The sequence below is a fragment of the Lemur catta genome, chromosome 13, assembly GCF_020740605.2.
Source record: "Lemur catta isolate mLemCat1 chromosome 13, mLemCat1.pri, whole genome shotgun sequence".
NCBI classification, from domain to species: Eukaryota; Metazoa; Chordata; class Mammalia; order Primates; family Lemuridae; genus Lemur; species Lemur catta.
Window position 1 is genome coordinate 5660351 of NC_059140.1, and position 72089 is coordinate 5732439.

Consider the following 72089-nt stretch of genomic DNA (forward strand, 5'->3'; position numbering starts at 1 on the left):
TCCAAGAGCAGGGAGCACAGCCGTGGCTCACGCCTGTCCTGCAGAGCCCAGTGTGTCGGAACAGAGCGTCGGGAGAAGCAGGTGCTCACACAGTCCCGGCATTTCTCCACTGTCACAAGGGCTGGATTATTTCATCATCTCACTCAGGACTCAGTCAAGATTTTCTGAGGACTCGTGTTCTGTTCTCTGATTTTAGAACACCTATTAAATAAATCCTGAACGCATTTCATGGCTCTTGACTTTCCTTTCATACTTTTTAATCTTTGTCTCTCTGTGTTATACCCTGGGAAATTTCTATAAGTCTGTCTTTTTATTTATTTATTTTTTTATTTCAGCTCATCATGGGGGTACATAAGTTCAGGTCATATACATTGTCCATGTCCCGCCCATCCCCCCGAGTCAGAGTCCCAAGCGCGTCCATTCTCATTCTCCAGAAAGTGCGCATGGCACTCATCGTGTAGTCATACCTCCATCCCCTGCCCCCCCCACCTCCCCGGGTCTGCACCTTCAAGCATAACCATTCCCCAGAGGGTGTGCAACGCACTCGTCATGTAGGCATACACCCATCCCCTCCCCCCACCCCCCATCCCAGTCAGATATCCAATTGTTATCCTTCCCCAATGTACATTTAGGTGATGATCAGGGAAACCAGTTTTCTGGTGACTACATGTGATGCTTGTTTTTCCATTCTTTGGATACTTCACTTAATATAATGGGTTCCAGCTCTCTCCAGCAGAACCAAAGAGATGTCGTATCATCGTTATTTCTTATAGCTGAGTAGTACTCCATGGTATACATATACCACAGTTTACTAATCCATTCGTGGATTGATGAGCACTTGGGTTGTTTCCACATCTTTGCAATTGTGAATTGTGCTGCTATAAACATTCGGGTACAGGTGTCTTTGTTAAAGAATGACTTTTGTTCTTCTGGGTATATGCCCAATAATGGGATTGCTGGATCAAATGGTAGGTCTACTTGAATCTGTTTAAGGTGTCTCCATATTGCTTTCATAGGGGTTGCACTAGTTTGCATTCCCACCAGCACTGTATGAGTGTTCCTGTCTCTCCGCATCCACGCCAACATGTGTTGTTTTGGGATTTTTGATAAAGGCCATTCTCACCGGAGTTAAGTGGTATCTCATTGTGGTTTTGATTTGCATTTCCCTGATGATTAGGGATGTTGAGCATTTTTTCATATGTTTTTTAGCCATTCTTATGTCTTCTTTTGAAAAATTTCTATTCATGTCATTTGCCCATTTTTTGATAGGATTGTTTGATTTTTTCTTGCTGATTTTCCTGAGTTCTAAATAGATTCTTGTTATCGGTCTTTTATCTGATGTGTAGTATGTGAAAATTTCTTCCCATTCTATAGGCTGTCTGTTTATTTTCGTGACTGTTTCTTTGGCTGTGCAGAAGCTTTTTAATTTTATCAAGTCCCATTCGTTTGTTTTTGTTGTTGCTGCGATTGCCTTAGGGGTTTTCTTCATAAATTCTTTGCCTATACCAATGTCTGTAAGAGTCTTTCCTACATTTTCTTCTAGAATTCTAATCGTTTCCCGTTTAAGGTTTAAATCTGTTATCCACCATGATTTGATTTTTGTGAGAGGTGAAATCTGTGGGTCCTGTTTCAGTCTTCTACATGTGGCTATCCAGTTTTCCCAGCACCATTTATTGAATAGGGACTCTTGTCCCCAGAGGATGTTTTTGTCTATTTTGTCAAAGATTAGATGGTTATGTGAGGATGGTTTTATATTTGGGTTTTGTTCTGTTCCACTGGTCTGTGTCCCTGCCCTTGTGCCAATACCAAGCAGTTTTAAGAACCACAGCTTTGTAGTATAGTTTGAAGTCTGGCAAATCAATACCTCCCATTTTGTTTTTATTGCTTAAGATTGCTTTTGCTATACGGGGTCTTCTCTGATTCCATACAAAGTGTATAATTATTTTTTCTAAATCTGTGAAAAATGATGTTGGTAATTTCCTAGGAATTGCATTGAATCTATAGATTACTTTGGGTAGTATAGACATTTTAACAATGTTAATTCTTCCATTCCATGAGCATGGTATGGATTTCCACTTATTTACGTGTTCTGCAATTTCCTTCCTTAGCGTTTCATAGTTCTCTTTATAGAGGTCCTTTACCTCTTTAGTTAAATATATTCCTAGATATTTTATTTTCTTTGTTGCTATTTTGAAAGGTATTGAGTCCTTAATTTGGTTCTCCGATTGTATGGTATTGGCATATATGAATGCCTCTGATTTGTGTGTATTGACTTTGTAACCTGAGACTTTACTGAATTCGTTAACTAATTCCAGAAGTGATTACAGGCCGGGCGCGGTGGCTCACGCCTGTAATTCTAGCACTCTGGGAGGCCGAGACCGGTGGATCATTTGAGCTCAGGAATTGCAGACCAGCCTGAGCAAGAGCAAGACCCTGTCTTCATTAAAAATGGAAAGAAATTAGCTGGACAACTAAAAAAAATAGAAAAAAATTAGCCAGGCATGGTGGCGCATGCCTGTAGCCCCAGCTACTCGGGAGGCTGAGGCAGGAGGATTGCTTAAGTCAAGGAGTTTGAGGTTGTTGTGAACTAGGCTGATGCCACAGCACTGTAGCCTGGGCAACAGAGCGAGACTCTGTCTCCAAAAGAAAAAAAAAAAGTGATTACAATAGTAGTAAGAAAGTTTATTTTGCATGTAACTCCCACCTGACAGCCATAATCATAGTGAAAATTGGGCAAAAAAATGAAATGGAGCACACAGAGCTTTTTCTTTTCAGGCTCCCTTTTTAAAAGCCCAGGGCAACAGCTTGCACTTGGGTGCCTTCCTGTGAATTACACAATGGCATCCCCTTCAGGCTGCTGAGTTGCAAAACTCCGTTCTCACTCCTCATTTCTGGACACTGGTAAGGTCTTCTTTTTTCGTGTTTTTCTGAAATTGCAAGAATATATGCATTAATGTGGGTCTCTTTCCTTTCATTACACAGGAAATTTGGCAGATTATTTCATACTAAAGACTAGAATCCTTGGGTTTGGGAGAACTATTTTCTATTACTTTGTTGCTAATTTCCTCTTCTCTCTTTTGGAAATCCTGTTAGAAAGATATTATAGATTATAGATTGATATTCCAAATTGCTAAGAGTATTGTTACTGAAAGTTCAGCATTTGTCCCTTAGGCTGCATCAGAAGGAAAAATGCTTTCTGAAGAATGAAAGAGAAGTTTATGAATTTGCCAGCAAATGAGGAGGTTGGCAAACTCCTGTCTTAAAATATCAACATCCTATCTCTGAGCAGAAATACAAAGCTTTTAAATGGGATGTTCGGCTATCAGATATTGCTGTTCAACTACAGTTGATGGTTCTGATTGATCCTATCATCTGCTAAGACAGTCTCCTGATCTCTGCCAGGAGAATTCCCTTGAGCCATCTCCTGTACAAAGAACAAAGGACACCCTCCTCCCCCTCCTGACCACTGTGCTGAGGCAGGTATGCAGGTTTTAATTCTTACAAAGGGCCATTTGCCTTCCCCTCCTGACCACTGGCCTGAGGCAGGGATGTAGGTATGCAGGTTTTAATTCCCAAAAATAGTGGGTGAGCTTTTAGGGAGACAGGAAACTTTCACTTTTTTTCATTCCATTACCCCTGTTTGTCGCGCCCGCCTCGCCAGCAAGGAAGACGCGGCAACAGGAGTTCTTCTACAGTGCTTTATTGGGGATCCCTCTAAGCTTCAAGATGCGGAAGACCCTGAGCACAAGCTTTCACACAGTAATATACCCTCAGGGAAACAGGAAGTAACAGAGATAGGTCAAAGTCAATCACAAGCGGTCACCAATAGGCCGAGTCAGAAAACCTCATATGCATACTTATGTAACAGACCTACAGATGTACTACGCATGTGCCACACTTGTTTACCTCAGCCAAGCCACCGGAAATCGGCGCCATCTTGTAATGGCGTCCGCGCTCCCCACATCTCCCCCTACTTTATTATTTAAGAAGGCCTGCCAGACTGGAAACCGCCTCGTCTGGTGCAATGAGCGAACTCGGAGACGTGCAGAGGCCGGTTATAAAGGCGGCCGTGGGTAAGGCCTCTGTCTTAGGCTACGCGGGCTGCCTCCCGGCCTGGCACCAACTGGTGTGCCTCCAGGCGCGGGACCCACGCATTCCCGTCATGGAGGTACCTTACAGCCGAGAGAGGGGGGAGAGCAGGCAAGTCGCGGAACGCCTATAACCTGGCCATCCACACGTGGGGGTCCTGGCCGAGTTGCAGTGCGGCAAAGGCTTGTTGCAGCAACATTTGGTTGCGCCGATTGCGACGCGCCATACGGGTAAGGGCCACAAATCCTATCAGGGCCACAGTCGCGAGCAAGGCTAACAAACAGCCCATTCCCGCCCACTCTTTCACATGGTTAGCCACTTGCCACACCCAATCCGACAGTCCTTGGGCAAAGTCCACGTCGACTCGCGTAGAGTTGACGTGAGCTATACTAGCCTGCAGCTGTTCCATCAGAGTCTCAAACTCATTGGACCATGCACCCAACAACTGCTGTGACAGGGTTCGTGATAGGTTAGCTGCCCGGGAAGCGTTCTGAAAAGGGATAGAGGTGACACACATGCCAGGCAGGCGCCACTTGCATCCGAGCTGCATGACCTGCATCAACAAGTCCACTTGTTCTTGAACCAAGTCCACTCTTTGGTTGAGAATCATGATGCCTCCTTTCAGCTGAGTGTTGACGTTTGATTGGGTCGCCAGGGCGGTCGCCACCCCCGACGATAAGTTGTTCAAGGCGGTGGCCGTCTGCACCGAAGTGGTGAGTGCAACTGCAGCCGTCGCCGCGGCAGCCACCGCGGCCGCTACGGCGGCAACTATGGCTGCGGTGATGCCAAAGTCGCGTCGCTGCCGATACAGCATCGTGGCCGAGGGCGCCTCCACAGGGATATCAAACGGGAGGAAAGGTAGTTCTAGAGACTCGTTGGTGGTAAAAAAGCGGGGAAAAACTGTGGCGTCATGCCGGACGGGCATCGGCAGAGGGAAGACATCCATCAGGGCCCAGCGCGCTTCCGGTACCGCCGTCGCCGTCGTTAGGACTCCCGCCAGCATCAGCATCTGCAGTGACGCCATCCTGGCCCGCCGGACGCTCGTCCTCCTCAGCCGTGGTGTGCACCGAGCGGGTCAAGCGCGTCGGAACCCAAATAGGGTCCTCGTGATCCTGCGGGAAAACACAAACAGCTCCCCTGGACCTGGCTATAACCGGATCCGGGCCTCTCCACTGGCTCGTTAAGACGTCCTTCCATTTTACCGCCTCGCGGTGAGCCACCGGGGGGGACGTGTGTCTCTCTGCCGCAGAGCGGCCGGACACATCCAAAGTCAAAAAATTTAAGGTAAAAAGGGCAAGGGAAATGGTACCTTTAGGGGACCTCTGTATGGCCTCCAGGGCATCTCCCCCTTTCTGTTTTTGTAGATAAGCCTTGAGCGTGCCATGGGCACGCTCCACAATGCCTTGTGCCTGAGGATTGTAGGGGAGGCCAGTGAGGTGTTTGACTCCGAGGCGAGCACAAAATTGTTGGAAAACTCTGGAGGTATAAGCGGGGCCATTGTCTGTTTTAATAGTACTTGGCTTGCCCCAGGCCGCCCAAGCCTCCAAGCAATGGATGATGACATGACTGGCTTTTTCCCCCGTTAGTGGCGTGGCGTGGAGGACACCAGAACAGGTATCTATGGAGACATGAACAAACTGAGTTTTTCCCAGAGAGGGAATATGAGTGACGTCCATTTGCCACAATTGTAATGGTCGCAGACCCCTGGGATTTACTCCCGTATGCGCGACATTGCGAAAAGGAGCACAAGCGTGGCACTGCAAGACAATCTCACGCGCCTCGGCACGCGAGATGTGAAATCGGAGACGCAAGGTCTCAGCTGGCACATGGTAAAGTGTATGAAAATCTTTGGCGGCAGCAAGGTTATCAGCCACCCAAAGAGTGCGGGTGGCCTGGTCTGCCATTGCATTTCCCGCCGCCATGGGTCCAGGCAGGAGGGAGTGTGCTCTGATATGCTGAATAGAGAATGGGTTGGTCCTACTCAGGATGATGCTTCTGAGGTCCGTGAATAAGGAGAAAACTGTACTTTTAGGAAGGATATAAGGGGAAGTTTCCAAAACCTTCACTGCGTTAACCACGTAGCAAGAGTCTGAGATGATATTAATGGGATCGGTGATGGTGCTGAGAACCAGGCCAACTATTACACACTCCACCAGCTGAGGGGAGGCGTAAGGGAATTGCTTAGTAAACACCTGGTCCCGGACAACATAACTCCCAATGCCTGTTTTAGAGCCATCAGTATAGACATCCAGGGCATTAGGCAGTGGGTGTGCCGAAGTCACCTTCGGGAAAATGAGGTCATTTCTCATAGCAAATTGTAATAGGGGATGTTTGGGGTAATGATTGTCAATGCCTCCTGGGAAAGCGTACCGCAGCACTGCCCATGCATCAAGAGTGGCACATAAGGTGTCTATCTGGTTAGAAGTGTATGGACAGATGAGGCTCTCTGGGTAGCGCCCGAAGTGGGAGAGAGCCATGTGAAGGCCCTTTAATGCGAGGTCAGCTACACAGGTCGGGTAGTGACCAATCACCTTTCCCGGAGAGGCTTGAGGATGTACCCAGAGAAGGGGACCATCCTGCCAAAGCACTGCTGTAGGAAGTGTAGGAGAGGGGAGCAGGCAGAGAAGAAAAGGGTCCTGGTGACGAATGCGTACCAGATGCGCACTCTTAATGGCTTCCTCAACCCTATGCAAGACCTTTAGGGCTTCCGGAGTCAAGGTTCTAGGGGATGTGATATGAGGGTCTCCCTCAAGAATCTGAAATAAAGGCTTTAGTTCAGCGGTGGTAAGACCCAGAAAAGGCCGAAGCCAATTGATGTCTCCTAATAATCGCTGGAAATCATTTAAAGTTCTCAAAGCATCTCTTCGAATGGACAGCCTTTGAGGTACAATTTTATCGGGAAGGATGCTACTGCCAAGAAATGAGCCCACCGCCCCTTCCTGCACTTTATCGGGAGCTATGGACAGCCCCCTTTCCTTTAACTGAGCGTGAAGGAAGGCAAAGACCTGAAGCAACAACTGGGCATCCCGATGGCATAGTAGAATGTCATCCATGTAATGGATGATTCTTACCTTAGGGTACCTCTGTCGAACAGGCTGGAGAGCTGCGCTCACGTAAATCTGGCATAGAGTGGGACTGTTAGCCATGCCCTGAGGCAGGACCCGCCAGTGGTACCTTTCATCAGGCTGCTCATGGTTCATGGAAGGGAGTGTAAATGCAAATCTAATTTTGTCAGATGAGTGAAGGGGAATAGAGAAAAAACAGTCTTTAATATCCAAAATGATCAGATTCCAATGCTTGGGCAAGGCAGAAAGAAGGGGCAACCCTCGCTGGACAGGCCCCATTAGGCGCATCTGGGCGTTGACTGCCCTTAGGTCCTGCAGTAAGCGCCACTTTCCTGACCTTTTCTTAATCACAAAAATAGGGGTGTTCCAAGGCGAGTGAGAGGGTTCAAGGTGCCCAAGAGTGAGCTGTTCCTGTACCAACTCACGGGCTGCAAGCAGTTTGTCGGAGGGTAATGGCCACTGAGACACCCACACCGGGTCCTCCGAAACCCAGGGAATGGGCAAGGCAGTGTCAGCGGCCCCTAGGAAAAACCCAGCCCCTGTCTACCGGGATTGGGAGTAGGCATAAGTGGTGTTGACCTGCCTTGCAAATTCTTTCCTAAGCCCTTACCCGGGACCCATCCCATGGTACTCATCATGTCTTGGCTCTGAGCAGAATACTCATTTGTTAACTTAAGGTTTAACTGTCTCAGGACGTCTCTGCCCCAGAGATTCACTGGTAAGGGGAGAACAAAAGGCTTAAAACTACCCCTACCGCCTTCAAGATCACTCCAAGACAGAGTTCGGGCACTCACGGCTGGGGCCGAAGCGTAACCCAGGCCCTGTAAAGTTGCCTCTGAGCGGGTGAGCGGCCAGCCTTTAGGCCACCACCGCTCAGATATGATACTAGTGTCTGCTCCCGTATCCAGCAAACCCTCAAATTTTATTCCCTGAACAGTCAATACAAGGGTCGGACGGGTGTTTAAATCCAAAGACAGAAAGGTACAAGTGCCTCCGGACGACCCGAACGCCTTACTACCATGTGGCTCCTGCTTGCTGGGGAACCAAGCGTGAAGGCTAGGGAGGAGCAGAAGCTGAGCAAATCGGTCTCCGGGGTGGATGGAGATAATTCCCCGAGGTGATGAGCACATGACCTTTATTGGCCCCTGGAAGTCTGAGTCTATAACCCCCGGGTGGACAATCAGCCCTTTTAAGGTAGCCGATGACCTCCCAAGCACTAATCCGACAGTATGATTGGGCAGAGGTCCTTTAAAGTCTGAAGGGATAGGTTGACATCCTAACCCAGGTGTCAAAACTGTGAGGGTGGTGGCACGGAGGTCCAATCCTGCGGAACCGGGGGTGGCCCTCCTAGGTTCCCCCCCGGTAGCGCCGGATTCAAGGAGGGACGAGTCCCCGGGGTCAGCAGAGACGGGCCCGGGGGCCCCTGGGGGCTGTCCTGCGCCAGCATCGCCCCATATGTTTGCGGGCCCTGGGGTCGTGGGCCCCGCCTCCCGTTTTTTGGCAGTGCAACCATGCTGCCGCTAGGCCCTCGGGAGATGGGCCGGCCTTCCTTGTCTTTAACGGATCGGCACTCTGCGGCCCAGTGCCGACCTTTCTGGCACACGGGGCAAACCCCCGGCTGTGAAGATGATTGCTTCACCTTACTTGGCGCTCGGCACTGTCTTCTCAAGTGACCGGGCTTGCCGCAGTTGTAGCAACAGCGTTGTTGCTGGGCTTGTGCCGCTATGACCGCGGCCTCCAGGCCTTGATTAGTCAGAGGACCCCCAATCTCCCTGCAAGCCTTCAGCCATGCATTTAATCCTTTACTTTTCCATGGCGTAATAGCATTCCGACATTCCGAAGTGGCCTGCTCAAAAACCAGTTGCTCAACCAACGGCAAGGCCGTGTCTACGTCCTCAAAAATCTTTCCCGCGGCATCCATCATGCGAGCCACAAAATCCGAAAACGGCTCTGCCGGAGCCTGGACAATTTTTGTCAGATTGCCACGCACCTCCCCCCGTTTGGGCAAACACTTCCAAGCCTTAATGGCTATCTGATTTACCTGGACATACACCTCCTCCGGGTAGGCCGTTTGATTATTGGCCCACTGTCCCTGTCCGGTGAGCATGTCAAAAGTCCACGCTGCTCTGCCGCCTCCCTGGGCTGCATTCGCACGGGCCTGCGCGGCACACCCGTCATGATACATGGACTTCCAGTCTAGATATTGGCCCGTGGTTAGCGCCGCGCGCACCACCTGCTGCCAATCCGTGGGCGTTAGGGCACTAGCGGCAAGCCTCTCCAGCAGTACTAAAGTGTAGGCTGCGCTATGCCCCCAGTTGCGGACCGCCTCTGCAAATTCCTTTAATTGCTTATGGTCCACAGGTTGCCAATATCTCTGATTATTGTTGTCCACATACACAGGGAAAGCAAATCCTAGCTCTCTCCGCACTTCTGGGGGGAGGAGAGACGCTCCACCCCCCGGTGCGGGCCCAACGAGGGGCGCTGTAGGTGGGGGCAGGGAATACGGGGGAGGCCAGGTCTCTATATCGAGCCTGGGCGGGGCCTGCCTTCTCGGCTGGACCACATCCTGTTTTTTAAGTCCCCGTATTTCCTTTCTCAACTGCTGAAAAGAGGGGGTAGCTTCTTCCCCCTCCGAGGCGGACGATTCACCTTCCGCCTCGGACAAATGCAAATCTGCAAATTCTGGCAACAGCGGGTCGTCACCCGTTCGCCGGTTCTCTACCTGACATGACTGATCGTCCTTAACCGTTGCAACTCCTTCCCCTCTCCCTCCTTCTGAGAGCTGAGACTGCACTTCCGCAAGCTGTTCTGCCGCGCTCCGCGAACCCTGCGGATCGCACTTTAGGCAATCCATAACTAACCTATGAAGTATCAAGACGCCAGGCCTTAAATCTAACGCCTCGCGTAGATCATGGCCCACCTTCCTCCAAGATGGTATGGTGAGCGAGCCGGAGGCTAGGAACCAAGGGGATACCCGGTCCACCTCCCTCAACAATCTCTTTAGGTCATGATCGTCAACATGGATTTTATTTTCAGCAAGCAGAGTTTTCAGAGGCCACAGAAACCGGCGTAGTGGTATGTTGCCCATGTCTCTCTTGGGGGCGGGGAAATTGGCCGTCCCACACTGTAGTTCTGAACTCACCTCACAAGAGGTCGTCTCCGCTGGTGCCCTGGTGGTACAGTTCCCGGGTTTCGGCACCACTTGTCGCACCCGCCTCGCCAGCAAGGAAGACGCGGCAACAGGAGTTCTTCTACAGTGCTTTATTGGGGATCCCTCTAAGCTTCAAGATGCGGAAGACCCTGAGCACAAGCTTTCACACAGTAATATACCCTCAGGGAAACAGGAAGTAACAGAGATAGGTCAAAGTCAATCACAAGCGGTCACCAATAGGCCGAGTCAGAAAACCTCATATGCATACTTATATAACAGACCTACAGATGTACTACGCATGCGCCACACTTGTTTACCTCAGCCAAGCCACCGGAAATCGGCGCCATCTTGTAATGGCGTCCGCGCTCCCCACACCTGTTATAGTATTTCTGTTTTCTAGCTCTATGTTTTGAGTTTTTCCTACCCTTAAAAAGATTTCCTTGAATTTTTCTTCTCACCATTCTGGTGTGGGAAGGTATAGAAGTATAGAAGTGACTACCTTTGTAATTTCCAAGGCCTTCCTTGTCCTCTAAATTTTTTATTTATAACATACATTTTTTATGATTATATGCAATATTGCTCTTATCCCCAAAATAAATTAGTTTTCTTTGGCCTATGTTTCCTAGGCATTCTTTTTTTGTTTTTTCTTTTGGCCTCTCATTTATTGGTGGAGCCTTCCCCTAGATTGCTGTGGCTCCCTTGCTGTCCTTTCCTATTTAAGGTTGAGTTGATACATCGACAGAACTGCTCACCTCGTAGTGTTTAAATGTCAATTTTGCATTTTCTGTGAAAGACTTCCAACTATTAGTATCTGAAATCATTTTCCAAGACTAACTGATTTGTCCAGATAGGTTTCTGAACTTAGGTGGAAGTGAGGTGTACAGTTGAAGTGGGTGATACTATCTACAAAACATGCCTAAAAACTTTCTGTTTTGTCCTAACATTCCCTTTTCCTAAATAACCAGTCATTTTAGGAAATAAAATTCTATGCAAGATAATTTCTTTATTCTTTTTGTTTAACCTTTCTTACCAAAAATGTATTTCTATGCTCATTGTCTTTTTACATTTTTCTCTTACTCACAAGTGGAATTTTGTTTTTATTTTCCTTCTAAATTTATTTTAATTCAATCTTTAAATAACCTCCCAATTAGACAAAGTTACATATATTTTGATAAGAACACATTCTGTATTTTTTATAATTTTTCTTATTAAAACCATATCTTATTCTTCAATATACCTTATACATAGAATTACATGCATTGAGTAGAATTCTTATTTTTAGTAACTTTAAATTTTAGTGAAAGCTTAAACAGCAGGAAGTCATGAATTGTTCACCATGAGACACTTGTTGCCATGAAACAAGATTTCAGGTTACTATAAAATTTTAGCCAGACTGATAATTGAAATATTTTTTAAAAATGCAAAAATCCTATTCTTTGAGAGAGGAGACTCAGTTTCTCAAACAAGTATAAGACCTAATAGACATACTGAAGTACAAGTTAATGAGGAGGTTGAATCTGTGTCTTTCTGACCTTCCCTTCCTTTTTGCAGTTTATTAAAAAGTGAATAAAAAAATTTTTTCATTATTCCTATTAATATCATATAACAATCTAGTTCAAAAGAGAAAATCAAGTTTAAATGTATTAGTGTATTAATTATAAAGTTAATTTTAATAAAACTTATAAACAAAAAAGTGGGCCATCTCAAAGGGGGGAGTAGAATGGGGTCTTATGGGTTATAGGTGAGTTTAAAGATTCTTTGACTTCTAATCAGTTAAAGCTATGAAGCTTTGTCTAAAGACTTGGAAGATTTTAAATAAGGAGCTTAAGTTTATCAGAGATGAGCCACCAGACATAGGTTTGTTGTGTAAATTGAGGACCTGCAGGTTTGTCTTACATACCCTTAGACCTATTGATGGGATACAAAGGATGTCCCCAAGAAGGGGGGGCAGGCATAATGAGCCATTTCTGACCTCCCTCTCTTGCCTGGCAAGTTAGTTTTAGGGAATCCCTTTGGCCAGGAGGGATCCATTTAGTCAGCCAGTGTGGAGGAACCTTAACATTGCAATTCCCAGCCTCTACACCATTTCTCTGAGCAGTATGCATTGTTGTAGTTGTGCCAGTTTGAGGATGAATGAAGAGAAGAAAGTTCAAAGGGCTTTATGCCAGTGTGTTTATAGTGAGGCAAGATTAACCACTGTCTTTTGTGTCTGTGCATTTGTTTTACTCTGCTATGTGCATAGTGCACACAATGAACAAATAAGTCCTAGTTTACATCTGGTCTTTCTAGAGGTTAAAGAGGTTGTGAGTGTAGGACAAAATTAGAGTTAGGAAACTAACATATTGTGTACACTTTTGTTAAACTTTATAGAAAAGACTGTTCTGAAACTTACTTATGGAAATAAAATTGTTAAATTTCTAAGTGTTGCAGATGCTCACACATCTCCTGGGCTTATAGAGGTAAGAAGGGGAGGGGCTCTAGACTAGAAAGTTCCTATCTAGGAGACACTTGCAAATGACAGCCTTTGTTGCCTTTGTGCAGTGTGTTCAGTGCTACTGTGTGTATAGTACAGAATATCTACTTAAAACATCTCCCAGCCTGAGCAAGAACGAGACCTCATCTCTACTAAAAATAGAAAGAAATGATCTGGACAGCTAAAAATATATATAGAAAAAAAAATTAGCCAAGCATGGTGGCACATGCCTGTAGTCCCAGCGACCCGAGAGGCTGAGGCAGAAGGATCGCTTGAGCCCAGGAGTTTGAAGTTGCTGTGAGCTTGACACCAGGGCACTCTAGCCCGGGCAACAGAGTGACACTCTGTCTCAAAAAAAAAATGAAAACTAAAACATTAGTCCTTCTAGATGTTTGAAAGTATACATAATACGTTAAAAGTAGATGGAAGAGTGAATGACCCAAAGGACACATTTCACACACAGGGTATGTGGGAGCAACAGGGCTGGTTTATTCACCCGGGTACGGGTGAGATGACTGACAAGAGAGTCAGCACAGAAGGGGGTTTTGTGAGGGTTTTTATAAATGGCGATAGCCGACCCCCTCCCAGCTTCCCTGTTCAGGTCTTTGTTTCTGGGCCAAACTCTGGATCTGTATCTTTGCTGCGGTCAGGCAGGTGAAGAATTGCTTCCTGCTACGTGCAGTTCATGTACGGCAGAGGACGGTGGGCAGAACAGCTGCTTGTAATGAATTCTTCTTCAAACCGCCAACCCCTACGACCCCTTTGCCCCAGTCGCATCCATCCATCTGCTCTGGTGTCATTCTTATCAGGAGACCTAAGGAGGGATGAACTTCTCTCTGTCAGGGAGGGAGGGTGAGGAATGCTGGCTGCGGCGATCTGTTAGATCTACAAAGTCCTGGGACTCCCCAGATCCTGTGGCTATTGTTTTACAAGCCTACATTTTGCATTAACCGCATTCTGTCCTATACATACTTTTTGGGTTCCCACTTGGAACAAACCTAAGAGTAGATAGCTAAAGTAATACATTTTAATTATTTTTTTTTTTCTGTTATCACATAGGACCTCAGGAGTACAAGCCAAGGTCCTGCTAGCTGGCTGCTGGTGTAAGTTGGGCTGATGCACAACCAACTACAGTGACTCTGGTTTCTTTATACTTTTTACTTGGTTGGCAGGTGGTCAGGTGTGTAGCTAGGGCTGCAGCACTGAGCTCTTTGGGGATGTAGACTGTTTCAAGCACCAGGTTCCAGCCAGGCTATGCTGTCACAGTTGAAAACGCTCTGGTGCAGTGTGAAGATGGGAATAAATACCCCTGAATGCTGAAAACGGCTGTAAGTTTATTCTTGGGGCGTCCAAGATGGCAATGCAGAGCTCCTCTCTCAGTTGCTCCTCTCTCATTGGCAGATTCAGTGGATTTCCTGGTCTTATGATCTGGGGCCCCTGTTTGTGGGAGGAGCTGAGAACAGTGTGGGGAAGGGAGGTGAGGGCCAGGAACCTGGACATCAGTATCAGGCCCTATTTCTAGAGGCTTTGCAAGTTTTTCATTTGAACTTGTTTCTTGTCAGTGGTTCGTGTGTCCTGAGCACAGGGGGCTTGCCTGGAACGTTCACTTCGATGTAAATACGGCAACCCTGAGGGGCCAGGTCACTGAAGGAGGGAGATGGACAGAAGGGCCCAGCATAGGTTGGACACACACACACGGGGTAGCTCTGCTGGGGCTGGCTCCCGCTCAAAAGTGCAGTCAGTCGGGTGCCCTATGTGCACGTACAGTCTTCCTTCCCTGCCCACCAGCGTTCCCGAGCATGCCTTGGCGTCTGCGTGGTCCATGCTCTGGGAGGAAAATCCATCTTCGGGATTGTCTTCAACCGGAGAGGAACATGAATTTGCTAAGAACCTCAGGAACTGAGATTGCAGATTGGTTTCAATGTGCCCTTCCTCAAAAATGGTATGCATGGAAAGGCATAGAGCAATTTTGAAAGGAGAAGACAAGTCTTTGCCCCTAGTGGTGACTTGGGATAATGAGGCTGAAGTGGGAAAAATTTTCATTTCTATGCTCCTTTTTACTATTTATTTATTTTTATTGTACAATGTACTAGTTTCACTTTTAAAAAAGCCAAGATGGCCCCTCTTTCCTCCCTGGAAGTGCGGGATAGGGCTGAAAGTTCCAAACCTCTAATCACAGGGTTAGTTTTCCTGGCAACCACCCTCCATCTGAGGCTGTCCAGGAGCCTCCAGCCTTCAGTCATCTGATTAGCATACAAAAGATACTTATCACTTCAGACATTCCAAGGGCATTAGGGGCTGCATGCCAGGAGACTGGGACAGATACCAATATACTTTTCTTACTATAATCACATTCTCACACTGATACAAGTCTCCAGGCCTGGCTCAGCTGTGGCTCTCCCTGGGGAGCTTCGCTCCACCCTCCGCCTTCCCATTAGAACCAGCCCCTCACCCCAGCAGAGCGCTCCTGACTCTGTGCACACATCCAGCACAGCAGCAGCCTGTCCTGGCACTTAGCTTTCTCTCAAGCGATCTTGGTGTTTATGGTTTGCTTCTTTGTGTATTTGCTCATACGAACCGTGTCTAGTTCACTATATCCCAATGCAGGCACGTGCCTGGCCCATGGAAGATTCTCAGTAATTGTTTAATAAATGAATAATGACACTGGGAAAGGGAAGCAGGGAAGAATAAGTCATAGCAAAGTTTAGCTCAGCTGTGAGCTGTCTGGATGACCTTAGGCAAGTCACTAATGTTTTTTTCTTTCAGTCACCTTGTCTGCGACATGAGAAATAACTATACCTACCTCACAGGTTTGCCTTGAAACACTGTCTGGCACAGTGAAAGTGCTCCATACATGTGAGCTGTTAATATCATTTCACTCATTGTTGGAAATTTTTTCAACAAACATTGGATCTTGAAACTTCTTTCATCTCATTGCAGATAAGCAAAACACATTTTTGAATTATGTTTAATATTTTGTACTAAAATTAGTTAAAATCATACTTGATATTTACATACGGTTTCTATGTTTTATGATTTCTCTTCATAATCACCATAACTATTTTTATTATATTACAATAATTAAGACTAGTACTATTCATGACAGAAATATTATAAATTTTAGATTACATCACAGCACATGCTCCTATAAACATTTACAAGTTAATTTTAATTTAAAAAGTCATCATTTTTAATGTGGGATATGATGAATGTTCCTAGGTCAGCACAACCAAATGCTGGGAAACAAATGTGTCACACTGTATATGTCTCCAAAAAGGGCACAATGTACAAAAATGATCCATATTTAAGAATATCTAATGCTTAAAAAATTAACATTAATAGAAAGTCATTTCAATGCATATAAGATGTTACTTAATTTGAAATATTTGAAGTGAGATGAGATGGTGTGGTAAGGTGAAAATATGACTGGACTAGAAGGAAGATGACTTAGATTCTAGATATGTGTCTTAGAACTCTGATTTTGGTGAAATCACTTACTATCCATTTCTTCATGTTAAAAGAAGTCATGTCACTCTGGGCACAGCGGCTCATGCCTATAATCCTAGCACTCTGGGAGGCCAAGGCAGGTGGAGGCGCCCTTGAGGTCAGGAGTTTGAGACCAGCCTGAACAAGAGGAAGACCCCATCTCTAATAAAAAGTACAAAAATTAGCCAGGCGTGGTGGGGGGTGCTTGTAGTCCCAGCTACTCAGGAGGCTAGGCAGGAGGATCACTTGAGCCCAGGGAATTTGAGGTTGCTGTGAGAGAGGCTGATGCCACGGCACTCTAGCCCGCGCAATAGATTGAGACTCTGTCTCAAAAAAGATAAATAAATAAATAAATAAAGAAGTCATGTCAAAGGCTTCATCTAACTTTATAACTATGTGATTTGATTTATTTTCAGTTTCGATAAGGATACACCTGTTTGTCAATCTTGGCTGCCTGGGAAACTAACCCTGTGATTAGAGGTTTGGAATTTTCAGCCCTATCCCCCACTTCCAGGGAGGAAAGAGGGGCCATCTTGGCTTTTTAAAAGTGAAATAGTACATTATATGATAACTTGTTACCTGTGTAACCATCTTTAGTACCACTGGGGCAAAGTTGTGCAACAGGTGAAGTTTATATTTGAATATCCATCCTCCAGTTTTAGGACTCCTCTACCATGTTAGTGTCATCTTGCCTGGCTGCCCTTCCACATGCCCCGTGACTTCATGCAATTTTCTTTCAATACTTCTGATTCCCCTAACCTCAGGATTTATTGTTGTTAGGATAGCTTCATAAAGTTTCCCCATTAAGTCACATCAAAATGCCCTACATCTTATTTCCTCAGGACTCAAAATAATCTGACATATACCATAACGCGATTTGACCTCATAGCTAATTTTCACGTGGTGGCTGTAGCAATTTAATCTTGATCCTTTGAACATCATCTCTTTATTGTCTGGTTTATTCATGACTAACTATGAAATTTCAAACCTGGTATGAATAGACAGAACCATATCCAGCCGAAGAATTCAATAAAGGTAATGCTGAAAGAATTCCTTAAGTAATCTGCAACTAGAACTAGTGTGGTAATAGTGACACATTCCATTATTTTAGTGACTAAAAATTTTCTTACAATGCAAAATACTTAAACATTTAATTCATAAAACTTATATTTTTCAGACTTTATTCAAAAAATATATTTTTATTGTACATTTATTTATTTTTTATTCCTATTTCAGCATATTGTGGGGGTACAAAAGTTTAGGATACGTGTACTGCCCTTGCCCCCCCCTTCTGAGTCAGAGCTTCAAACGTGTCCATCCCCTAGACACTGCGCATCGCACTCATTATGTGTGTATACAACCATCCCCTCCCCCACCCACATATGCCCGACACCTGATCAATGTTATTCCTAAATGTGCTCTTAGGTGATGATCAGTGAAACCAATTTCATGGTGAGTACATGTGGTGCTTATTTTTCCATTCTTAGGATACTTCACTTAGTAGAATGTGTTTCAACTCTTTCAACTGCCCATCAATACATGAGTGGATTAATAAAATGTGGTATATGTATACCATGGAATACTGCTCACTATAAGAAACAATGGTGATATAGCACCTCTTGTATTTTCCTGGAAAGAGTTGGAACCCATTCAACAAATATTCTTTTAGTACATACCAGATACCAACCATTGCACAAGGCACTGAGGATATGGTGTTCCAAAACAAGAAAGATTCCCTGTTCTTAGGTACCACTGGAGTAGTCTGTAATATCTCAGTAAGGCCCTTAGTTTATGACCCAGAAATAATACAGTGCATATTTTAGCTTTGCAAAGAAGGGGATTGGACTCAAAGCTTTCTTCCAATTGTAAAATAATTTTTTGCTATGATTCCAATGTAATTTTTTAATCAAGCTTTTTATATAAATCACTTTACATCATTGTTTCAAAGGAATAAAATGTATTATATTGTTTTTTTAAATTTGGCATAACAGTAATTCTATTGAGACAATTACAGTACATATTAGTTGTGTGTCAGATAGTAATATTAAAATTCCCAAAGATGTGATATTTCAGTTTTCTTTTTTAAAATAAACTTTTAAAAATATAATATTGACTTCTAAAATAGTTTTTTATCTGAATATAATAAACAGATGCCTGAAGTAATTCTCAGAAAAAATAAAAACTCTGTAAAAATAAGATTCCTGAAATACTATGGTAAGCTATAGATTTATGGAACATTGTCGAGGTAGGGTGTTAAGACTTATACAATACCTCCTCTTGTTACTACACAGAGAAAGAAATGGCCATACTTCACACACTGCAGAAAATGACTAACAGGATGTTTAGGACTTTTGAATAAATGAAGTATCTGGGCATTTTTAATATATAGTGCTAATTCTGCTGTATTATGTCAATTTGAATACTTTAACAAAAGGTTTGTTTTTGTAGAGATTTTAAAAGGGGAGAGAATGCTAGAAATAACAAATGTTATCTAATTATTATGGCCTTAAATATAAAAATCTTTGTTGAAGTTTTGAAAAAAAATGCTAAATTACATAGTCTTAGGCATTAAAATATTTGTGGAAGAATACAGCAGATGTATATGTAATTTGCATGAATATTCTCAATTAGGAATTCTACACTTCATTTTAACTGAGTCATAGTGCATGGGAACTTAGAACCTAACTTTTATAGTTTATCAAAATTTTTGCCACCAGTGCTCAATTTTGTCCTAACATATATAGAAATTTTGTAAAGTATATTAAGTTACAGTTTGCACAGTTTCATCTCATTTGTATTCCAGTGCATCTGTCTAAGTGAAAGAAGTCAGATCCAAAAGGCCAAATATTATATAATTCTATTGATATGGCATTGTAAAAAAAAACAGCTAAAATATAAGGATGAAAAATAATCAGAGTTGCCAAATAAGGGGCTGAGGGAAGCAGCTTTTTACAAAGAACAGCATAAAAGAATTTTTGGGGTGAGGAAACATTTCCTTATGGTACTGTGGAGAAGAATATGTGAGTTTATACAGTTGTCAAAACCCATTAAACTGTATACTGCAAAGAGTACATCTTATCTACATAAAATTTGAAAACCCAGAATATTGGGGAATTCAGATGGGAAGCATATGAGAAATGAGTCTTACTGTTCTACAAGTGTGTGACCTAACCCCATAGAAAAGGGTGAGAAAGAAAGGTCCTGACACAAGTAACTTTGGAAAACAGTGTTTTGATTGAATAATTTAAGATTCAAGAACTGTACATAAACACTGTTTGTGTATGTATGTATGCATTTATTTATTTATTTATTAGAGAGAAGGCCTCACTTTATTGCCCAGGCTAGAATGCAGTGGTGTCATTATGCCTCACTGCAGCCTTAAACTACTGGACTCAAGCAATCTTCCTGTGTCAGCCTCCCAAGTGGCTTGGACTACAGGCATGTGCCACCATACTCAGGTACTTTTTTTTTTTTTTTTGAGACACAGTCTCACTCTGTTGCCTGGGCTAGAGTGAGTGCTGTGGTGTCAGCCTAGCTCACAGCAACCTCATACTCCTGGGCTCAAGCAAACCTCCTGCCTCAGCCTCCCAAGTAACTGGGACTACAGGCATGCGCCACCATGCCCGGCTAACTTTTTCCATATATATATATGTTTAGCTGTCCATATAATTTCTTTCTATTTTTTGTAGAGATGGGGTCTTGCTCTTGCTCAGGCTGGTCTCGAACTCCTGAGCTCAAACGATCCACCTGCCTCGGGCTCCCAGAGTGCTGGGATTACAGGTGTGAGCCACCACGCCCAGGCCCCAGCTACTTTTAAAATTGTTTTTAGAGAAAGGATATCACTATTTTGCCCAGGCTGGTCTTTAACTCCTGGACTCAAGGGATCCTCTTGCAGCCTCCTAATTTTCTGGAATTAGAGGCATGAGCCACTATACCCCGAAAACACTGTTTTTCTGTTGCTAAATTTGTTTTCTACAAGTGTATGTATCAGCAATTCTAAAACTACTTTAGATGTTGGCATATATACTGCAGATAATTACTTCTCATTTCTCACTCTAGAGGGAAAAAGTTAGAAATCAATGAAGGAAGAATGCTAGAATAAATTCTGTGGTGCTAGACTGGAGGAAGGAATATCAGAATCAACCTGTATCTATTGTAATATATTCATTGAGAGAGTTACAGTGAGAGAGAGAGAGGGACAGGGAGAGAGAGAGAGAGGTAGGTAGCTAGATAGATGATAGGTACATAGATAGGTAGATAGAGAGATAGGTAGAATGTAGGCATACATCAGTTTATATTTATATGTATATTTTCAAACTCTGCTGAGAAGGCTCAGAAGTTTTGACACCCCAGAACCAATGAAAACACCTCATTCTCAGATCTTGGTTTCTAAAAACCATTTGTCAGGTCTGCCACAGTGGCTCACATGTGTAATCACAGCAATTTTGTAGGCCAAGGTGGGAGGATCACCTGAGGCCAGGAGTTTGAGACCGGGCTCAGCAACATAACAAGACCCTATCTCTACATAAATAAACAAAATACAAATTAGACATGTGTGATGAAATACGCCTATAATGCCAACTACTTGGGAGACTGAGACAAGATTTCTTGAGCCCAGGTGTTTGAGGTTGCAGTGAGCTCTAATGATGCCACTGCACTCTAGCCTGGGTGACAGCGTGAGACTGTATCTAAATAATTAATAAACAAGTAAAATAAATACCATTCTTCAACAAAATGAACCAGGGATTCTTATAAAAGTAGATAATTCTAGAGCTGGAGATGAAACATATAACTGGAACCTAGAGTAGCTTGTAAAGCCAGAAAGCCAAAAGGTGCTGAAAAAGATAAAAGTCACAGACCTGTGACAGGAGGTAAAAGAAATTGTTCTGTGGCAAGGATTTTGTGTTTTTTTATTTACTAAAATTTTACAGTATTAAATCTAAGTATGTTGAGATACGTTAAAGATGAATATTTTAATCCCTACATCAATCACTAAAAAAATTCAGAGGCATCACTTACGTTCTAATAAAGAAGTCACATTAAATATAACAAAGTATTTGTAAAAGAATATTTGTAGACATTTTAGTCATAATAGCACAAATCAGGAAACAATCCAAATGCCCATCAATAGGAAAATGGACGAACAAATTGTAGAGCATTCATACAACAGAGCAGTACTCAGCAATAGAAAGGAATAAACTGTGGAAGCACAGACCCATGACGAATCTCATAAACCTGCCATATGAGACGAGCTGGACATAAAATACAGAGTGTATGATTTCAGTTAAAATGAACCTACAGCGAAAAAATCAGCACAGAGACAGCCTCTGGGATAAGAGAAAATTTCCTGGGAAGGAACCCAAGGGATTTTTCTAGGATGACAAAAATATTATATTCTTAAAATGTGTGAAAGATTATATGGGTGTGTTTGCCAAAAATGTACAGTTAAGATTGTGCCTTTTAATGTACGTATATCTTACCTCACTAGTAAGAAAAAAATAGTGAAGGGGGTGGATAAAGCATTGAAGTATAGAAGAAAGAACAAATGGCACAGGATTAGTAGTTGTTGAAGCTGGGTGACCGGTCAATTATTCTATTTTGTTTATTTTGTATATGTGTAAATGTTCTGTAATAAAACACTTGTATGAAAAGACAAAATTGACCTACAATATTAGCTCTTAAGATCTTGGTGACCTTTTGGTAGGTGGGAGGGAGAAAGTGATTGTTGGGGTACCTGAATGAGACTGGTTCTATTTCTTGGTCACAGGAGTGTCTTTGTTTTGTTTTAATATATCAAGCCATAAATGGATGCTTTGTTTTAATAAATTTAATTGTTTTACATAAATAAAAGATGTAAATATTATATATTTGTACAAAAATCCTAACTCAGTATCTCAGAATAATGGCAGCATTTTGGTCTAGGATTTAAAGTGGCATATGTTCACTCAGGGGATCATCAGATACATTTTAATATTCCAAAGTATCTATTAATGCCCTAATGCTTGGTGACTCTCGAGGTCTTTCCATATTTGCCTCAATTTAGAAAGTAGCATAGTATTAATGTTTTGGCCATATATTTTCAGCAAAGCCCTCCCCCCACAATGATGCTCACTGTAGCTGAGGCACGAAGCACAGTGCCCTGAACCTAGTGTGCAGTCAGTACACATGGAATTAAGTTGAGTGAGAAATAAAACCAGGAGCAGAGGTCCGTTCTGCAAAATGTAGTAAGTATGTAATGCAGGTAAGCATGAAAGGCCACAACTCATCGGCAACCATTTTTACATTCATTTGAGAAAACATTTTCAATTTGCTCATCAAAAGATATTGGTTCAAATCAGTATATTTTTTGGCTTGACCAGACACAGTGATCACCTGGAGAGGTTTAAACGACACCGTTGCCTGGGTCCCAGTTGAGGAATTCTGATTTATTTTGTCTGTTTCAACTTGCATTTCAGAGAAGTTAAAAGGTCTCCCCACCCAGGTGATTCTAATGTGCAGCCAGGAGTGACAACCATTGGTTCAGAGCAAAGGATGCATTAGCTATGCTTGATTGCCTTGTGGACTGTGCGGATTTTCCCCACGGCCAGTCCTGAGTTTGGGGTCCTGAAAAACAGATTTGCCCTCTTAAAAATCAAAGGATACCTTCAAAATGTGCTCAGCTATTTGACTCTATTGCAGCAGTTGGTAATGTCTTCTCAGCAGCTCTATCTTTATAGCACTTGGTTTCAGAACAAGAGGTTGTTTCAGGCACAGCAGTTTGGTTTAGTCTTTGATGAAAACCATGAATAGCAGAAACAGATGAAAAGAATTGCACACATATCAAGCGAATTATATGTGCTTTCAAATTTCTCCTAAGATGAGAAATGAGCACTATGTTGTTGGGCCTTGATTTTCTAAACTCATTGATCAGCCATTTCCCCAAATTATTCCGGGTCCTTCCAGCACACTTCAGAAGCATTCTATGGAGGGGATTATTCCCAATGGCGAAGACTACTAGAAGGACAACACTCTCAAAGAAATCCTGCTTCTATTGCAGAAGAGTCACTCTCCAGAATCACAAAGGCCTAGGGATCTGCATGAATAGTGTGGCCTATATAGATAGATGCACATGAGATTTGCAGTCAGGCAGAGTTGATCCTGAGTCCCAGCCCAGCTGCTTAGTAGTGCCTTGAATGTTAAGATTTATGTAAATCCAGGGCCGGGCGCGGTGGCTCACGCCTGTAATCCTAGCCCTCTGGGAGGCTGAGGCGAGTGGATCGCTCGAGGTCAGGAGTTCGAGACCAGCCTGAGTGAGAGCCCATCTCTACTAAAAATAGGAAGAAATTATTTGGACAACTAAAAGCATATACAGAAAAATTTAGCCGGGCATGGTGGTGCATGCCTTTAGTGCCAGCTACTCGGGAGGAGGCAGTAGGATTGCTTAAGCCCAGGAGTTTGAGGTTGCTGTGAGCTAGGCTGATGCCACAGCACTCACTCTAGCCCAGGCAACAGAGTGAAACTCTGTCTCAAAAAAAAAAAAAAAAAAAAAAAGATTTATGTAAATCTTGGCAAGAAAATGCATAATGATACTGACTGCAGAAATGGCAGCAATTCATCCATCCCTGAACCCATGCCCTTTGCAATGAGCTTTTACAGCTTGTCCCATTGAAAGATGGAATCTGTTTCTCAAACTTTCGATCTGGGATGACTTCATTAGCTCTGGCCAATTGAAAGCTGTCAATATGAGAGTGTGCTAGTTTGAGTCAAGGTTCAAAAGGTCTTGAATGCTTCAGATTTTCTTTTAGAACCCTACCCTCTGCATGAGAACAAGCTTATGGAAGCCTGCTGGACGGTGAGAGCCTGCTGGACTGTGACAGCCAGCTAAGCCTCAGGAGCTAATGAATCAACCAGTAGCTGACCACGCATGCTTAAAGGAGCCCAGCTAAGCCCAGAAGAATGACCCAACTGAGCCCAGCCTATATTGCTGAGCAGCTCAACCAAGAGCCAATACGTTTTAAGGTGGTTTTTTATGCAGCAATCCCTAACTAATATATACACCTGGTGCAGACAGGATGCCCGAATTCCATGACAGGTTGATTACAAGTTACCCGAAAAACAGTACATTTCCTTTTACTCTTATTTAAAGTTGGATTTCTTGTTATTAAGAGATAGTGTTGAGTTATATGTTAGTAGAAATGCATGTAGACATGTGTGCATGCAATTGGTGCTTAAACTGACACAGTTCCCCACACAACAGGAAGAAATAGACACACACAGCCTGACCATTAGGGTCAAGGCCAAATTGCAAAATAACAGGTTTGCTTTTATTCTATTTCCTCCACATTTAACTGTGTAGGTCAAGATTTTAGATGTATCTGAAGACCTGGGCTTCCTTCCTTTTGGGGTCCTATCATCTCTGTTTGATCTCTGGATGGGGAATGGGTCCCCAGCAAGCAGTGTTCAGCAGTAGTCTACCTGTGGACATTTCCTGCCTGTTGCCCCATGCTCTATCTAGGGTTACCTTCTCTCCCACTCTTGAGCCTAAAGAGAGATGTTGCTAGAAAGGGACGATTTCCTCACCTTGTCAGAAAAGGAGGTTCAGTCCCTTCACCTCCCCGAGGTCATAGAAGTCAGAGCTGCACTTCAATGTGGACAACATTGGCCATGTGGGGTTGCTGAGAACCTAAAATAGGCTGGTCTAAACTGAGATGTGCTGGAAGCTTACAATAAGATGATCTTTGAAGAGTTACTATACAAATACTTATTTATTAATTTTATATTGATCACATACTAAAATGGCAATATTTTAGATATATTGAGTTAAGTAAATTGTTACAATCAATGTCGCCTTTTTTCCTTTTATTTTGTGCATCTAATAGAAACTCTAGAAGGACACGTGTGGCTCATATTTTATTTCTATTGATTTGCTGCTGTAGATTGTCACTCTTTTCAAAGCTCAGACTGCCTCCTCAAAAAACCCCACAGGCCAGGAAGGTTAGGAAATGTAAAATTTAAAAATAATTTTTATTATATATTTTCCATTTGTCAATAACATGTATTTGAAATAAATGAGCATAATCTTATGTATAAGATTAAATTAAAATGACTCCTGGGGGAGGTCAAGTGCCAGTTCTGGAAGAAATACCTGCATGAAAATGTCAGCTGTTAAGAGCTCAGCTTTAAAGCTTTTACTAAAAAATTTTCAGCTGTTCCACATGTGACTTAATAGTATTTGTATGAAAGATCACATCAGGTGAATGGATGAGCGCCATGTGATTCCTTGTTTGCTTAATAAATTGTAAAATGATGACTTGGAAAACAAGGTTAACATCTAACCTTGGTGTTGTAATTAGACTTGCTTGTTAAACAGTTAAACTGTTTGTCAATAAAACAAATACTTATTGTTTAAGAACAAAAGAACCGGTGATTGTGGGGCAAGGAGTGGTGGCTGGGGCCTATAATCCTAGCAGTCTCCGAGGCTGAGGTGGGTGGATCTTTTGAGTTCAGGAGTTCGAGACCAGCAGAAGCAAGAGCGAGATCCGTCTCTACTAAAAATAGAAATAAATTAGCTGGGCAACTGAAAATATATAGAAAAATTAGCGAGGCATGGTGGCACATGCCTGCAGTCCCAGCTATTCAGGAGGCTGAGGCAGAAGGATCACTGGAGCCCAGGAGGTTGAGGTTGCTGTGAGCTAGGCTGACGCCATGGCACTCTAGCCTGGGCTACAGAGTAAGGCTCTGTCTCAAAAAAAAAAAAAAAAAAAAAAAAAACCGACAAATCTGAGTTTCTTTAGTCGCACCAGGAATCGCATCTCTTGTCACTCAACCGGAGGAGGCAGGGCCTGGAGCCCTATCCAATCAGGCGCTGAAGTGAGTGGGAACTGTCCAATCGGGTGCGCAGGAGAGTGGAGGGGGCGGGCTCCACGGCCTCAGTGTCCTGGCGACGGGCCCTTTACTCCGGGGCTTTAGCGGGCGCGTCCCGATCCTGGTCTGGTCTCTGGGGCTCCTCGCTCTCCGCTGCCGGAGGCCCCGGTGACTCTGCTGCCGCCTGTGTTGCCCTGTGACCTCCAGGTCCCTGAAGATCCGTAGGGAGGATGTGGGGACACGCCGGAAGCGGGGAGGTGGTGAGTACGCAGGTCTGCGTGTCCTGGCGGGGTGGCAGCGGTTGCGGTGGGACCCGGCCTCCCCGCCGCGGTTCCGGGGTCAGCCGGTCTCGGCCCCTGACGCAGTCCCACCCCCGTGTCCCTGCTGTTCAGGGTGCTGCTGCCTGGCAGCCGGGGTCCAGAGTGTCCTGTCCCATCCCGTTTGGTGACTTCACGCTGGCCCTGAACCCCGTCTGGGCAGCTCTTGTATTGCACCTCCCCTCCCCCCAGACTGTGTGGTGACTACGGGGGTCATCAGGGAGGGTCCCGCTGCCTCGGTGTGCGGGGTCGCGCGTGGGGGCAGCTGGCGTCTGTGGGGTTCCCAGCCCCTCCCGACTCTTGTTAAAAGTAAACCGAGGCAGCAATAAAATGGTAAAGAGTTCATTTCATTGGAACTAAGAGCAGTTCAGGAATCGTGAGGCCTCCAGGGATGGGCTGTGGTTTGGGGGCCCACGGGGCTGGGGCTTGAAGGAAAGCCTTTTATCAGGTGTGGTGAGGAAGCCACCAAGTTCAATAACGGATTACATTCATGTGCTTAACTTATGTGGAGTATCCAGGCAAAAATCACGTGGTTTTGCAATCAGAGGATAATTGGCAGTTTGTTGTTGGTTAAGACTAAATTCTGTTTCTGTTAGGTCCGGGAATTGCGGGGGGAGAGACAGAGAGACACATGAAGCCTCGTGTGTAGCAAAACGCTGTTTATTTTGAGCATCTGGGTACAGATGGGAGGAGGCAAAAAAGCGTCCACACCGAGGGAGGGGAAAGCCTTGGGTTTTATAGAGGGTTTCTCAGTAGGGAGTGAGTAACTGGGCCAGAACAGCCGCTGCATTCAATTTTTTTTTTTTTTAACAACCATTTTAAGGGACCCTGCCCCAGTCACATCCATCCTTCAGCTCTGGCATCGCTCTTATCAGGAGAGCTAGGGAGGGATGAACTTCCTCTCCTCTCAGGGAGGGTGGGGAAAGGAATGCTGGCTGCAGCTGTCTGTTACATTTACAATGTCCAGGAACTCTCCAGACTCCTGAGGCTATTGTTTTAGAAGCCTCAGTTTTACATTAACCATATTCAGTCCTGTATGTACTTCTGGGGTTCCCACCTGGAACAAACCTAACCTTCCACACTTTTTGTTATATACTTATAAGAAAAGGAAGGGTAAATTATGGGAAAAGGCTAAAAACTAAAAATTAGAGAGACTGGAAAGTGGGCGTTGTTTTCTTTCTGACTTTTTGTTTTTCCTGTCCCTGGAGATTTGGTCATCTTTGAAATGCAGTCAGGCCCATTGCAGGGGATGCTATCTTTGCCCCTGAGATTTGGTTTTGGGCAGGAAACAGGCCTGGAATTCATCCCCCTGCAGTCTGTCCTGGAGCTTTACTCAGGAACACCTTGAGGCTGTAAAACAAATTTTAAAGCTGTGAGCTGGGGAAATCTAAAGAGAAAGATTTACATTTGTTTTCTGGGTTCTTTTAGGTGTTTGTGAAGAGTCCCAGCAGGTTGCCTGCTAGTTTGGGAGAGAGATACCATAGAATAGGGAGAGCGCAGAATTGATTTTTAGCTGTCATTAGAAAATTGGGAGATTCAAGGCCGTCCTAACGTTTCCCCTTTTTGTTGTTAAGATTAAATTTTTATGTAAAATGAACTCAAAGGTTAGGATAATGGGCGGAGATCTTCTGTAGCTTCTTCTAGCTGAGGAGGGGCATAGAGATCTTTTTATGGAATTCATTTATTAAAATGGAGGGGTTTGAAAATGGATGGCCTTGAAGTTAGAATAGAGGCAGAACGGGGTTTTACTGGAGAGAAAATGTCAGGGCCTGAATGTTACCAGATAGTGGAGAATGTATGATTTGAAAATGAGAGTTGAAGGTAGAGCCACTAGGGGCCTTAGTTAAGAGTGTAAGATCCCGCATGGTGAGAAGAGCTGATAGTTTTGAGAAGGTAGAGAGGTTTTTTGGGTTGTAGGCAGATAGAGATGTCATAGAGCCCCATAGTGTGGGATGGAAAGTGTGGTTATTATTATTAGGGTTTCCAGTGTAGGCAAAGGACTGACTGGTCTGATATGTAAGTTGGCCTGTGGCGGCATTCACAGAGTGACATGGGAAGTATAAAGAGAAGGCAGAGCATGGTAAGGAGTTATGTATAGCTCAGCATGTTATCAGAGCCTGGTATCCACGATGGGCTGGACTTTTGGGGAGCCCACCCTGGGTGGAAGCAGGTTCTGGAGGGCCTGTAGGTTGGAGTCCTGAGAGATGACTCTCGGACAGGATTTCCAGAAGCTTAGCTATAGTGGTGGAAGCAGTGAGAGAATTATTTAAAAGTTGCAGGAGGCCCAATTTGTTCTGGGAAATCCTTGGGTAAAATCTAGTCTTTAGGCTGTAAGAGTTCCAGTCCCTTTAAGAAGTCACTAGTGTGTTTCCTTGCTGGCAGGTAGGCACCAGGTAGAGGTGGTGGAGGAAGATCAGGGAACTGAACCTAACTCAACTAATTTTTATCTTTTGAAATCGGTTTTTACAATTCTATATGTCTGTCTCTTCTGCAATAGCCCTTAGGCCTAGAGAGGATAAATAAGGTTGGGCCGGGTGGAATTTAATAGTTTAAATCCTGGAGATAACTTGGCTGTTTACTTAATACTACTTCAGTGGCTTTGGAAAGCAAAGCATGAGAATTAATAATGTTTTAAATAAAAAGCAATGAAAATTTTAGTTCTTTCTATGACATTTTCCAAGGAAGCAAATCTTGGACTGCAGTTGATTATAAACTGCTGTTTAAGAAGAATCAGAGCAAAAAGACAACCATCCCTGGATGGTAAAGATTTCACAATAGTAGACAATTTTAAGCGAAGTAAGGCAGAAAGTTTTATAGTTTCAAAGCTCACAGCAGCCCAGGCAAAAGTTGCACGGAAAGTTTCAGTTAAGCTTCTCCATAAATCGGAGGGAGGAGGCCGTAAGATCTTTCCCCAGTGGCGGTAACTGGGAAGCACAGAAGGGGTGGGCAAATACTTTATCTCCCAGTGGACGGAGAAGCTGTGGAATACACAGGGGGGCTGTATTTTATGTTTTACTCTAATGGGGGTAGGAGAGGGAAATAGAGGCCCTGACCATTCAGGAAGACCAGAGAACGTGGCTCCAGTGTCCTTTACCTATGGCAGAGAGTTACCCAAGGTGTGTGGCAGTCGAGTGTGTTCAGAAGCCTGACGTGCCCATGAGATTGAAGCAGTTTCAGAGGGTCTGTGGCTATGCAGGATGTCCGTTCAGGGAGGGGCAGCCAGGTCCGGAATGCAGGTGTGATCTTCCCATTTTAAGAAGCAGGCGCTTGCTTTTCCAGTGCCCTTCATTTGTCAAAGGGAGCACAGTCCTGGTGGAGCCCGTCTCCTGGGACATTGTTCTTTAGGGACCCAGAGTCTTAGTAGAGGCAGGGCTCAGTTCCCATGTAAGGGTGTGGCCCTGTCGTCTACTTGCCTGGGGCCCTTTGAGTGACTCTCCGGAAAAGCTCCTTTACAGGACAGCCAGGATTTGAAAAGCTTTTTTCTGTTTTGGGGTCTGTTGTCAGTCCCACTCTCTTTTTCCTTTGCCTCTCTCAATCCTGGTCATTAAAAACCTTGAAGGTCAGGTTTAGGAGATTTTTTGTGTGATTTGAGGGCCTTTGTCTAAGTTTTTGGAGCTTGTACCTGATGTCAGACTCGTCGGACTGGGAGATAAAGTGTGTATTGAGGAGTAAAGTTCCTTCAGGAGTTCCTACTTGATAATTCAGTAATGGGCCTGTATTAGAGATGGTGACTGTCCCCACTGGCTGGACAGGGGGACGTCTATGGATTTCATCACCGTGTGCCTGGGCATTAAGTCAAACTCCCTCCTCTTCAGGGGATAGAGTAGAGGAAAGAATAGTGTAGAGGTCATGCCAGGTCAGATCATAAGATTGTGTTAAATAAAAGGGACACGTACCTGCATGATGCCCTCCTCCCCAGCCCCCAGGACTTGAAAGAATGACAGCGAGCAGTAGGGGGACTGAGATGAGGGCAGGGAGCAGGTTCAGGATTAGGCTAAGGGAGTTCTAGTTGGGGATATCTTTATGGGGGAGGGCTGAGATTGCAAGAGTCCTGATCTGAGGATTCAAGTTTGTCCAGAGCAGAGGGGGAGGGAGAAGGGCAAGTCCTGGAGTGTAGCAGGAAGATTTGAGCCAGATTACAGTTCATGCAGAGTGAGAGTAGAGGGTAAAAAAGGTGTAGACATAGGGAATCTCGGACCATTTGTTATTGCAGTGACAAACATTGTAGTGAGACCTGGGTTTTGAGAAGAGGAGTAGACTGAGAGTTGCCCATGTTCCTGGAAAGAGTAGGGGTCACAGGAGGCAGATTCTACTCAATTCTGGGCGTCCTAGAACGAGGGAATAGCATGGGAGCAAGCAGAGTGCGTGAACTCGAGCAAAGAGTCGCAACAGGCATCCCTGTGTCTAACGAGGGCCCCAGGTGCTGAGAGTCCTACGGCTCATGGACAGGACATTTGAGTCAACACCAGTAGACAAGAACGAGCTTGTGAGCTCCTACTCACTAGGAGCAGGATGTGGATTTGAAGGTCAGTGAAGGAAGAAGACCTGTGGGACTTCTTGGGGACGAGATCAGGAGAGATAGGAGGAAACCAGGGCGAGTTTGCGAGCTTTTACTCCCTGAGGGGGAAATGTGAATTGTGAAGATCAGCAAAGGGAAGATCCGAGTCTCGGTCTGGTGTCCGCCTCTCAGCTTGGTTCAGGAGGGTCCGGGTGGACAGTTACCTTACCTTGGGTGAGCTAACGCGCTCTGCCTACACTCCAGGATCAGAGACAAGTTAGAGAGGGACCCCTGCATGGCTCAGGAAAGATCCATGGAAACCTTGCCAATGACCCAGGGACTCAGGGGAAGGCAGGATTCAGTGGTTAGCCCAGAATGAGCTGCCGCTGCCTACTGCTTCCGGAGTTGCAAGGCTTGCCTGCTAGAGATCCAGAGTCGTGTCCACCCAGTGTGCCCTCCCGGGTTTCTGCACCAAATGTTAGGTCTGGAGCAAAGAGAGAGACACATGAAACCTCAGGCATAGCAAACGCAGTTTATTTTGAGCATCTGGATGCACATGGGTGGAGGCAAAAAAGCGTCCACACCAAGGGAGAGGAAAGCCTTGTGTTTTATAGAGGGTTTGTCAGGGGGGGAGTGAGTATCTGGACCAGAACAGCTGCTGCATTAATTTTTTTTAACAATCAATTTCGGGGACCCCTGCCCCAGGCACATCCATCCTTCAGCTCTGGTGTCATTCTTATCAGGAGAGCTAGGGAGGGATGAACTTTGTCCCTATCAGGCAGGGAGGGGGAGGAATGCTGGCTGCAGCTGTCTGTTAGATCTACAAAGTCCGGGTACTCCCCAGATTCCTGCAGCTATTGTTCTACAAACCTAAGTTTTGCATTAACCACATTGTGTCCTATACATACATTTCGGGTTCCCAACCGGAACAAACTTAACAGTTTTCCTCTAAGTTAATACTGGAGTACAAGAAGTGATTCTTCAAAAAAAAAAATGTAGTTTAGTCATGCTGAGTGCTTTTGAAAATTGGAAAGCCTCAGAGATTTGCTGGATAATCACCATCCTTCTAACCTTGCCTTGATGCTTTGTGCCCTCACCCCAAGAGCAGTGAGGGACTCTCTGAAGTTTCCTTATCTAACAAAGCTTTTTATGAAAGTCAATACAATTGCCTTCTATTGCCATCCTGTTGCCTCATTACCTAATCCAGATACATAATACTACCACTCCTGAATGGTGTTTCCCTCAACATAATGCCTGCCTCTCAGGTTCATTCAGATGCCAAAAAGAACAATTTACAAGTTAATTTCTTGCTCCCTGGTCCATTCATTCTTGCTAATAACAGTTTTTTGCTTCTCAAAAGAATGGTCTGCATTCTCCATCTGCATATCCTATGCAAAATAGGACTTTAGCATCTGAATCCCAGTGGGAGGTTGGGGTAATCCCTCTGTGATGTCCCCAAATGCACATTAATACATTCATATGCCTTTTCTCCTATTTGCTTCTTGTCATTTGCTATTCAGTGAACCTTCCAAGAATAAAGAGAAAAGTTTTCCTTTGGCCCCTATAGTAGTAATTTACAGGAAATAAGTTTGAGTTACATTTTGGTTTGATGAGGTAGGAATGCAGGGCACTAGCGCCATTGCAGTCTAACTGCCTCCTATTTATTTTAGCACTCCATAGGGGGACTTGTATTCCCTCCATTTTCTTTTCCTTTCTCTCTCTCTCTCTCTCTCTCTTTTTTTTTTTTTTTTTTTTTTTTTTTTTTTTGTTGCTGGGGCTACAGTGCAGTGTCATCATCATAGCTCACAGCAATCTCAAACTCCCAGGCCAAAGTGATCCTCCTGCCTCAGCCTGCCAAGTAGCTGGGACTATGGGCAAAACCCACCATGTCCAGGCAAATTTTTTTCTACCTTTAGTAGAGATGGGATCTTTCTGTTGCTCAAGCTGGTCTTGAACTTCTGACCTCAAACTATCCTCCCACCTGAGCCTCCCAGAGTGCTAAGATTACAGGTGTGAGACACAGTGCCTGGCCTACCTGTATTTTCTAGATGTAAGGCAAGTGGGGCATAAATTCACCAGCCTGTTTCCTCAGCCTAACTCTTGTAGGCCTTACAGTAAAATCCTAAATGTTCAGTTTCTTTCCTACATTTCCAAATGCCAACTTCGCATTCAATTTACAATATGAACGGTTTTTGCTTTATTGCCCAATGCAAACAGATGGAGTATTTTAGTTTTCTTGTCATTTCTTTACATAACAGTGGGTGGTTGTTTTAAAATATTAGTTTTCTATTTCTGAACATTTCACATGGGAAGAAAACAGACAATAATTTCATGGCACACTGCTGGAAAAAAATCTTTGCGTCTCCCCTCCTTTAATGATCCTCAGGCACGCACACTTTCCCAGAATGTCTTCGGGTTGAGGTTCATCTCTGGAAACTGTACGGGATGATGTGTCCTCACCCACGCTTCTGTCTTTTCCTGGTCCTGGGTAATGACACAAGGACCAGGGTCCTTACTTGTCTGGGCATAAACCAAGATGCCCAAAGCAGCCATGTATTCTGGAGTGTCCCATGAATATCAGTCTCTGGGACATCTCTGCCCAGAGGACAGCCTGAGGTATGTGGGTGGAGCCTCTCAGGGGAGCAGCTGAATTTCCTTGAGGTTGAGAGGAGTCTCCCCTTCACCTAAAAAGTTAACCCACTGGGACTTTAAGAATTTTTTGTACCAGCCTCTGTTTTCATTCCTTTGAGACACATCACTGGTCAGCTCATCAGATGTTGGTATTCAGAGGAAATTTCACAAATCATTCCAGCCCTCTGAATTCTCTCAAATTTGTGAAGGGAGAAAAACTATTTCAAAGGACAAGGTTAACCCACCCCAACAAGGTGGTGCAAAAACCTGCAAAGCAGTACACCCTTGATGTGTGTTAGAAGGCAGAGTGCATTTTCTTTTGGGAGGGTGGTCGTCGAGCACTTTCGTGAGCAGGATGGCTGTGAGAGGATGTTCCAAGGGATGTGATGACCTTACTTGACACTCAAGTCAGACATTCGTGTATTCCAGCCACCAGTGCCACTTTTTGAATGTGTTGCCTTGAAAAGCTTTGTTGCTTTATTTCAGCTTCAGTTTTTCATTAATTGTAAAATGCAATTTATCTGTAGAGCTTGAAAATGAGAAAGTATTTCCGAAAAGGCAAGAGAAAAGTAAAATTCAGAAAAGTGAATTAAATATGTAGTCATATATTCCATTTCATAAAATACCTTATTTACCATTTTCCCCCCAGAATGAGTGTAGTAAGTTTCTTAGATCTGTTCGTTTTCAGGGGTGATTTCAAATGGAGTCCCAGGGCTTAGCTTTCGAATGCTACCATGGAAAAGAAGGAGACAGTCTCTTTTACTTTATGACTGCCTAAAAATGAATACATTTTGACAAGAAAATATGGTAGGTAAATTGATTAATTACATGGATTCAGCAAAAAGTTCTCCTTTTATGGAGGGTGGAGAATACACAGAGTGGTTAACTCTGTTCTGACTTATGGGAGTTGCACTTTAACACTAAATCCTGCGAAATGGGACTTGCAAACTCTTGAGAAATGTTCATGTCTGATTATTTACTAAATGGTTTCTTTTCATGGAAGTAAGTTAAACGAAATGTTTATTTTCTGACAAGGATAGATAATTTTGCTTTCATGTTGAAGTATGAAATATAAATGCCTTACAATTCCCTTACGTCCTATAAACATCAACACTCAGTTTGTGGGATTTTGCTGAATTATTTTTATTTTTATTTTTATTGTTTATTTGAGACAGAGTGTTGCTTTGTCACCCTGGCTACAGTGTAGTGGTGTCACCATAGCTCATTGCAACTTCAAACTCCTGGGATCCAGTGATGCTCCTACCTCAGCCTCCTGAATAGCTGAGATTATAGGTGTACACTACCATGCCTGACTAATTTTTTCTATTTTTAGTAGAGATGGGGTCTCACTCTTACTAAGGCTGGACCCAAACTCCCAGCCTCAAGTGATTCTCCTGCCTCAGCCTCTCAGAGTGCTAGGATTACAAGCATGAGCCATCGTGCCTGGCTTGAATTATTCAAACACTGGTTATTTTCTCTTCCAAAACTAAGTGAATAACGTTGACCGGGAACCAGAGTTTTGAGCCCAATGACTAAGCTAATGTCAGTCTTAATCTTCCAGAAGGTGGTCATTGAGGGCCCAGGGAGCCTCCCCTACAGATATCCCAGCTTGCTCCCATCAGCCAGGAAACGAGCCCTTTATACTGAGAAGCTTCACAGCCCTGGGAAGCTAGGGGTTGATCCACAGGCAGATGGAATGGAGGTTGGGATGGAGGTAGGGGTGAGTGATGAGATGCACTTTCTGAGGGTGTAACTGCTATTGTCCTAGGGCTCTTTCTAGACATTGTCCACTACAACATATTTGATATTACAATTTGTTGTTCAATAAAATAAAGTCTTAATTATTTAAAGAAGTATTGTGATAGGGGAAAGCACCAAGTATAAGCCTACAAGCATCTTGAAGGTTACAAGACAAGGGCTTTTTTTCATAGAGGGGAGTAAATGAATTTTGAAAGAAGGTGGGAGGGGATAGGGCAGGATGGATGGTTGAAAAGTAACATAGTATCTTAGAGGCATTTTTACCCTGAAGTCGGCCTGTTCATAGGAGGAGTGCAAGGAGAGTTTGCATGTTGGCACAGGCTGAGGATCAGTCAATGTTTAGGGTCCTGGCGGGAAGGAGAAAAACTTAGGCAATGTTTGGTCAAGGAATATTTTCTTCTGACCACTGAAAAGAAAACTGTTCTAATTTTTTATGAGGCAGTAAATGGAAATTTAAAGAATCTGTGTCAGGCTTTGTGATAGGTGAAAAAGGAGGAATAACCTCTTTTGTAATGGGAAGGATGTTTCTCGGCAGTAAGCTGCTATTACAGAACACAAAGGGTGGGTGATTTCTTTCATCACAACTATTTACCAGGATTACCTGCCCAAATCTTCCCCCGCCACTTTCCCTTGCCGTATACATCTCTTCCACTGGGCTTTTTCTGAGTGGTGTACTTTATACTATACCAAATTGATGTATGTAAGTAATGTGGTTTGCTGAGTTCGTTGAGTAGTTTTATCAAATCATTAAACTTCAGAGGGGGTTACAGGAGCATCTTATTGATAGGCAGTTGCTCAAAATTATGCCTGGGCCCCTGGGGCTGCCACTGGCATCTGCAGTGCGTGCAGTGTGGTAGGACTGAGGCCTGAACTCATGAGGTCTGTATGAAATCTGTGGTGTCAGAATTGACTTTTGGAGAAACATTTGGTGCCGAAAAGGTGGGCGATGTTCATCAGACTCCACACATTTGGTGTTAGAAGTGTCAGGTTTCTCAGGGAAGGGAGAGTCTGTTCTCCTACACACAGGCTGTCGCACCACGTATTGTGCCGTGACTCTGCATCTCCTCCTGTGGCCAGAGGAGACTGAGGACACAGGAGGAGTCCTGGGGTCAGATCCGTCTGTGCAACTTACTGCCCCATGTGATTCGCACCCATTCATGCAGCGGTGCAGCAGGCACTGATGTAGCCAGGCCCCTCCCAGGCAAGTCTCCTCCCTCTGGAATGGAGACCACAGCTCCATTGCTCTTAGAGTTTCCCACCAATATCCACACTGGAGTCCTGGTTTATCTCCACCCCTAGACTCCAAATCTGCAGCAGAAATCTGGCCCTCCACCAATCCAGGCTTACAGCTGGATCGCCTGATTATAATCCCATGCCTGCATGGGCACAGGAATGCCAGAGCCTATCCCAGCCTGGTCTAGTGTCTTTAGCACCGACAGCCCAACATAAGTGACTGAGGCAAACATATTAATTGATAGAGGTTTATTGGGCCAACATATAAGGATGTGCTTCAGAAAAACCAAACCACTGACAAATCTGTGACTTTTTCCAAGGGGGGATTTGAAAACTTCAGTATTTAAAGGTGACATGGATAGAGGAAGTAAAAGGAGGAGGGGTGTGGGCAGCCAGGCAAAATTGTTACATTCTTGTGAGGCCTAGAAAATTTACATAATACATAAGCTAAAATGAATGTTTGAAGAGAAAAAGGAAGTGAAGGAAGAATCAATTATGTAGATGTCCCTGGATAGGTAGAAGAAAGGTTGATCTTGTTTCTGTTATGCACTTGGGAAGATAAATTTGTAATCAACATTATGAGTGTGGAGTTGAACAGACTCTAGTTTTAGGAGCTAGACTGAAAGTGCAGATGAAAAGTTACAACTTATGAGTCCTTACTTATGGAAGGCCAACGAGGAGTTTCCTTTTGAATGATCTGTGTGGGCAGTCCATGTATATCCCTGAAACCTTTTACCTCTCCATGATCTGGCTGATGCATAATGCTAGTAATTACCGTTCATTTGTAAGGTGTTGCCTGACTCAGCCTCCAAGCCTGACCTTTGCTTTTGCATAAGGAGCTTGAGGGATTGTCCTGAGATTTTTAGTTTCTTCTGCAGCACCAACCAGTCCTTACACCAGCTCTGCACTGTCTCCCACCCCTGGGTCCTTTTTTTTTTTTTTTTTTTTTTTGAGACAGATTCTCGCTTTATTGCCCAGGCTAGAGTGAGTGCCATGGCGTTAGCCTAGCTCACAGCAACCTTGAACTCCTGGGCTTGATCAGCCTCCCAAGTAGCTGCGACTACAGGCATGCACCACCATGCCTGGCTAATTTTTTCTATATATATTTTTAGTTGGCCAGATAATTTCTTTCTATTTTTACTAGAGACAGGGTCTTGCTCTTGCTCAGGCTGATCTCAAACTCCTGACCTCAGGCGATCCGCCTCAGCCTCCCAGAGTGCTAGGATTATAGGCGTGAGCCACCACCCCCGACCACCCCTGGGTCCTTGTTAGCACTCGTCTTTCTTCTGATGTTTTCTTCCCCACAAACCTTCTTTCTTGTGCACATAGTGTGACTCAGGCCACTCCTCTGGTGCCTGAATTCAGCACCCTCTGGAATTATAGTCATAAGTTGAAGGCCGTGGCCCTTGACATGGCTGCTGTAAGAGCAGATGCAAATGGAAAATACCCACTGGATCCTTCAACTTAAAAACATGAGATGATACTTCTTCTCTTTCTTAAATTTTTTAATTTTGCATGTACTTTTTTCTCTGCCACTTTGATATATGTAAATTATTTTATGAGCTAACAGGTCTTTTGTAATTTTTTTTTAAATCGGGGATTCTCTTTCTTTAAAATCCAGGAACCATTGCTTTGAAATGTAAATAGTCAAAAAAATCTGCATGTATCCCAGTTTTTTTTAGAGTAGGAACCTGCCATACTATTAGTAGGCACCGAGCTCCAAGTTGCAAAGTTGTCTTCTGTCATTAAGATATGAAAGGGTTTTTTTTTCCTTTGAATATAGCCAATTAATAAGCACAGATGGCCTTTCCAATTACTGGGTGAATTTTGGGTCAACTACATTTGAAAAATTGTGCTGGCAAATCTACTTGAGGACTATTTATGTTGAGTTTTCTTTATGTCTTTACAATCTCCTATCAGATTGTCTGAGATGTACATGACATTCTGGTTTAATTGTATAACAAAAGTTTTCCTTCTGTTTTACCATTGTAGAGAGTAATTCTGGGCTTGAAAACAATTTTGTTTTTAATTGTATTTTCCAAACGCTTTTCAGAATTACCAGGCATGGTAAAAAAAAATATAAAGTGCTCATCTGGCTTCACTCTAAAGAGCTCTTTCCTTCTTGGCCTTCTAATAGTAACTCACAATTTTGTAACAAAGTGCATGGTGCCTCCAATATCTACATGTAGAGTGGTCTCTCTGCCTATTTTTAATCTGCTATCTAGAGCAGTTTGACCAGATTTCTACAAAAATAATGTTACAAGACAGCAATCATCCCTTGCAGCTGTTTGTCAGTGACCCTGGCATTTTCAGACCTGAAATTTATCCAGAGACTGTTGGGCTTGCAAACCCAGCCAGGTAGACACATGTGCATTGAGTAGGCCTGAGAATCTTAACTCCCTCTCCTCCTCTTTCCCAAATACTCATGAATATGTAGAGGGCACCAGCTGCTTCCCTTTTCCTCCAAGACCTAAATCTACAGCTGCAAATTCTGAATCCAGGTCCTCATGATCATAAGGATGTGACAGAGCAGCTTCCATGAGCAGCTTCTAGGTTCCCCCTCATTCTGTATCACCTGAGAATACAGAGCCAGGTTGAGTCCACCTGTAATCCACACGTAAGGCTGGCCTCTACCTGGGATTCACAAGTCAGGGCCAGTCTTGGGACAGAGGTTGTACAGAAAACCTGAGGGCAACATTTTCTTCATTGTGAAAAGTGAATATAGACTTTGTGAAGCCAGCCTTTACTAAATGAGGCATTTCAAGTTTTCCAAATATTGCCCAGTGAGCTCTTACAGTTGTAGGAAGGGTTCCTGTTGTAAATAGAATCTAGTGGCAAAGTCTGTAAGTGTGAACAAGCACCTCAGCTGTGGGAGGCCAGGGCCACAAAGTATTCACAGCCACGATCACAACTACAGCTTCCTGTGCAGTTACTGGAGTAGGGTGTTCTTCTCCTTCCTCATACCTAACAGTTAGCTGATAAAGGACAGGTTATGTCACACCTGGATCCAGGATCAGCTGCCCTACCAGGGCATTTCCATTTTCTCTGCTGACCTCACAGAGTCAGCCTGATTCTCTCCTGCCTGGATCAGCATGGGGACATCAGCCCAAATTCACTGGGGACCCTCCCACCAGCATGTGGGAGGCTTATGGACATTTGGGGATGTCCTTCCATGCTGGGGTCAGGATGACTGGATATAATTCCCCTCCATTTCAGAGGAAGAGGAATAAGTCATCCAGGGTTTGTTCCTCTACACATAGAAAGAATCTCCCTTGTTGGTGTCCAGATTGGAGTTGCCGCAGTTTCCTGGTACTTCAGTGATAAACAAGGAGGAGGTCTTGAGACACAAACTCGTAGATCAATCAATTCTTTCCATCTCATATGAGCATTAGAGGAACAAGTAAAGCAGGCAGGGTTCCTCCTGTCCAGTCTAGAGCAAATGGTTAAATGGTTGAATTCAGCAACATGTAGTCAAGACGAGGAAGTTGCTCAGACTTTTTCTTCATTTGGGCCATTTTCCTTATGTTGTGAGTTCTGATGTCAGCACACGAAGGCCATTTATGAACAGAAGAGTTTTTTTTATTTGTCTTTATTACGTTTACCTTGTTAAGGATAAATATTTAGCTAGTTCTAATTAATTATAGAAAAACTTAAGTGTTTTTGATTAAACTGCTTATTATTGTATGTTATAAAATGTACAAAGAAGCCTAGGGTGGTGACTCACACCTGCAATCCCAGATTCCCATGACGTAGTGTGGCCTGGAATAACAAATGGTTTATATGCACAGTAAAGCCTGAGAGGCAATGCTTAGCTAAGTGTTTCACCCCAGTTTCCAATTAGGATCACGTGTCCAGTTTAAAGAAACACCATCACCTGTGCCCTCCCTGCAGATTCTGTTTGTTGGGGTTGGAGCATCTGTGTGGTTTTAATTAAGTGCCCCACGTGATGCTAAAGTGAGTCCAGGGTCAAGCACAAGGGCTCCCAGATATATTTATGAAAATTGAGTCCAGCCTTTGTTCCACGGGGACCTCACAGAGTCTTCTCTGCATGGGTCTGTGGGGTGCAGGGCAGCACAGCCCAGCCCATGTGCCCACGGCTGTAGCAGATATTGCTGGTGTCTGTGGTAGAGGAGGGCACCTGTGGGCAGGAAGGGAGAGAAATCACTCATTGTTCTCCATGTAGAAGCTCCATGTTCATGACTCTGTGATGAAGGACAGGGAAGGGAGGATTTTTTTGCACTTCAAGGTCCCTCTGCCTGTGGGTGTAGTCGTAGCAGATAAAGGGGCTGTGATGATGCCTTTGATGGCACTTTATCAAAATGCGGATGTGATTTGTGGAAATACTCTCACCTGAGAAAAAGTTCCAGAGAAGGAAGAGGAAGAAATGGCTGGTTCTTATGTACAGGTCCCAGGTCCAGAACCATGTTCACTTGTCATCCTGAAATGTCATGTGTTTAGAATGAAAATATTTTTTTCTCTTGTGATGTTCTGGCCTAATGAGTTTGTTTCAATGATTCTTTTGTCCTTTTATCTTCTAATGGTCAAGGTGCTCTGAAAAATCTTCCCTGTATAGCAGAGCTTCCTATTCCTTCTCTCCATCCGGGCCTCTTCTGTGCCATGAACACTTCTCAAAAGTTTAAGAGCTGCCATATTGAAAATGTTCCCTTTGTGGCTTTCAAACATGGGATCATGTGGCTTCCTAAGATTCTTATTTCGAGTAGGGTCAGGTCCTTGGTATCAGTGAAGAAGGGGAACATGAAACTGTTCATGTGGATGCTCCATCAGCTCTGTGTATAACATTCTGAAGTAAATGCACTTTTAAAGTGCTGACATTAATTGCCTAGAATAACCCAGAGTTTTAAAAAAGAATTATTAGAGGAGACTTGCTTTCTAGGATGCTAAGAAAAGACGTTACATATATTATTAGAGATTATAAAACATGGGAGACACCTGTAGGTTGAGGTTTGCATAAAATTGATGTTTCCTCATGATTAGATTCAAATTATGATTTACTTTTTTTGGCCACTATCGTCACAGCAATGATGTTGTGTCCACCTATGTGAATCAGCACCTGATACCAATTTGCTCTATTATGGTTGTTAACTTTATACACTTAGTTAAGGTGCTCTTTAAGAGATTTTTCCACTATAAATTATTTTTCTTCATTAATACACACCTTGGGGAGATGTGTGTAAACCATCACATTGAATCTGGAAGTTCCTGTTTGTTCTTAGATTCTCTTTCATACAGCTTGCTTTGGAAAAGGAAGGCTCTCATCTTTATTTACTGGTCTGGCAAACTGGGATAAACCCAGGCTCTACCACTTGGTGGATGTTTGCCAAAACATCCTCCTGGGCCAGAAGCATTGGCATCACTCATGAGCTTGCTAAAGATTCAGGCTTCATCCCATATCTTCTGAATCAAAATCTGCATTTTAACCAGATCTTCAGTTCATTGTTGTACACATTAAAATTTGAGTGGTACCTTCTGACCCACCATGACATTTCCATCAGAGAAATATACACAACTTAATCATGTATGATGTAAATAAAGCACTCAAAAATGTCCATGTCTTGGCCGGGCGTGGTGGCTCATGCCTGTAATCCTAGCACTCTGGGAGGCTGAGATGGGCGGATTGTTTGAGCTCAGGAGTTCGAGACCAGCCTGAGCAAGAGCGAGACCCCGTCTCTACTAAAAATGGAAAGAAAGTGTATGGACAGCTAAAAATATATATAGAAAAATTAGCCGGGCATGGTGGCACATGCCTGTAGTCCCAGCTACTCGGGAGGCTGAGGCAGGAGGATTGCATGAGCCCAGGAGTTTGAGGTTGCTGTGAGCTAGGCTGACTCCATGGCACTCTAGTCCGGGCAACAGAGCGAGACTCTGTGTGAAAAAAAAAAGGAGTGTCCATGGCTGTTTGGGTGGCCTTACTTTTATTCTGCATTATCTAAAATATATAGTAGCTGCACTATTTTTGTGCATGTTATACTGTCCTCTTTCCACAGAGTTAGAGAATACATTAGGAAATATGTTTTTTTGTTAAAATTATCTTATGGGATAATTCCAGTCACTCGTATAAGTCAGAACCAGTTCTCTTTACTCTCTCATTTCACCAGGATTAAAATTATCTCTGCCCATGGCTCCCTGGTATGTTTTTTTTTTTTTTCCAGGTACTGTTGACATTCATGGATGTGGCCATAGAATTCTCTCTGGAGGAGTGGGAATGCCTGGACCCTGCTCAGCAGAATTTGTATAGGGATGTGATGTTAGAGAACTACACAAACCTGGTCTCTGTAGGTGAGGATAACTTCAATACACCATTCCCATTCCACACTAATAATTTCATATTTTTTGTAAATTATTTTCTGGAAGTTTCTGCTTTGCATGAATGAATTTCTCTGATCCTTGTTTCTAAGAAAAGCTTGGGGATTTTTGATATAGAAAAGAAAATATTCAAAGTGTTTTATCTTGACGTTAATCTTACCTCTTTTTGAGCTGCAAATCTGTATCTTTCACTCTACATTAGAAGTAATTGCAGAAATGTAGTGGCATAAAATATTGTTGCCCATACCTTGAAATGCAATTTCTACCACCAATTTTTGATTCCGTAGTACTGGTAGTGGAGCTAAGAACCCACAAATGTTAAATTCTTTCTAAGTATTCTAAAGTTTCTGTTAGGAAAGAGTATTTGGGGATTATTTTTCTAGAATTTTCTATATGTTCTCTTTTCTCTACTGAGCACAGTACTAGATTGGTAATTGGAGAATCCCAGTAAGAGTCATGTGAATTTTTTCTAATAAAATAGGTCTTGCTGTCTCTAAACCAAACCTGATCACCTGTCTGGAGCAAAGAAGTGAACCTTCGAAGGTGAGGAAATACATTGCAGTAGCCAAATACCCAGGTATGTGGGAGTGAATGAGGCAGATGACACAGGGGAGAGAGGTCCAGAATTTAAGGAGGAAGCCAGACCTTAAAATGGGGTTTGGGAAGCTGTGCTTCAATGAAAAGGATTTCTATGAAGCCTGGGCTTCTTTCCCTTGGTCTCACATAAGGGCATGTCTTGTCTTTGTTTTTTAATTCCCTAAGCACTGATTCCCCATCAGTGACCTTCCTTGAAGGTTACAGTGAGAACCAAAGTTCTGTTTGTGGCTTACAAGGGACATCAGGATCTGAGTCCTGTTCTATTGCCTTTCAGGACATCTGTGTAATATCTGTATTTTTGAGGAAGTCTCTGTGAAACAATTTTTCATTTTCCTTTCTCATCATATCTGAAATGTGTGAGTAAAGTTGTGATATTAGAACTTGGTTCAGGTAACCCAGGGACACCACAAACAGATGTGGATGTTTTCTGCTTTATGGTTTCTTACACTATGGAGGTTTTAAATGTAATTGTACAAGAAATTTATACTCAGTAATTTATCAGAACTCTCTAAATACAGTACATCGAATGTTATTTTACTTCAAAATTCTGTTTTTCTATCAACTATGATAAATAATTTAAACTCTATATGCCCAAATTCCTCAACTTTAATTTAGCTTAAGGTAACTTTTTTCTACATTTCTTAAATCTAGTATGTCTTTGGGAAGCTTAGAACATTGCTGAGCATGTATTAAGCTCCAACTTGCTACTTTATTTTTTAATAACTGTCATTTTGTAGTTTTCTCTTAGTTTGAAGTTTACTGGAACTGTCTCATTCATACACACACACACACACAGACACACACATGTGTGTGGATATATAACATTTTCTTACAAATAAAATTTATATATAATGTATACAATATAATTATTTGACATTTGTATACATTGTGAAATGATTGATAAAATCAAGTTAATGAATATACTTATCACCTCAGAATCACCTTTTGTTTTTCTATTGAGAACACTTAAGGTCTACTAGTCTCTTGGAAAAAAAGTAGGATACACGTTATTATTAACTATAGCCATGGTGCTATACACTAAGTCTCCAAAATGTATTCATCAGATAACTAAAAGTTTGCACCCTTTGAACATCTATTTTCCCCACCACATGCCATGGAAACCACATTTGTATTCTCTACTTGAAACTTTTTAGCTTCCCTATATAAGTGAGATCATGCAGTATTTGCCTTTCTGTGCCTGGCTTATTTCAGTTAGCATTATATCCTTCGGGACCATCTGTGTTGATGAAATGGCTGAATATTTTTTGTGGCTAAATAATATTCAGTAAGCTATATATATACTGTGTGTATATGCGTTATTTTCTTTATCCATTCAGAATTTTACAAGCAGCTTGTATTCATATCTTGTCAATTGTGAATAATATTGCACAGAACATAGGCGTACAGATATTTCTTAAAGATACTGGTTTTTTTTTTTTTTTTAGAGTCTCACTCTGTTGCCCAGGCTAGAGTGCTGTGGCATCAGCCTAGCTCACAGCAACCTCAAACTTCTGGCTCAAGTGATCCTCCTGCCTCAGCCTCCCAAGTAGCTGGGACTACAGGCACATACCACCACATCTGGCTAATTTTTTCTATTTGTAGTAAAGATGGGGTCTTACTCTTGCTCAGGCTGGTCTTGAACTCCCTGAGCTCAAGCGATCCTCCCACTTTCGCCTCCCAGAGTGCTAGGATTACAGACATGAGCAACCACACCCAGTCAAAGATACTGATTTTATTTCCTTTGGTTATGTACACTGAAGTGGGATTGCTGGATGGTATGGCAATTCTGATTTTTCATTTTTTAATAGAACCTCCATACAGGTTTTCATAAGGACTTCATCAATTTCCAACTTACCAACAGTTTAAAGGATTTCTTTTTCTTCACATGCTTGTCAAAACTTGTTATCTGCTCTTTTTGATATTAGCCATGCTAACATGTATGAAGTGGTATTTTAACATGATTTTGATTTTTAAATGCTTAATGATTAGTGATGTTGAGCATCTTTTCATATAAATATGGCCATTTATATGTCTTTGTTGGGAAAAGATCTTTTCAGTCTTTCTCTGATTTTTCAGTTGGGTTATTATCATCATTACTGTTTTTGTCTCTTATCAAACATATGGTTTGCAACCGTTTTCTCCCATCCTTTATGTTTTCTTGTTTCATTGTCTTTGCTGTACAACAGCTCTTTTTGTTTAGTGCAGTTCAACTTATTTATATTTACTTTTGTTGTCACATGTTTGATGTTGTATCCAAAAAATTCATTGCTAAGGTCATTATCAAAGAGGGTTTTCATATGTTTCTTTTATGATTTTTAAGGATTTGTGCTTTATATAAGTCTATATTTTGAATTAATTTTAGGGTATGGTATACAAGAAATGGTGTAACTGTATTTTTTTCTTGTGAGTATCCAGGTTTTCTAGCACCAAGTATTGAAGTATTGGTGAGACTATAGTTTCTGCACTGTGTGCTCTGAGTGCCCCTGTCAAAGATGAGTTGACTTTGCATGCATGGATTTTTTTCTGGGCTCTCTGTTTTGTTCTGTTGTTTTTTTTTGTCTTTTTTTAATGCATGTTCTAGTCTGTTTTTATTAGTATAGTATTCAAATTAGTTTGAAATCAGAAAGTGTGAGGCCTCCAGCTTTGTTCTGCTTCCTCAGTATTATGTTGGCTACTGAAAATATATTGTAGTTCCATAAATATTTTAAGATTGTGTTTTTTATTACTGTGAAAAAATGCCATTGAAGTTTTGATAGGAAGTCCGTTCAATCTTTAGATGACATTGCATAATATGGTACTTTAACATTATCCTGCTACTATGTAAACCTGTGAAATCTTTACATTTATTTGAGTCTTCAATTTCTTTCATCACTAGCTTATATTTTTCAGTGTAAATCGCTTTCACCTTTTTAGTTAAGTTTATTGTTAAAATGTTTATTATTTTGAAGCTATTATAAATGAGATTATTTTATTTTCTATTGGATAGTTTGTTGTTACTGTATGAAAACACAAATGACATTTGCATGTTAATTTAATATTCTGCTCATTTACTCAGTGTATTTTTTATTTTAAACAGGTTTTTTTTTTGTACTCTTTAGGGTGGTCTATATATAAAATCATGTCATCTATGACTTTTTTTCTTTTTTATTTGATGGCTTTAAAAAATTTTTTCCCAATATTTTTGCCTAAGACTTCCAATGTTATGATAAAATAGAAGGATTAAAAGTGTGTACAATACAGCCTTGCATTTGTGCCTGTGCATTTGAAGGAGCAAATGTGTCATCCAGTTTTCATAAACCAATTTCAGCAGGTAAAGGTCTTTCCTTTTTGGGTCCACAGCTTGATGGATTATCCTCTGGACTTGCAAAGAATAGGGGTTCTAGCTGGCTTACAAGGCTGCTTCTAGGTCAGCTTTGATGCTTCCCTTCAGTGGGTCTGTTACTAGGGGCTTGGACAGTTGTCAATTCTGTCTAGTTCCTGGGCAGTTTGGATTGCCCTCAAGACTTTGATCTGTAGGGCAGGAAGTTGCAGTTGGATCTGCATATGGTGGGGAGGGTGTCAGGTATATGTATAAGTGTGGCTCCCACTGAATATGTGAGAGGTTTTCCCCGGGGCACGGTGTTGGTCCCTAGGTGTGCAGCACTGGCCATGCACTGTGGCTGAGAGAACTGGAACTGAGTTACAGCTGCTTCAGAGACCACAGTGAGTGCCAAGGTCTGTAGGCCTGCCTCCATGGACACAAATGGACATTCCCTGCAGGCTTCTGGAGAGGGAGGATCATCCCTAGACCATGGCTGGGAGGAGCTGAAGTTGCTTATAGAGTCACTTCAGAATTCTCAGGGGTACCAAGTGGAGTGAGCCATTTTTTGGTCTATAGCCAAGACCTGGGGTTCTCAAGTTTACCACCTGAATGAGGACCTGCCTTCTCAAAATGACCCTCTTTGGTCTTGGGCTTTTAGTATTATTTTACAACTTCCTTCCTGGATCTCAAAGCTTTTATCAGAGCACTTAGATTTTGAGATGGGGGTCTCATAATATCACCCAGGCTGGTCTCAAACTGCTGGACTAAAGTGATCCCATTTCCTCAGCCTCTGAGTAGCTGGAATTACATGTTTGAGCTACTGTGCCTGGCTTTCATAAAGTCACTTTTGTCCATGGATGGCTGCCAAATTTTAGTTGCTGTGGGGAGATAGAAAAGTAGGAGACTTCCTATTCCACCATGTTGTGAATGTCACTCTCCTTGTACAGTCTCACTTTCTATTTTGTTCTATATCAAATTTTACATCTAAACATTTCTTTTTTTGCAATGACATATTACTGCATTATTTTTTTAAGTTATGTCCTTTGATATAAGTTTATTGTATGTTTTGTTTTGCCTACACATTATAATTTTGGTTGAAATTGCAGCTTCCTGTATACACTTTATCAATGTCTGATTTAATTAAAATACAAATCAGCCATATGTCTATAAAAATTATATACATTTTTTACCTATACATTTGTATATTTGGGAACACTTGATTATATAATGTGTGTATAATAGTTTTATATATAAAATAAATCTCAAAATCTAAGTGCCTTTTTAAGAGTTTTGGGATTTAGGATCCCAAATATAAAAATATTTTTTATATATATAAATCTTAGGTTTCCAGTGAATGAACCCTTGTATTACTATTTAGTGTCCTTCTTTCTCTTGTGACAGTTTTGGCTTAAAGTAGTGTGTTTTATGAAATAGGACAGCTTTTGACTCAAAATGTATTTTGCCTAATGTGATTGTGACTCTCCTGCTCTCATTTGCTTAACCATTGCATGGAGTGTGTTTTTCCATCCTGCCACTTTCAGTCCATTTTTTGCCATTAGATCTAAAGTGAGTCTGTTGTAAAGAGAATATAGTTGGATATTGCTTTTTGAGTTCCCTTAAACCCCTTTACTCAATTTTTTCCTTTTGAATGACAATTTTAATCTATAAATATTTAAATAATTGTTTGAGTGGAAAAGGCTTACTATTGCCATTTTATTAATTGTTTTCTTTGATTCTTGCAGGTATTTTGCCCTTCTTTTCCTTGTTTTCTGTCCTTTGTGTCTCACTGATTTTTGTAGTGACTTGCTTTGATCCTTTCTTTTTTAAAAATGTATCTCTGTAGGTATTTTATTGTGGTTACCATGTGGATTACATAAGAGCTCTAATAGTTACAACAATATACTTTAAACTTGTAAGTAACAACTCTACTTGTATACAAAATTTCTTCTTCATTACATCTGCCTTAAAACTTATGTTATTGATGTCTCTAATTGTATCTTCTTATACTGTGTATCCATTAACAGCTATTTCTTTTATTGTTTTTTTTTGTTGTTGTTGTTGTTGTTGTTTTTTTTTTTTTTTTTTTTTTTTGAGGCAGAGTCTCGCTCTGTTGCCTGGGCTAGAATGCCATGGCAGCAGCCTAACTCACAGCAACCTCAAACTCCTGGGATCAAGCAATCCTCCTGCCACAGCCCCCCGAGTATCTGGGACTTCAGGCATGTGCCACCATGCCAGGCTAATTTTTTATATATATATATTTTTAGTTGTCTTCATAATTTCTTTCTCTTTTTTAGTAGAGACGGGGTCTCACTCTTGCTCAGGGTGCTCTTGAACTCCTGACCTTGCACTATCCTCCCGCCTCAGCCTCCCAGAGTGCTAAGATCATAGGTGTGAGCCACTGCACCCAGCCTAACAGATGTTTTTGATCATTTTTGTCCTTTTATCTTATAAACTTTAAGACATGATTAAAACCATTTTCTGCACCATTATTCTAATACCGCAGAACTTTATTTAGATGTACTTGCATTTCTTTCCCAGACAAGATTTCTTTTACTTCAGAATATTAAGGGGATACAAATATTTTTTGTTACATGAATCACCTTTATAATGCTTCAGTCATGACTACAGGTGTGCCCATCACCCAAATATTGTTCATTGTACACATCAGGCAAGTTTTTGTTTCTCTCCTTCTTCCCCCTGCCACCTGCTTGATTTCCACCAAGTTTTAATTTCCTCTATGCACGTGTGTGCTCATCAGTTAGTTCCAATTTTATAATGAGTACATGTTGTGGTTTTCCAATCTTGAGATACTTCACTTAGGATAATTGTCCCAAGTTACATGTAAATTCTTGAAAAAGGCATTAATTGATCTTTTTTATGGCTGAGTAGTACTCCATGGTATGAATATGCCACATTTTATTAATCCAATCATAAATTGATGGGCACTTGGGTTGATTCCACATCTTTGCTATTGTGAATTGTGCTGAAGGAAGTATTTGAGAGCAGGTGTCTTTTTGATAGAAAGACTTCTTTTCCTTTGGGTTGATACCTAGTGGTGGGAATTCTGGATCAAATGCTAGGTCTGCTTTTAGTTCTTGGAGAAATCTCCATACTGTTTTCCATAGAGGTTTCACTAATTTGTAGTCCCATCAACAGTGTGTAAGGATTTCTTTATCTCTGCCTTCATGCCATCATCCCCTGCTCTCGTGTGCAATGTGTCTACATGGATTCTGAGCAGCTCCCCAATGAGCCCAGAGGTCTGCAGTGGATAGGGGAGACTCCTCACAGTTCAATCTGCCTACAACTTCGATTCCTCTCTTAAAAAGCAGTGCTACTTCAATTCTGCTGTCTTCTCCTCTTCCCTATAGTGTGAATTGTATTGGGACCCCTGGTTTAAGCTCTGAGTTGGGTGGTGCTTCTAAGAGTTGGCTACACCTTGTTGGATTGAGTCAGTAGGTGATGTAATGGGCTATATGGTCATTCTCCCTGTCAGTGGTTGAGGCTTGCAGGAAACAGCCAAGTGCAGAGGGGTTTTTTTGTGCCTGGAATAAGCTTTAGCCCCTTAGGAGGAGCTTTTGACTATCCCAGAGAGTGGGAGGGGCCTGCAGTCCCCAGGGGATTGCTTCCTCTCCAGCACAACAGAGGAGAGTGGGAGAGTGAGGCTGGGTGGGGTTAGGTTGAGCAAGCCTGGAAGGCTCTGCAAAGTCTTGGCAGGGCTCAAAGTCCTATCCCAGGGCCCTAGGAAAAGCCACTGGGACAGGGGCCAAAGAGATCTATCAAAACTAAAAAGACTGCTTATGGGGGAGGGGCTGTCTGTAGTTCACCAACTGGCTCTTGGAGTGAGCCCCGCCGCTCTCTCATTACCCCTGCCCTGAGGGGCTCCCTCCAGTGTCTGTTTGCAAATGGGCACAGAAACATGCTGCCCTCAGCCACAGTGGGACCACAGGCTGGGAACTTTATGCGGGGGGATCCATTCAAGTCTGAAAGCGTGACTTTCTTGTGGGGGTATGGGCATTTCACCAGATTTCTGTGGCTCAAACCCCGACTGTACTCTCGCATCATTTCTTCCCATGTGGCCTCCCTTCCCTACCATGTGAATCTCTCAAATCTCTCCATTGTGCCCCCTAGGAATTCACTCACGTCGTGGGGGCACAGGATCCAGCCTGTGTGTCTTGTTCACTGGCATGTGTCTGCACAGAGTAGCACAGGCAGGGAACTCCCAGACTGGGCACGCCTGGGTCCACCACAGGTCCCCAAAGGTAAAGGTGTGGAGAACACTGTAGGTGATGAGAGGTGGCTGCCCTCCCAGCTGCCGTGGGTGGGGGAGGCAGGAAGAGAGCCAGGAATAGAGCCAGGACCCTGGCTCCTCCAGTCAGGAAGGAAGGAAGCCTTGGAAGGAAGCCTACATGAGATGTCCAAGCTCCAGAGCCACTCCTGTTCTCCACACGATTCAGTGGGTGCAGCAGTGCCCGTGCTCATATATGTGGAAAAGCTCACATACAACTCAGTAACCCACTGATTACCAAAGGTGTGTAGGAAGGAGACACACAATACTCCCTTATTCCTTCACTGGGCTCTGAGCCTCTTTGGGTTTGATTCTCACCAGTTTCTTCTCGTCTTTTTCTTTTTCCTTTTTCATGTTCTGCTTCACAATTTCCCCCTGTGAAGTAGCCAGCAGCTTCCGGCACCTCCTCCAAACTACACATGAGCTGTGCCCATTCCGCTCTTTACTTTATCTAAAACACTTTCTTCCCTCTGGGGTGCTCCAGCAAGTGATGCCTCTAGTAGGCCCTCTTGCCCTCTCCCCTCTTCAGTTAATTATTTTTACATAATTTTGTGTTGTTTTCTAGCATCATTTTAGTTTCAATGAAAGGGGCTGCCTTTGGCACGTCTTGTAGGGCAGATCTAGTGCTGACAGACTCTTTCAGCATCTGGTTATGTTGATAAATCTTTATTTTTTCTTGTTTTAGGGGTATAGTTTTGCTAGAAATAGTATTTCTGCTGTGCAGTTTTTGTTTTTTAGTCACTCTGACAATATAACCCGATTTTCTTCTGCTGAGCAAAGTTCCTGATGATAAATCCCCTGTTTCTCTTATATAAGGAAGCTTATAGAAGACACATCACTCTTCTCTTGCAGCTTTTCAGGTTCTCTTTTCTGTGACTTTCAAAGCTTTGCTTATAATGTGTTGTTATGCGTCTTTTTGTTCATCCTAGTTAAAGTGTGTTGAGCTTCTTGATTTCTTAGTTCTTTTTCTTACATTTTAGAATTGTTCAGTCATTTCTATTTGTGTTCTTGAGCTCCAGAGTTTGTTTTCTTTTATACTTTTTGTTGCTGTTCTAATTTTCCTCTATTCCTTTAGTTGTCTGTGTTTCCATTTCACTCATTGTGCACAATTCAGATGGGGCTTTTTAATTTTCTCAGGTAAATTTGTATATCATTATTTCTTTATAGTTAATTTCTGATTATTTATTTTGTTCCTTTTATTGGGCTAGGATATCCTGATACTTTGTGTATGTTATAATATTTGGTTGCTATTTGGGGATTGAATAGAAATTCATCTGTCACAATCTTTAAAAAATGGCTTTGTCCTGGGAGATTCTGATATGAATTGCTTGGGCAACAGATTCTTGGAGCCTCCAAAATCTATTCTCAGGATGTTTATTCTGTGGAATTGTATGTTTATTTTCCAGGTGAAGTGATTTTTCCATGTTTTTTCTGAAGGCCCTGTAATCATTTGCTACACCTATTGTCTGCCACTTGTACTGAAGTCTCTCTGCTGCTGTAACAGTCATTTACCTTTGTTTTCAGCAAACCCAGTCCACCTTCCAAAGCACAACACAATTACATTCAGCATTCTGTGTTATGGGAGACACTAACCAGACTCTGGAAAGGCCTCTAAAAGTCCAAATATATATGTGCCACAATTCTGTTTATTCTTTTGGGGAGAATCTAGGAGTTGATTTTTTAAGCCCATATGAACCATGCTATATTAATATTAGGAAGGGCAATCGTAGGTAAATGTAACAAAGTTTTCTTCCTCTTCTATGTGGCTTTTGGAAGTGTGCTATCCCAGGATGCTGCAAATATTTAATTAGTTTTAAAATTCACACAGAAGCAATTTGGACAGTATATTTTTTTATCAAAGTTGTGCACCTGTAACTGAATTAGGGCCTGTGGTACTTTACTATGCTATCTTGATAATGTGCTTGTTAGAATTTCATATGTTAGATTTGTAATAGATGTTCATCTAAGGCTGAAAAAAAACAAGTGGGATAATTTGTTATTTTTATTTCTTTCAGCTGTGTCTTCTCATTACACCCAAGACCATTTGCGATGGAAAAGCCTGAAAGATTCATTCCAAAAAGTGCTACTGAGAAATTATGAAGGCTCTGGACTTCATAATTTAAGCTTAAGGAAAGACTGGGAAAGTGTGGGTGAGTGTAAGGAGCAGAAAGAATGTCATAATGGATTTAACCAATTTTCAACAGCTAGCCATTGCAAAGTCATCAAATGTAATAAGTGTTTGAAAGTCTTCATTAAATTATCAAAACAAAATAGACATAAGATAAGACATACTGTACACAAAACTTTCAAATGTAAAGAATGTGGAAAAGCCATTAACAAATGTTCACACTTTACTGAATATAAAAGAATTCATACTACAGAGAAACATTACAAATATTTAGAATGTGGCAAAGTCTTGAAATCTTGCTCAAGCCGTTCTAGTCATAAGTCAAGTCATACTGGAGAGAAACCCTACAAATGTGAAGAATGTGGCAAAGCTTATATCCACCGTTCACACCTGACCACACATAAGAGAATTCATACTGGAGAGAAACCCTACAAATGTGAAGAATGTGGCAAAGCTTTTATGCAGCATTCAACCCTGACCACACATAAGAAAATTCATACTGGAGAGAAACCCTACAAATGTGAAGAATGTGGCAAAGCTTTTATCGGCCGTTCAAACCTGACCAAACATAAGAGAATTCATACTGAAGAGAAACCCTACAAATGTGAAGAATGCGGCAAAGCTTTTAAGTGCTCTTCATACCTTAACATACATAAGACAATTCATACTGAAAGGAAACCCTACAAATGTCAGGAATGTGGCAAAGCTTTTATCCAGCATTCAAACCTGGTCAGACATAAGACAATTCATACTGGAGAGAAACCCTACAAATGTGAACAATGTGGCAAAGCTTTTATCCAGCGTTCACACCTGACCACACATAAGACAATTCATACTGGAGAGAAACCCTACAAATGTGAGGAATGTGGCAAAGGTTTTATCCAGCGTTCAAAACTTACCAAACATAAGACAATTCATACTGCAGAGAAACCCTACAAATGTGAACAATGTGGCAAAGCTTTTAAGTGGTCTTCATACCTTAACATACATAAGACAATTCATACTGGAGAGAAACCCTACAAATGTGATGAATGTGGCAAAGCTTTTGTCGGCCATTCAAACCTGAGCACACATAAGAAAATTCATTCTGGAGAGAAACCCTACAAATGTGAGGAATGTGGCAAAGGTTTTATCCAGCGTTCAATCCTGACCACACATAAGAGAATTCATACTGGAGAGAAACCCTACAAATGTGAAGAATGTGGCAAAGCTTTTATCCATCGTTCAAACCTGACCACACATAAGAGAATTCATACGGGAGAGAAACCCTCCAAATGTGAAGAATGTGGCAAAGCTTTTATGCAGCATTCAACCCTGACCACACATAAGAGAATTCATACGGGAGAGAAACCCTACAAATGTGAAGAATGTGGCAAAGCTTTTATCCACCGTTCACACCTGACCAGACATAAGAAAATTCATACTGAAGAGAAACCCTACAAATGTGAAGAATGTGGCAAAGCTTTTATCCGCCGTTCACACCTGACCACACATAAGAGAATTCATACTGGAGAGAAACCCTACAAATGTGAAGAATGTGGCAAAGCTTTTATCCAGCGTTCACACCTGACCACACATAAGACAATTCATACTGGAAAGAAACCCCAGAAATGTGAATGTTGTGGCAAAGCCTTTACCCAGTGCTCTTACCTTACTATACATGACAGAATTCATACCTGAGAAAAATCCTACCAATGTAAACAATGTGGCACATCCTTTAATAACTGTTCACATATTACTTGACAGGAGTCATACTGGATAAAAGCAGTATAAATGGAAAGGCTGTTGAAACACCTTACACAAAATAAAAGTCTTAGAGTGCACCATGTTTATTGATACAGGGAAAAAATTAGAAGTATAAAGACTGGTGCAATACATTTACTTATATCGCAGATCTTATTTATCGTACACAGAATTCATACTGGAGGGTAAAACCCTAACAGTTGCTTAAAGTATATTGAACTTAACAGAGTTTGTACTGGAAAGAAGCCCTACAAATAAAATAAATATGGAAAAATATTTGTTGCAAAAATATGGACATGCTTGAGGCTCTGACTCTGGGGGATGGGCAGGACATGGACATTGTATATAACCTGAATTTATGTACCCACATGATGCACTGAAGGAAATAAAATAAGAAATAAAAAGAAATAATGAACATATAAAATAAAAAGCCTTAGGAAACATCAGCATTAATATGAAAAGATATTTTAGAGATACAAGAAATATTTAAAAATTTAATCATAACTGAAGTCTAAAGAAGCATCAGAGGATTTACAGTAGGAAGAACCAAGGCACTAACACTTTCAGACATTAAAGCAGAGGGTTGATTATGAAGAATAATCCAAAGCCAAAATAGATAATTTATTTGTATGTAGGCGTAAAAGAGCAGAATATTTGATTTTTGGAGGGTTAAAGTTACACTCAAATTATGCTATTTTGCATTGAAATGATTTTAGATGTTTGAAAAATTAAATATTGATGTAGTTCTACACTCAAATCACTTGCTGCTCCGCTTTCATTCCTATTCTTTCTGTGAAAGGATGTGGCCAACTTTTACTGCATCGGAGCTATGAACGAACTTTCTAAATTATGTAGGCATCATTTTTGTACGCTTGCAAAAAATATAACGGACACCAAGATGTAATATTCAGTAAGCAAATCTAGGTGGAGAGGCTCTTTGTGATCAAGCCATAACACTGTTTTAAGTAATCTGTGTGGTAGGTTTTCAATGTAATATTCTTCTGAGGACATTTTCAACTTTAGAAGTAAATTGTTTTCACGACCTATGCCACAGAGATACATGACATCATCTATGAATTTTACAAAAATCTTTATGCATACAAATTGGAAAATAAGGAGGAAATGGACAAATTTTTAGAAACACACAGCCTTCCCAAGCTCAATCAGGAAGAAGTAGAATTCTTGAAAAGACCAATATCAAGAACTGAAATTGAACCAATAAAAAACCTTCCCAAAAAGAAAAGCCCTGCTCCAGATGGGTTCACACCTGAATTTTACCACACATACAAAGATGAACTGGTACCCATCCTACATAAACTATCCTTCAATATCGAGAAGGATGGAATTCTCCCCAACACATTTTACCAAGCCAATATAACATTGATACCAAAACCAGTAAAGAATGCAACAAAAAAAGAAAACTACGGACCAATTTCTCTCATGAACGTAGATGCAAAGATTCTCAATAAAATCCTAGCAAATCGTATCCAAGTGCTTATTAAAAAAATAATTCATCATGACCAAGTAGGCTTCATCCCAGAGATGCAGGGGTGGTTCAACATATGAAAATCTATAAATGTAATTAACCACATAAATAGAAGCAAAAATAAAGACCATATGATCCTCTCAATAGATGCAGAAAAAGCATTTGACAAAATTCAACATCCTTTCATGATAAGAACACTTAACAAGATAGGCATAAATGGGACCTACCTAAAAATGATACAAGCCATATATGACAAACCCACAGCCAACATAATACTGAATGGGGAAAAATTGAAAGGATTCCCACTCAGAACTGGAACCAGACAAGGCTGCCCACTGTCCCCATTACTTTTCAACATAGTATTGGAAGTCCTTGCGAGAGCTATCAGGCAAGAGAGCAGAATCAAGGGTGTCCAAATAGGGACAGGAGAGATCAAACTCTCACTCTTCGCTGATGATATGATGTTGTATCTGGAAAACCCCAAGGACTCAACCAAGAGACTCCTGGAATTAGTTAATGAATTCAGTAATGTCTCAGGTTACAAAATCAATACACACAAATCAGAGGCATTCATATATGCCAATACCATTCAATCGGAGAACCAAATTAAGGACTCAATACCTTTCAAAATATCAACAAAGAAAATAAAATATCTAGGAATATATTTAACTCAAGAGGTAAAGGACCTCTATAAACAGAACTATGAAACACTGAGGAAGGAAATTGCAGAACACGTAAATAGGTGGAAATCCATACCATGCTCGTGGCTTGCAAGAATCAAGATTGTTAAAATGTGTATACTACCCAAAGTAATCTATAGATTCAATGCAATTCCTATGAAATTACCAACATCATTTTTCACAGATTTAGAAAAAATAATTATACACTATGTATGGAATCAGAGAAGACCCATATAGCAAAAGCAATTTTAAGCAATATAAACAAAATGGGAGGTATTGATTTGCCAGACTTCAAACTATACTACAAGGCTGTGGTTCTTAAAACTGCTTGGTATTGGCACAAGGGCAGGGACACAGACCAGTGGAACAGAACAGAAAATCCAAATATAAAACCATCCTCATATAGCCATCTAATCTTTGACAAAATAGACAAAAACATCCTCTAAGGACAAGAGTCCCTATTCAATAAATTGTGCTGGGAAAACTGGATAGCCACATGTAGAAGACTGAAACAGGACCCACAGATTTCACCTCTCACAAAAATTAAATCACTTTGGATAACAGATTTAAACCTTAAATGGGAAACGATTAGAATTCTAGAAGAAAATGTAGGAAAGACTCTTACAGACATTGGTCTAGGCAAAGAATTTATGAAGAAGACCCCTAAGGCAATCGCAGCAACAACAAAAATAAATGAATGGAACCTGATAAAATTAAAAAGCTTCTGCACAGCCAAAGAAACAGTCACAAAAAGAAACAGACAGCCTACATAATGGGAAAAAATTTTCGCATACTGCACATCAGATAAAAGACTGATAATAAGAATCTATTTAGAACTCAGGAAAATCAGCACGAAAAAAATCAAACAATCCTATCAAAAAATGGGCAAATGACATGAATAGAAATTTTTCAAAGGAAGATATAAGAATTGCTAAAAAACGTATGAAAAAATGCTCAACATCCCTAATCATTAGGGAAATGCAAATGAAAACCACAATGAGATACCACTTAAGTCCGGTGAGAATGGCCTTTATCAAAAAGTCCCAAAACAACACATGTTGGCGTGGATGCGGAGAGACAGGAACACTCATACACTGCTGGTGGGAATGCAAACTAGTGTAACCCCTGTGGAAAGCAATATGGAGATACCTTAAACAGATTCAAGTAGACCTACCATTTGATCCAGCAATCCCATTATTGGGCATATAACCAGAAGAACAAAAGTCATTCTATAACAAAGATACCTGTACCCCAATGTTTATAGCAGCACAATTCACAATCGCAAAGATGTGGAAACAACCTAAGTGCCTATCAATCCATGAATGTATTAGTAAACAATGTTATATGTATACCATGGAGTACTACTCAGCTATAAGAAATAACGATGATACGACATCTCTTTGGTTCTGCTGGAGAGAGTTGGAACCCATTATATTAAGTGAAGTATCCCAAGAATGGAAAAACAAGCATCACATGTACTCACCAGAATATTGGTTTCCCTGGATAATCACCTAAATACACATCGGGGAAGGGTACCAATTGTATATCAGACTGAGACGGGTGGGGGGAGGGGATGGATGTATGCCTACATGATGAGTGCCTTCCGCACCGTCTGGGGAATGGTCATGCTTGAAGGTGCTGACTCGGGGAGATGGAGTGGGGAGTAGGGGATGGAGGTATGACTACATGGTGAATGCCAGGCGCACTCTCTGGAGAATGGACACACTTAAGGCTCTGACTCAGGGGGATGGGCGGGACATGGACAACGTATATAACCTGAGCTTTTGTACCCCCATGAAAAGCTGAAATAAAAAAAATAATAATAAAAAAGAATAAAATAAAATAAAAAAGTCACTGCATGTCACTAAAATTTAATTAGTTAATGTCAAATAAAAACTCAGTTCAGTAAATTTTGTGATTGAAATTCTAGAGATCTACAATTACCATAGACTTTTCATGATCCACCTTAATGCTTTACATACAAACTATTTAACCTAGAGACTCAAAATGACAAATTTGGAATACATTTATTGGAGATACAAGGCCACGGACCATGATTACTGATAAAAATGTCAAATGAATGGATAGATAGTCCAAAGTACTTTATTCTTAAAGCATCCACAAAATAGGGAAAAAGACATAGAGACCCTTGAAAATAATGCATATAAAGAGAGGATGAAAATTTTGCTCATTTGTCAGAGGAAGAGAAAAAAAATGTAGTGTTTAACCAAAATTTTGGCTCCATTGGACATGATTTTTCAGTAAGAGAGAGAGAGAGAAAGCCACTTATACAAGTGAGATCCCTTCAAGGAGGACAGCCTCAAATTTTAAAATGTTAGAAGCAGCAGAACATGGTATTCTAGGAATTGATGGCCAATGTCCTCTTACCATGTAACAAAGAACGCTTAGGTTATTGAGAAAGAGAAGACACTACTTAATGGAGAAAATGAAGAAAAGAAACTGTTAGAAAAAAGGTGACTTTTCATTTGAATCAAATCTCATAACAGAATGTGCAAATGATAATTAATAGCTAGATCTTGTCATGGGGTCAAGCCTTCAGGTGGAAGTAACCAATCGTGTCACACCAAATTCCTGGAACTGTGGGACTGAAACTGTGCACAGTGGTCACTTTGGGCAGGCTACACAAGAGTATGTAACTATGTTTCACCCTCTCATGGGATGCAGACTTGTGATCTCTTCCTGTCTCATACTGTTGGGATACTGTTTTTATTCAGTTACAATGATGACTACATTCTTCAAACTAGAGCTAATGGCATTAATAAGTGGGAAGCGAAGTAAATTTAGAGAAGAGAAACCAGCAGGAGCCCAGTAAAGAAGCTGATGCAGGCATCGCTGTGGGAGCTATGGTGGCCAGACCAGGGTGGACCCACTGGAAGTAGTGAGAAGTTGCCACATGTTGTGTATATTCTGAAGCACTTGCTGTCAGGTTGGTTGTAGAATGTGAGATAAAGATAATAGTTTAGGATTAATAAAGTCATTTGGTCTGTGCTAGTAAAAGTGTGAACTTGGTCTGGGCTGGGTAAACATTTTGGCATCACTAATATTAAAAAGCTCTGGTTGTCAGGTTGTATAAAAAAGAAATGTTGAGTTGGAAGTTTCAATATTTTCAAGATGTAATTAAAGTTAAATGGGGTCATAATGATGGGGCCCTAATCCAATAGGGCCAGTCCTTTTAAGTAGGGGAAGAGACACAGACATGTACGTGCACAGATAAAGGTCAAGTGAAGAGACAGCAAAGAGGCCATCTGTAGCCAAGTCCTGAGGAGAAACCAAAACTGCAGACATTTTATGGTCAATTTTCAGCTTCCAGAAGTTTGAGAAAATAAATTTCTGTTATTTATGCCACCCAGCCTATGTTTTTTTTTTTTTTTTCGTAGAACTGTGGTTGAAAGGGAAGTATTTTTTAATGAAAGCCTTTGAAGACTAATAGAAAAAGCTAAGCCTACATGTGTTCAACACTTAATGTGAAACTAAAGTAAGCAAGACAGTGTGATATTGGCATTAAATTAAGCAGATTTCCCAATAGAATGTAATAGAAAATCCAGAAATAAACTCTCAAATATATGGGCACCTGATTTTTGGCAAAGGTGCAAAGGCAAATAAATTGAAGAAGAATAGACTTTTCAACATGGTACTGGAACAACTGGATAACCACGTGCAAAAGAAATGAACTCAGATCCATACCTCACACCACACAGAGAAATCAACTCTAAATGAATCAGATATAAATGTGGTACTTAAAAATATAAAACATCTAGAAGGTAGTTATTTTTAATAACCTCAAACTAGATGCAACTCAAAAGTCCATTAACACATAAATGGATAAAATGTATTATATTTGTACAATGTAATACAACTCAGCAATAAAAAGAAACCAACTATTAATGCATGGAAAAACACAGATTAGTCTCAAAATAGTATTGATGAATAAAAAAATGAGACCCAAAAGAGTACGTACTACATACTACTTCTCTCTTATAAAATTCTGCTAAAAAGCAGACTAATCCATAGTGACAGAAAGCAGGCCAGTGACTGCCTAGGCAGGGCAGCAAGGGGAGGGCTGGGAGGTGGGCAGTATGAGGGACATTAGTAAACTCTGGGAGGTGATGGGTATTTCACTATCTTGATTGTAGCGATGGTTGGATTCACAAGTGTCTAAGACATCAAATTGTGTCAAGCTTCTCAACTTGTACATTTTATATGTGTACGGTTGATTTTATGTCAATTATACCACAATAAAATGGAGGGAAAACTCTATGTGGATGTATCTTCTCTGCATATCATGGCCATTATTAATTTTAAAACCCTGAAATTAATTAGTATAACAAGGACAATATTCTGTATTGATTCTAACATCTAGGCAAAAAGGTCATCAAATAAATATGAGTTTAAAAGGCCAGCATGTCCTCCAGCAGCTTTGACAAAGATTTGTGTCACAGACCATATCCAACAGCTGTAAAGCAGTCCTGGGAACTAGACTTCTGTGTGTCTGTTAGGCTTAACATCAACTTCATCATACTCACATTTCAAAACAATCACAGCAGCGTTACACAAGAGCCATGGTGTAAATAAGATAGCAAGAGAATTAGGCTATCATTCAATTCCTAAGAAGAAGCTACTACTTCCTAGCACATGGTAGATATTTATTTATTTATTTATTTTATTTTTTTATTTTTATTTTTTTTTTTTTTGAGACAGAGTCTCACTTTGTTGCCCGGGCTAGAGTGAGTGCCGTGGCGTCAGCCTAGCTCACAGCAATCTCAGACTCCTGGGCTTAAGCGATCCTACTGCCTCAGCCTCCCGAGTAGCTGGGACTACAGGCATGAGCCACCATGCCCGGCTAATTTTTTTGTATATATATTTTTAGTTGGCCAGATAATTTCTTTCTATTTTTAGTAGAGACGGGGTCTCACTCTTGCTCAGGCTGGTCTCGAACTCCTGACCTTGAGCGATCCACCCGCCTCGGCCTCCCAGAGCTAGGATTACAGGCGTGAGCCACCGCGCCCGGCCACATGGTAGATATTTAATAAATATTTTGGAATGAATAAAATATGAATTCTGGTATTGAATCTTCACTTTCTTCATGACCAGAAGGAAGAGCAATGAAGACAATCTTTAGTAGGCCAGAAAGAGACAATGTTATATGCATAGTTAATATTTTACTTAATGTAGTGCATTGTAATTGGATACCAGAGACATATTAAACAAGAAAAAAACAGAAACTAGTTGTTTCACTTTGAGCAAAGTATCTAAAAATAAGTGTAGTTTGCAAACTGCAGCAAAATGCACATAATTACTTGTTCCTAAGGATCCAACTTTATCTGAATATATTTTTGCAAATTTTCTTATAAATGCTATAGGCAACATAGGGGCTCTCATTTTACATGTCAACATAAGTAGAGAACAGAATCTCTGATAGATGTTCTGTTTTAGTCTTCATTGTATTTTATATTATTACTACAAAAAAGATGGGGTTAAAAGCAGATTTCTAAATTTTCACTCTTATTTCCATTGTATTATTACAATATTCTTCTTTCCCTTACCTATTTTATTATCTCTTAAGAGCAAGGAATAGATTTCAATGTGGACAAAATAATTTATCGGTGATTCACAAAAAATACGTCCACATGAAATACAACTTTAACAAAGAAATATTAGTCACACTGCTTTAGAAGAGTCAATATCAAAAATGAGAACTGTGTCTAAACCTGACATAAACATTTGCTTTTTCTCACTTTCTAGCCCCAAGGGATCTTATCTTTTCCAAGCTTCCCGCATACGCAGATGCCTTCATCAGGACCTCTCAACCACACAACTGCAGTAGCTCATTCTACCCTTGATTCTTTCAACATAGATTTATTTATTTTTTTAATTAATTTATTTTTATTTCAAAGTATTAATGTGGCAGGAATGTTTTTGATTACATGGATCACTTTTGTAATGCTTGATTCATGGCTATAAGTGTACCCACCACCAAAACAGGGTTTATTGTACCCAGTAGGTAGGTTCTTGTCCCTTCTCTCCTCCCATTACAATGTTGTTATTCCTGGTATTACTGGGATTCAAGCTGCACTTCAATGTTCAGTGTTCATTGATTTATTTAAAATATTTATTGAGCACTTAACAAGTGACAATTGCTGTCCTAGATAATGAAGACACACTAGTCACACACACAGTTCCACCCCCATAGAATTTACAGTCTGGCAGGAAAAGCTGAAAGACTATAGGATAGTACACAATCTGAATCAAAGGGGGTAAATATAGAGAGATCTATATCCCTAAATATAGGAAAGACCTCTCTTAGAAACTGTTTCTTCAAACTAAGACCTGAATACGAGTACATTTTATCAGCAAAGGAAGGAGGAGATTAAGGCAGAAGAGAGGCACAGGAACGACTGTGACACATTTGATGATCTGTAATAAGTAAGACATGGCTCAAATGGCAACTGGGTGGTGGTTCAGTGGAATAGAATTTATCCTTAATTTCAACACAAAATTTTAGGTTCCAGGAATTGTGTAGAATTCATGATCTACCCAGCAATATAAATTTTGATAGTATCATGAAAATTACTATAGATTTTACTACACTACATTCTACAGAGCCTTTTGCTTTGATTTCATCATAAATGTGTTACACTTATCCAAATTTATTGCATAAAAATGACAGCACGTTGACATCTTACTTGCAATGGTGAGTTCAGGACACCATGCTGCCCATATTTGATTTTCTGATCATAAAATTTTTTTATATCCCGAGGAAAAAGTATGCTATTACTTTGCCAGAAATGTAAAACTTTTTACAAGTATATTAATAGTTTGGTGGATGTCTATGTTTCTAGAATATGCAAAATTATAGAATAAACATGGTCAATTCCTGGGGAGCTTATTTTACTCTATAACATGCAACTTTAAGTATTTTGAACTAAAATAAATGCAACTACATTATGGAGTAGAATGTAAAATTTGCGTAAATTTTTAAATCATGAGAATTCAAAGAGAAATTATAGGTACAGTGAGTAATTTAAAATCGTACTTCCATGCTTTTTTATTCTCTTCTATGATGGCTGTAAGTGGTATATTAATGAATAAATTTGAAAGTAGAAATTGATCATGTGAACTTGTCTCATTGCTGTGGTAGTCGACTCTGATTACTCAGTGCATCCTCTTCTCCATGTGAAAATGCTGGTTTATGTGAGGTTTCCATGATGCTGACCTGAATTGTCTTCAAATCCATTATCAAACTCAGACTATTAATTCTTTTAAAAAACAAATTGTATATAATAAATTATTTTGAGTCTAAGTTCTATATATGTTCATAACCAGGAGAACAGATATATGCTATATATTACGGATATCCCAGAGGATTTGGTATCCTGGCTGGTGCCATAATTTTGTCTCTCATAGGCTACTCCAAAAATTCTACAATGCTGGTAGATTTCGGTGAAATGGAATACTCAGACTGCCCACCCCCGTACACCCAGCCAATTGCAGTGCTGCCCTTGACCATGGTGAGGTAGGGAGTGTGGTCAAAGCCACCTTGCTGTAGAGGATGTTAGAAAAGGCATAAAGGCCCAAGGAAAGGGACTGTGAGAAAGGTGGACATCTGACAGTCCTGCAAACAGGACTTGGGATATGATTGTTATCAGCCAGCTGCACATAGCAGGCTTTGGAATGTATGGAAGCGTGACTGACGTCGGGTCCCTGCCCTTTTCTTTATGGCCTTAAGGAACAACAAGGAAATAACAAGATAAATATAAGTTTAATGTGTATTACTGAATAGAGTTGTTTAGAACAATATGCTTACTATATGACACCAAGGATTTTATCTATATGTTCTTTACTGTAAACGCATATACCTTTCGCTACAATAAATACAGAGATTTGGAGAGGTTCGAGAGCTCTTTGAAACGAAAAGAGTCTCTTCTCCTCCTTCAGGCTGAGATTGTGGTCTGGAGCATTCTTCGTTGCGCCCTGACACTGGCAGAGACGCTGGATGGTCTCTACACTTGCTGCCACTCTCCTCCACCTGTCACTGGAATCCTTGCAGGGGACCCCCCTCACTGCCAGCACCGCTGTCTGGTTGGCCGGCGGCAGCGCTGCCTGCAGAACGGGCTGGTGAGAAGAGAGCTCTGCCAGGGCGGGTGGGGCTGGGGCTTCCCCTGCCTGCCCCTGCCTTTGGCACTTACCCAGCACACACTGCCAGATGCTGCCAAACTCGATCTCCGCCGCACAGGCAGAGTGGCCGAGGTCCAAGGGCACCACGCTCTCCGCGACCAGGCTCCCACTGCTGGTGCCGCAGCTGCAGGGGGATGCTCAGGTGGCAGGACTGAACCACAGGCCCTGCCCCAGGCCCCACCGCCACCTCCTCCCAGGGACAAAGGCCCTGACCCTGCAACCAGGCCCACCCTGAGGCTGTGATGCGATGCCCGCCATGGAACTCCTTGCAGTTCTTCAGCCAGGAGCTGGTGAGAGCAGGGTAGCGACCGACTGGGCAGCAGAAGCAAATGGTGCGCATGGCCAGCATGGCCGGCAGCTTCTGCTCCACCCACTGGGGCTGAGTCCAGTAAGAGCCCTGGCAGCAGAGAGGCACGGGAAGGTGATAACAGAGGTGGGATCAGATGCCCATCTGACTTGACTCCCCCTTCCAAAGCCGCCCCTGCCCAGCCCCAGCCTCTCTTTCCCCTTCTGTGTAGGGAGAGTTTTGACCTTTCTCGACCCCTGCCTAGGTTGGAGGAGGCTCCGGAAGCCTCAACACCATGTCCCTCATCCCCACCCTGGGCATGTTCAGAGCTGGGCCATATGTCTCCTCCCTTCTGCTCCTGCTGAGAGGTCCAGAGTGCTCCACCCTGGCCTGGGGGCCTTCAGGGCACAGGGACAGCTCCCTAAGGAGCCCCCACTGACACAGGGAGGGACACGGGGGCAGGCCCTACCATGGGGAGACCCAGGACCCAATAGGTGCCCCATCTGGGTGAAGAAGCCAGGACAGGCCTTGGGAGCACTTTCCCAGGACGGGGGACACAGCTGCCTGCAGAGCCAAGAGCCTCAGACATAGACTCGGAGCACTCCACGACCCTCTGCAGAGCTCCAGGCCCTGGTGGGCACCCACAAGAATGGCATTTTGGAGGTGCCACCTCCTCTCCATCCAGCTGTCCAGGGCTGCCACCACCCCCACACTCACAGCTCAACTGGCATTTCTCCTTCCTGCAGGCTGTGGTGGGGGCTGCCTTCCTGGTAGGCATTTGGGGAGGCTGGACTGCCACTCCCCAGGAGGAAGGCACCAGGGACCCAGGACAGAGGACGGAGGCGGCCCCCTCCCCATGGTGACTTTGCTGCCAGCTCTCTCTTACAGGGGGTCACTGAGGAACAGGTGGGAACAGTGTGCACAGGTGCTGAGAAGAGGCACCTCCCAGAGCTCTAAGCCCCAGGGCTCCTGGGAGAGCCCAAAGATGGGGACAGAGAGAGCCCAGCAGGCCATGGCAGGGCTGTGTCCCAGAACTGGGAGACCACGAGGACTCAACACGGCCCACTGCCAGGGGGTGCCTTCTGAAAGGCGGCCCCACAGTGATGCTCACAGCCCAACCCCACACAGGGCAGGAACGTCAAACACTTGCTTGGGACCACCAGGAGGGCAGGGGGAAGCAGAGACTCAGGGACGGGCACCAGCGTGTGTGGTTGAGGCAGGGCCAAGGGCGCAGCCGAGCTGGAACATTTCCATCCTCCCCTGGGGTCTGCTGTCGTGGTTCCCGCAGCTCCGTCTCCCTGGCTGGTTCCTCCCCATCCCCTTGACTGCTCACCCCAGAGGGCACAGGGGCTCAGTCTACACAGCATCAGTCCCCAACTTATAACTGTCCCCCAGGACATCCCATGATGACCCTCATGTGCATGTGCACATCTCTTAGCTTCTCCAAATCCAGAAGATCCACCCCTCCCACCCGGCCCCACCATGGCTGGGTGAGGTCCACCTGCCACTGTTCCAGGCCAAACCCCCCAGGCATTGTCACCTGGCTGCTCTCTCACACCCACTGCCTGTACCCCAGAAAGGAGATGCCAGCTCCCCGTCTACAGCCCCACAGCCACCTTTCCTCCCACTAGGCTGTGCAGTCACCTGCTGGTGTCCTTAACTTCTCAGTCCATCTGCCCATGGCAGCTCCCTGACACCCTGGGTCTCTTGCCCGGGACTGATTTCCATTAGGCATGACCAGGCCAGCCTGCTGGGGACGTTCCTGTCCCCTGCCTGGGGAACCCTGCTTCCAGTTCCAGGTCACTATAGTTGAGGCACAGGCTGGGATGGCGGAGGAGCAGCGCTGCATCATATGCGCTGTGGGTCAACCCCAGAGAACAAACAGCAAATTCAGACTCGTGTCTGAAGCTGGGCACCCCAAGGGACTTGGGTTTGGGGGTGAGAAGTTTGCCTGGGGTCAGGGAAGAAAGCGTTTTGGTTTGGGATACACATGAAGGTCTTCTCAGCTCTCTGAGGTACAGCACCTCTTGCCAGATACCTGCTTGCAAAGAGCCTGAGAGGAGAGGGGAACCCGGAAGGGCCTCTGAAGCTGTAGGGGGAATAACGTTGGCTTGATCTTTTGTGCCAAAGTGTCAGGAAGTGACACCCTTCCGCATACCTCAGTGTGCCTGACTAGCCCGCCAGCTTTAAACATCTACTAGCCTAGGAGCCCCTACCTCCTCTTCCTTTGTGTCTTAACCACACCCTTAGCCGGGGTAAGAAGGAGACGGCGGTGGAAATCCCGGCCATGGGCTGGGACACAGCCACGGGTCTGCCTTAGGGCTAAAAGCCGGGAAACCCGCCTGCGGCGCTGGCCGGCTGCTCTGACTGTCGCTGGGCGCCTTCTGGTCACAAGTAAAGGTTCGGCCCTGCCCAGACAATTTACAGTGTCTGACTGCGCTGTTAAGGACACCGTGGGTCACTGCTAACAAAGCCAAGGGCAAAAGTCCTGTGACCTTCCTGCCTTGCCACCTGTCTGCCCCCTTGGGGGCTTCCAGCAGGTTCTTGACAAAGTTGGGTGGGTGGAGAGAGAGAGAGCCGGATTCTGAGGCCGCAGGCCGAGGGGTTACGGGATTATCAGTCTAACCGTGAAGCAGCCCTGCCGTGACAGGGCCCCTCGGACGGGCGGGGAGACTGAGGTTCCAGGAGGGCTCCCGGAGCCGGGGTGGCAGCTGGCAGCCTGGAGCCTCAGGGGCCGGGCAGACCCCAACCCCCACCAGAGGCGGCCCCACTCCCGGCTCGTTCCCGTGTAAACCTCTCGCCGCCCCAGTCCACTCGCTCTCCCAGCCATGGCCTCCCCGTGGGCTGCTGCCAGGCTGGGGACGGAGGAGCCTGCGGCCCCCTCTCCCAGGCTGGGAGCTGGCTGGCCCGGGGGCGCGGGGGTGGGGGCAGTGGGTCCCCGGCAGCCACCCTCCAGAGCACGGCTCTCTGCCCTGCGGCCTGGGACGAGGCAGTGAGTGTGCCCGCAGGCGACACCCGGAGCGCTCGCCATGTTTGGCTGGGGCTGTGCTGGCAGCACCTCTGGGACCGCGGCTCCTACGCAGGGTAGGACCGGCCACCTCTCCTCTCCCCTGGGCCCTCGGCCCCTCCTAGACCCTACACGTCCTGCTGAACCTTGACCACGAGCGGCCCCACACCCCTGGGACATCCGCCCGCTCACCTGGGCCTGGCTTTGCACGTGCAGACTCCAGGAACCAGGGACACTGGTGGCAATGGTAGGTGTCACCTCCTCTTGCCAGCCTCTAGGGGGCAGTGGCCGGCTTCAGCTGACTCACTCACATCCACCCTCTGGCTTTGTTCATAGCTGGCCAGGAACCAGAGCAGGGGCAGGGACTGCGGACGCATCTCCCAGGCTGGTTCTCCAGCTGTGGCCTTGCACTTGGGTGGTGGCCCTGCGGCTCCCGTTGCCACCCAAATCGCTACACCAATGGCTACATCGGCTCTGGCGGCGATGTCCGCAGAGGGGCAGCAGCAGGAACGCGGGCACTGGCCCCGTGGTGTCAACTGACACCCAGTGACTGCCCCCCACCAGGTTCCCGTTCTGGTCCCTGACGCCTCTGGCTGCAGTGCCCCTGCCCCTCCCTCCTGCCCCTGGGTCCTTCTTCACATGCAGCTCTCCGCAGGACGCGCTGCTCAGAGCCCGGGGGCTGCGAGGCGGTGTCGCCACGACAATCACGGCCAGGCAGAGCGAGGCCGCAGGCCCGGGCGCCCGTGAGGGCCACGGCGTCCTCAGGCGGTGGCGGGCAGGCCGCCCCTCCGCGCCCCGTCCGTCCCCGGCTGGTGCGGAGCCTCCCGGGCAGCAGCCGCCGCAAACTCTGCCGAACGCGAAGCCGGCGGGGAGCGCTCGGGATCTGAGCCCACCGGGGTGTTCCGGGCCCGCTGTCCCGCGCCTGCCCCAGCGTCCGCCCTGACCCTCCGGCTGGGGACCCGCAGGGTGGCGAGCGGGACCGCGTGGCGCGGGGGGCAGGACGCGCCGCGCCCAGACTACACTGGCTGAGGCTGCGAACGCGCCCTTTCTGGCAATCAGTTGGTGGCAGGAGTATGTGTATGGTGTGGGGAACAACTTGGCAAAAGTGGCTGTTTGGTTCCCCAAGGGGAGAGACTGGCTTTGTAATTACATTTTTTCCCTTATTTACTTAATACTTGTAGAGTCTAATTTTTGTATGATGTACGCATGAATTCTGTCAGTAATTTGAACACATTTTATTAGTTTTTGTCAGTTTAGTCCTTTGTTTCTAATTTGAAGATGAATTTTAAATTATATCTGAATTTATTAAGATATCTGCAAAAAAGTTTCAATGAGAGGTGGTGAATATATTTTTTTTCCGGAGGAAGTTATACCTCTGGCTAAATATTTGTCCTCTTCTTATTTCTTGTGAGTCAGTTATTTTATTAAACATTAGTTTCAGTAAAAAAGAAAATAGTAAAAGTTTCCTACAGTTGGAATGTTTAAAGAAATTCTGTTGCAGTGGCAATATAACACTCTTTATAATTTTTAAATATTCTAGTGTTTCAAATTGAAGCTGTGCTTGAAAAATTCATGGCATAGCAGTTCTGCTATATTAAAATTTCTTTATTTACTCTGAAAAAAAAAAAACAATGTGTTTATCATTATGCCCTAGTGGCCTGGAGAGCTACCTAGAACACCCTTTAAAGATTAAATTTTAATGAAAGAGACCTTTCATGAATACAAAAAAAAAAAAAAAAACCCTTTAGTTTTTCCTCCACCTTTACAGATCTGCTGGCAGGGCCCTTACTGGACTCAGCCCCAGTGGATGGACAAGAAGCTGCTGGTCATGCTGGTTACCCACACCATTTGCTTCTGCTTCCCAGTCACCAGCCACCCCACTCTCACCAGCTCTTGGCTGAAGAAATACAAGGAGTTCCATGGAGGGCATCGCATCATGGCATCAAGGTGGGCCTGGTTGCAGGGGCAGAGACTTTGGGCCTAGGAGGAGGTGGGGGAAAGGCCTGGAGCCTGGGGCAGAGCATCCACCCACAGCTGTGGCCCCAACGGTGGGAGCCTGGTCACGGAGAGTATGATAACCTTGGACCCCGGCCTCTCTACCTGTGTGGAGGAGAACAAGTTTGGCAGCATTTAGCAGTGCATGCTGGGTAAGTGCTGAAGGCAGGTGCAGGAAGGTGGAACCCCCATCCCTCATCTGCCCTGGCAGAGCTCTCTTCTCACCAGCCCATTCTACATGCAGGGCTGCCAGGCAATCAGACAGTGGTGCTACCCAGTGAGGTGGAGCGGACTGCAAGGTGTACAGCAACTGAGCGGGTGGAGGTGAACAGCAGCAAGGTGAGCCCAACCACACTTCCTACCTCTCCATGCCCAAGGTCAGCACTGCCATTTGCCGGGTGTAGGGAGTGGGCAGGCGAGGGGCTCCACTTCACCGGAGTCTACCAGCTTATAGAACTTTCAGAGTAGCCTATGAAAGACAAAATTATGGCACCAGCCAGGAGACCAAGTCTTCTGCAGTGTTCAGTTCTCCTGGATATGAACTTACATAGAACTTTAAATAGATCCAGAAAAATTTATCATATACAGCTTGTTTTTTAAAAGAATTGGTAGTTTGAGTTTGATAATGAGTTTGAAGAAGATTAAGCTATCCCATCACGGAAACTTAACAGGAATCAGCATTTTCACATGGAGAAGAGGATGTACTGTATAATCAGAGTCAACTACCACAGCAATGAGACAAGGTCCAGTGATCAATTTCTACTGTCAAATATTCATTTATCTAGCACTTATTGCTATTATAGGAGGAGAAAATAAAAAGGCATGGAAATATAATTTTACTCAATGCACCTATAAACTCTCTTCAAATGCTAATGTTTTAAGTTTATACATAGTTTACATCCTACTCTATAGTGCAGTTGCATTTATGTTAGTATAAACACTTTAAGTTGCTTACTGTAGAGTAAAATGATCACCCCAGGAATTTATGCTATGTTTTCACTATGATTTTGCATATTCCTAGAAACATAGCCATCCACCACAGTAGTACTTCTAAAAAGGCCTATTTGTGACAAAGTAATAGCATACATTTTTCTCAAGATATAAAAAAATTTATGATAAGGATATCAAATCTTGAAAACGTGGTGCCCTCCTAAATTCATTGCAGATAAGGTATCAACATGCTATCATTTTTATGAACTAAATTTGGATAAGTATAACACATGTAACACATTTTATACAAAATCAAAGGAAAAGCCTCCCTAAAATGTAGTGCAGTAAAATATATAGTCATTTTTTGTGATAGTAGCACAGTTTGTCATGCTGAGTAGATCACAAATTCTAAACAATTTCTGGAACCTAAAATTATCTGTTGAAATGAAGAATAAATTGTGTTCTGTGGAACTACCACTCAGTTGCCATTTGAGCCATAGCCTACTTATTACAGACCCTCAAATGAGTCTCACTCATTCCTACACTTCTACTTCCTTTGCTGGTAAAATGTACTCCTATTCAAGTCT

At 43.0% G+C, this 72089-nt stretch overlaps 1 protein-coding gene across 1 annotated transcript; it reads left to right on the forward strand.

Annotated features, from left to right (window-relative positions):
- The first annotated feature begins 26199 nt into the window (after positions 1 to 26199).
- Positions 26200 to 55234, forward strand: LOC123648847 (zinc finger protein 737-like). The gene is made up of 5 exons (XM_045566736.1): positions 26200 to 26367; positions 42715 to 42841; positions 43350 to 43445; positions 53067 to 53344; positions 53585 to 55234. The coding sequence occupies exons 1-5, from the start codon at positions 26338 to 26340 to the stop codon at positions 54857 to 54859; spliced, it is 1806 nt and encodes a 601-aa protein (XP_045422692.1). The 5' UTR covers positions 26200 to 26337; the 3' UTR covers positions 54860 to 55234.
- Positions 55235 to 72089: the final 16855 nt, after the last annotated feature.

Coding starts and splice junctions, on each gene's coding strand:
- LOC123648847 (XM_045566736.1), top strand. CDS start 26,338: ATGTGGGGACACGCCGGAAGCGGGGAGGTG. Junction 26,368..42,714: donor ACGCCGGAAGCGGGGAGGTG/GTGAGTACGCAG, acceptor TTTTTTTTCCAG/GTACTGTTGACATTCATGGA. Junction 43,446..53,066: donor TGCAGTAGCCAAATACCCAG/GTATGTGGGAGT, acceptor TATTTCTTTCAG/CTGTGTCTTCTCATTACACC.